General features: G+C 41.6%; 10 protein-coding genes and 1 non-coding gene across 14 annotated transcripts in view; 5 read left to right on the top strand and 6 right to left on the bottom strand.

Moving 5' to 3' along the window:
• LOC9268090 (receptor kinase-like protein Xa21) overlaps positions 1-1,263 on the bottom strand; it is a 9,292-nt gene extending 8,029 nt beyond the window's left edge. Inside the window, exon 1 of the mRNA XM_066306083.1 lies at positions 210-1,263. Coding sequence (XP_066162180.1) covers positions 210-1,117 — 908 coding nt within the window. The 5' untranslated portion in view covers positions 1,118-1,263. The remainder of the gene's footprint in view (positions 1-209) is intronic.
• Positions 1-1,729, bottom strand: part of LOC136354500 (uncharacterized) — a 6,759-nt gene extending 5,030 nt beyond the window's left edge. Inside the window, exons 1-2 of the mRNA XM_066306007.1 lie at positions 1,588-1,729; positions 1-7 (exon numbers count right to left, since the gene is read on the bottom strand). The exon at positions 1-7 is cut by the window's left edge and continues 5,030 nt beyond it. The gene's annotated coding sequence lies outside the window, so the exon portion shown is untranslated. The remainder of the gene's footprint in view (positions 8-1,587) is intronic.
• A 1,466-nt stretch (positions 1,730-3,195) lies between these two features.
• Positions 3,196-5,633, top strand: LOC4352264 (NAD(P)H-quinone oxidoreductase subunit U, chloroplastic). The gene is made up of 5 exons (XM_015763427.2): positions 3,196-3,546; positions 3,911-3,972; positions 4,822-4,911; positions 5,005-5,139; positions 5,336-5,633. The coding sequence occupies exons 1-5, from the start codon at positions 3,222-3,224 to the stop codon at positions 5,429-5,431; spliced, it is 708 nt and encodes a 235-aa protein (XP_015618913.1). The 5' UTR covers positions 3,196-3,221; the 3' UTR covers positions 5,432-5,633.
• Positions 5,634-8,171: 2,538 nt separating this feature from the next.
• On the top strand, positions 8,172-10,553 carry LOC4352263 (cell division topological specificity factor homolog, chloroplastic). The gene is made up of 2 exons (XM_015763150.3): positions 8,172-8,352; positions 9,712-10,553. The coding sequence occupies exons 1-2, from the start codon at positions 8,236-8,238 to the stop codon at positions 10,303-10,305; spliced, it is 711 nt and encodes a 236-aa protein (XP_015618636.1). The 5' UTR covers positions 8,172-8,235; the 3' UTR covers positions 10,306-10,553.
• Positions 10,554-10,958: 405 nt separating this feature from the next.
• On the bottom strand, positions 10,959-14,983 carry LOC9266982 (uncharacterized). Its single transcript, XM_015765258.3, has 8 exons — positions 14,596-14,983; positions 13,118-13,265; positions 12,877-13,027; positions 12,558-12,683; positions 12,394-12,474; positions 12,114-12,306; positions 11,775-12,039; positions 10,959-11,493 (listed from the first exon to the last, which is right to left on the bottom strand). The coding sequence occupies exons 1-8, from the start codon at positions 14,854-14,856 to the stop codon at positions 11,252-11,254; spliced, it is 1,467 nt and encodes a 488-aa protein (XP_015620744.1). The 5' UTR covers positions 14,857-14,983; the 3' UTR covers positions 10,959-11,251.
• A 3,063-nt stretch (positions 14,984-18,046) lies between these two features.
• TRNAP-AGG (transfer RNA proline (anticodon AGG)) lies at positions 18,047-18,118 on the bottom strand. Its single transcript has one exon. It is a non-coding gene; the product is annotated as a tRNA-Pro (tRNA).
• A 592-nt stretch (positions 18,119-18,710) lies between these two features.
• LOC136354499 (uncharacterized) lies at positions 18,711-20,288 on the bottom strand. Its single transcript, XM_066306006.1, has 2 exons — positions 19,506-20,288; positions 18,711-19,423 (listed from the first exon to the last, which is right to left on the bottom strand). Exons 1-2 carry the CDS (start codon positions 20,175-20,177, stop codon positions 19,187-19,189), a joined length of 909 nt encoding a protein of 302 aa, XP_066162103.1. The 5' UTR covers positions 20,178-20,288; the 3' UTR covers positions 18,711-19,186.
• Positions 20,289-27,748: 7,460 nt separating this feature from the next.
• Positions 27,749-30,687, top strand: LOC107279577 (uncharacterized). Of its 4 annotated transcripts, none has more exons than XR_001541873.3 (5): positions 27,749-27,980; positions 28,455-29,045; positions 29,202-29,382; positions 29,887-29,960; positions 30,388-30,687. XR_001541873.3 is itself a non-coding variant. In XM_015763289.3 (4 exons), exons 2-3 carry the CDS (start codon positions 28,505-28,507, stop codon positions 29,378-29,380), a joined length of 720 nt encoding a protein of 239 aa, XP_015618775.1. In that variant the 5' UTR covers positions 27,749-27,980; positions 28,455-28,504; the 3' UTR covers positions 29,381-29,382; positions 29,583-29,839. The 4 variants fall into 4 exon arrangements, 2 of the variants coding, with proteins under 2 accessions (XP_015618775.1, XP_066162102.1); XR_003240162.2 differs by lacking the exon at positions 30,388-30,687 and adding an exon at positions 30,031-30,164; XM_015763289.3 differs by lacking the exons at positions 29,887-29,960; positions 30,388-30,687 and adding an exon at positions 29,583-29,839.
• A 10,724-nt stretch (positions 30,688-41,411) lies between these two features.
• On the top strand, positions 41,412-44,421 carry LOC4352258 (uncharacterized). The gene is made up of 5 exons (XM_015762857.3): positions 41,412-41,887; positions 42,568-42,720; positions 42,805-42,946; positions 43,523-43,764; positions 44,015-44,421. The coding sequence occupies exons 1-5, from the start codon at positions 41,489-41,491 to the stop codon at positions 44,219-44,221; spliced, it is 1,143 nt and encodes a 380-aa protein (XP_015618343.1). The 5' UTR covers positions 41,412-41,488; the 3' UTR covers positions 44,222-44,421.
• A 221-nt stretch (positions 44,422-44,642) lies between these two features.
• Positions 44,643-47,850, bottom strand: LOC4352257 (DNA repair protein RAD51 homolog B). Its single transcript, XM_015763942.3, has 9 exons — positions 47,642-47,850; positions 46,885-47,029; positions 46,669-46,779; positions 46,463-46,554; positions 46,182-46,276; positions 45,995-46,108; positions 45,683-45,812; positions 45,380-45,498; positions 44,643-45,217 (listed from the first exon to the last, which is right to left on the bottom strand). The coding sequence occupies exons 1-9, from the start codon at positions 47,735-47,737 to the stop codon at positions 45,094-45,096; spliced, it is 1,026 nt and encodes a 341-aa protein (XP_015619428.1). The 5' UTR covers positions 47,738-47,850; the 3' UTR covers positions 44,643-45,093.
• Positions 47,851-63,217: 15,367 nt separating this feature from the next.
• Positions 63,218-68,105, top strand: LOC4352256 (GRF1-interacting factor 3). The gene is made up of 4 exons (XM_015762843.3): positions 63,218-63,447; positions 65,095-65,171; positions 67,308-67,392; positions 67,463-68,105. The coding sequence occupies exons 1-4, from the start codon at positions 63,373-63,375 to the stop codon at positions 67,781-67,783; spliced, it is 558 nt and encodes a 185-aa protein (XP_015618329.1). The 5' UTR covers positions 63,218-63,372; the 3' UTR covers positions 67,784-68,105.
• The last annotated feature ends 863 nt before the right edge of the window (positions 68,106-68,968 follow it).

Genomic DNA, 68,968 nt, shown 5'->3' with positions numbered 1-68,968 from the left:
ACGAGCTCTGATACCAAGATGTTACGAACCGAGATCTCAGCAAGAAGAATTAGAGATAGAATCTGGAATTTGGAAGGAATAGAGAAGAACAGAGAAGAACAGAGCAGATACAGACTTGGAGAAGGGGATACAGTTCACTTCTTTCAGTACAAGGGTAATCTATTTATAGACTTAGCCAGAAGCTACTGGACCCAATCCTTCCCCTTCACGCGCAGGTTGTCGCGCCTCTCCCGTCTGGGCCGAGCGGTAGTCGACGGCCCACTTGATTTGATCCTTCCTTCCGCGCCCGAGTCTGATGATGAATGCTCTGGCGTGACAATGCTACAGAGAGGAGGTTGAACACCGAGAGGGGTATGGATCCCTCGAGCATGTTGTCGTTCAAGTAGAGGCTGGTGAGGGCACGGAGGTTGCCGAGGGCACTGGGGATGTGGCTGCTGAGGTGATTGCCGGTGAGGGCGAGATCGGTGAGGGAGGTGAGGTTTCCGAGGGAGGCAGGGATGCCGCCGGTGAGGTTGTTGGTGTCGAGGACGAGCACCCGGAGGCGGCGAAGCGACCCAAGCTCTGAGGACACCGTCCCCTGCAGCGCGTTACAACTGAGGTTGAGGTACTCGAGGGAGAGTGGCAGCGGTGTGGGGACGCCACCACACAGGCGGTTCTGGGAGAGGTCAAGCCACCGGAGGTAGGTGAGGCTGGACAGGGACGATTGGGCGACGATGGCGCCTCCTAGGCCGAGCCCGCGGAGGTCTAGCGCCGTGACACGCCCACGGCTACGCCCGCGCACCCCACACGTCACACCACACCACCCGCATGGCGTCGCCGGTGAGGCAGAGTGGTTGCTGCCGCTGCTGCCACCCCATGTCGCCAAGGCCCCATACGGGTCCTCCGTGATGAGGGACTGGAACTGCATGAGAGCACGGCCATCATCCTCGGCGATTACTGAAGCCTGCAATGCAGGGACGACACCGACGAGGAGGTAGGCCACCACCACCACGACGATGAGCAGGACGAAGGAGCAATGGCGGTGGCGACTACAGCCGTGCCGCTCCATGGCTACCTGCTTAGCTACGTAGCTCAGCTGCTTTAACTTGCAGCAAATCAACGAGATTATTGCACACATCAAAGGTGTGCAATAATCACTGTCTGGTACTACAAATAGAATGCGTCACCTTTCCAAGTCAAGAAGGTATTCATCCTCATTGCCCTTTCTTGGCTAAAATCATACGGTCAACTATCGACGACTTGGGTGCGTTCTCAGGCCTTTTATCCAAAACGACTTGGGTGCGTTTGGTTTGATGACAAGTTTGAACAGCACAATCCCATGACTCTTATTGGTATGCAACAAAGAAAAAAGAAGCAATGATTCTTTAGCAAACCAAATGCACTAAAATTCTCATGAATATAGTCCAAAATCTCCAACAGCACCAATTTATCCCCACTAAATCCCTAACAAACCCATATATTTGAACCGTCTAGCTTCACTATAAGTCTACTACTACAACTCAGCAAATGCATCACAAGAAATTCCCCCAAAATTTCCCTAGTAAGTGTGCACGACCAGGCAATTGAACTTTCGATATATGAGATCACCTGTCGAAGCATGCGACGTTGCTGAGGTCGCAGCCGGAGATCAGGAGCACGGCCGGCTGTAATCCCTGTAACCCGAGCACCGGCACGGCACCCGCGGCGCGAGCACTGACGAGCACCAGATCGGGTCAAGCCCAAGCGCCCCCAAGCAGCCGCTAAAACGATGCGAGGCGCGGGGACGCGGCGGAGTTACGGCATGGGTCGGCGGCGGCGGCGGCGGCGGCGGTGGGGCTGGAGAGGAGGAGGCAGAGGAGGGGGGGAGGAGCGAGGCGGAGGTGTCGGAGGAGGGGGGAGAGGGCCAGGGGCCAGCGAGAGGGAGGCGGCGGCGGGCCCGAGCCCGGCGACGCCGGCGAGCGGCGAGGCCATGGGTGGGTGAGTGAGTGAGGCCGGCGGCGGAGGGAGTCGCTGAGAGTGGGGCCGGTTGGTCGGACATGTTCTCTTCAACAAAGTCATCGAAGCACCTACTACTCCGTCCAGGCTTTCCCGAACCGCCGGGGCCGGGGTTACCGCGCCCCGTGGTAAGCACGGTTACCGCACGGTAATCGCGATAACCGTGAAAAACCGTACGAAACCGTGCAAAATTTATCAAAAATTTAAATTATTTTTTAAATTTATTTGAATTTAAGGAGGTTACCGCGGTATTTATATTACTGTACCCCGCGGTAACCGCGCGGTTACCGGCGGTAAGTCGAACCCTGCTCCGTCCCAAAAAAAACAAGCTATGAATCTAACACGCATATGTCTAAGTTCATAACTAGAATTTGATTTTTTTTTAACGGAGAGGTACATATCGTCCGCCCCATTTTTGTTGTAAAAAAATGGACGATGTTTCAGCAAAATGTTTCACCACTAGCTTAACACGTGTAAGAAAAATGTTTCACCACAAACTTAACATATGTTTTAAATTTAAATGATGAAACAAAGTTGAATCATAGAGTGAAACAATTTGTTATGAAACATGGAACATCAAAGTTCAATTAGTGAAACATTAACAAATCCACAACGAATCAAAGACAAAAATTGAAACCACCTTACATAAAAATATTTCAATGTTGAATATGTTGAAACACAATCAAACCCAACTTGAAATATTTTGTTACAATGTGTGAAATAATGGATTCGAATGTATTGAAATATGAAATAAATCCAAATATATTAATAAAAAGAATGAAACACCATCAAAAACCCTTTATTTCTTGACCCACTTAAGGTTGATTTAGTTTAAATATTTTCATTTAATTTTCCAATTGCGACTCGTAAAAGAATGCTTGGAATATAATTTTCGAAAAGTTAGTTTTGGGTTTTAAGATGTTTAAGTCTAATAAATAATAGTTTAAAAAAAGTCTAGTAAATAATTATTTTCTATTAGAATTTAACAACATTTTCTTGCTCCTTAGTATATATGAAAATTTTTAACTCGCACAACATTCTTAGCGGTTAGTGTGCACACTTATGAGCGTCTGTATTTATAGTTTTATACTATGTTTTAAAAACATATAAATATAAAAAACAATACTAGTAGTAAATATAAGAAAATAGGAGAAATTGAAAACAGAGAAAAACAAAAGGGCTCAAAAACTTTTATTTCCATCCCCACCTCCCTTATCTCCCGCGCTCCACACTCTCCACTCCCCGCCATGGCTGCCGTTGGCGTCGTCTCCCCGCCGGCGCCGCCCGCCGTGGCCGCCGCCTCCACCTCGTCCCCGCGCCGCCGCGTCCGCCTCCCCCTCGGCCGTGTCTCCTCCTCCGCGGCGTCGTTCCGCGCCCGGTGCGCCGCCGCCGCGGAAGACGGCGGCGCCACGGCCGCCCCCGAGGACGCCGCGGCGGCGGCGGCGGTGGCGGAAGCCGTGGAGGGGGACCCCGAGGCCGGGACGGACGTCGCCGGCGGCGCCGCGACGTCGACGCGGCCGCCGTACTCGCTCATCTCCGCCGACAACGTGCAGAAGGCGATGCGCGGCCTCGGTACGTGCGCGTTTCTTGGTTGACGCCATTGCTTAGCAATCAGTTAATTTTGGGTTCTGTATTTTTTTATCATGCTAAGAGTATTAGTTGTACAACTTTGCAGATATTCTAATTATACCATTATATTTACCAATGTTTATCTGTGCGCCTCTTATAATTTGTAGAAAATATAGCATAATAATGAACCGAGGCCGCAGAGTAGTGTAGTTAAATTTCCCTATTTGCAAGAAATGCTAGGTGAAATACAGGAGCTACTCTTGAAGATGTGCTGTTTTTAGCCAGGAATTGCTGAACATAGATACAAGTTCTTCTGTTGTAAACTGTCGATACTTAAGAGTTTTTTTTTTTTTACAATCATTTGCAGCAATCACAGAATGTGATCATTATGGGAGGCTTGGGATCACCAGATCAGCTTCTACCGATGAGGTACACTGAAATCAAAATACCACGCAGCGCGTTGCAATTTTACCAGCGATATGCTTGCATCCACAAAATATTTTACTAATCCCTGGCTTCCTCTGATTATGGTCAATGATGGACATGCATCATGTGCAATACTGGAGTTGGGTATTGTCTAGCCACTCTATGATGCTATATTTGCATTGAAATGTCTCGGAAAACAATTAGGCGATGAATCATTCTAGTCCTAATAATAGGAAATAGGATGTATAGTATCTTAATTAGCTGTGCAATGTTTGGTTGGAATTTTTGATCCATTGAGTTCTTTTGGGGTGAATGGACCCATTGGATTCAGAATGATGTCGATACTGATTTTGTGTGTCATCAAACAGACAGAATTGTTACAGTAGTACACGTTTATAATAGACTTTCAAGTTCCATTCCACATTGGATTCTCTAAGTGAAATCTCTGGTGTGTATAATATCCATTAAATAAATACTCCCTCCGTTTCACAATATAAGTCATTCTAGCATTTCCCACATTCATATTGATGTTAATGAATCTAAAGTTCTAGACATATATATTTATCTAGATTCATTAACATCAATATGAATGTGGAAAATGCTAGAATGACTTACATTGTGAAACGGAGGGAGTAATAAAATAAAAAAGTTAGCTTAGATTTGCAGTTAGATCTTAATTTACCAACACAATTTTCTGTAGTATACTTCAAGAATGAACCTAGTTTCATATTCAGTGTGTCATCGATGTCCTTATTTGGTAATTAGCTAGCTAGCCAGTATGCTTTCAATTGTACTTCTGGTGCTCTGCTAGTACTGTCACTCTAGAATACCGGACTTCAATCCTTAAATCAGGTTAAAGCCGCCTACGAGAAGAAGTGCGAAGAACTGAATAGCAAAGGATTGGAAGAAGAGGAAATCAACAAGGAGCATGACCTCCTAAAGGTTCAGATGCAAAATCAGTCAATAACCTTTTCTTCAGTCTTCACCCATTCAATTCCAGTGCCTCCTAAACAAAACATTACTGCATCATGGCAGGAATCTTTTACCATACTATGGACCGAGGAAGAGAGAAGATTATACGATTGGAGTTTGGCAAGAAGTGGAAAGCCTGAGCGATATGTCTGGCCTTTCGAAGTCGATCCCATGGAGCTAGCACCAGATCCTCCAAAGGTATTGCACCTATTTAGAACAGTCATTTTTAAGATAATCTGTCCATAAGCAAATTCATCAGTGTCTTCTCCAAACAGCTCATTTCTTTCATTCAAAAAATTTCAAATAAAATGGTTTACGGTTCTCCGAAAATATCTGTTATCTTCTCTCATCAAAGCATATGAATAATCAGAATGATGTTTGATTATATGAGCAGGAACCAGAAGATGAGTTCCCAACAAAGCTGGTTGGCTACTTTTTCCTGGCATGGTTCATACTATCTGTTGCCTTGTCAGTAACCCTCAACAGATGATGAGTAGCTGTAGTTGTAATCCAGCACTCCTTTCGGCGTCACCATGAATGCTCTGCATGACTACATGTATACTGATTATGGTAACTAAAGTAAAGCGCGTAAAAATCGCTGAATGCGTATGTACAGATCATGTTTATATGTCTCTAAATCTTTCAAGGAATCGATGAGCCATTTTATACCAATGCAAATGAGTTTTTCCAAATACAGTTGGCCTGGCCCCTTTGTACTCTGATTATGCTTACATTGCGGTTGTGCCTATTATGACTGTAAATGGGACTATTGATTGGTGAAAACATTTCATTTTGCAGAAGTTAAGTAGGCAGCAGGGATGTGGCAAATTCGCAATCATCGAGTATGTGATGTTTTGATGTTGACATGGTTTCTCAAAATATAATTTAGCATTTTCGCGGTTTGTATGCAAAGATTAATTGAAATTGCATCCGATAAATAAATTGGATTTGGATTATGAGTACAGAGTCACGAATGAGTAAACGGACCACACTTTTGTATTGCAGCATGTTGAGTGTAAGCCTACCAAGACAAATCTACATGTATCGTTTTTCATAAGTCCAATATAATGTTCACATTAGGATTTTCCTTTTGAGATCCAATACTCACACGAGTGCTGGTTGCGAAGGTCTGAAAAGTTGAGATAGACTCCAGAAGCATCACTCTGTTTCTAACCAAAGGCTGTACGCAAAAAGGAAAAGAAAACTGGAAGAACGGAGAATTTCACAAGGATATTTCATGATTTTCACGTGAATTAGTTTGACTATGAGAAGATTTAGGAAAATCCTGGCATTTCTAATAAGTGCCTTAATAATTCCCAATAGCTACAGGTGCCTTAATTAGTATAGTTTATCAAACTTCTAAAATTAGGACAGATATTTTTACAAGTTTACCAAATGTTGTCCTCAACGGACAATATTGTTTACCAGAGTGAATATATTCTTAGGTCTATCTATAAATATGACGACAATTTATTTAAGAAAAATCTATCAAATGTAAGTGTAGTGTAATTTTCATATAACTACATTGTAATTAGGGTGTAAGTGGGGTATAAGTAGTGTTGGGCTAAATTCCTTCCACATGGAGCCGTTGCTCTCAACCCATTGCAACCCAAAAGTCCAACAAATGTGAGTCATTGATTCATGTCTTGATCAGTGGTGGAGATTGCCTCATCATTTGTGATGGGAAGAAAAACCTTAGTCTCCATTGAGAGAGCGGAGAGCAGCAGCCATTGAAGAGGAGAAGAAACCAACAAAACACAAAAGAGTGAGAGGAGAGTGGAGAAGAAGAGTTGCAGTTTATTTAGCTTGGTGGCTCTTATCCGATCTTCATCAAGGCAGCGAGTAGAGACTCAAACGTGGTTGGTTTGGCACCAAATTTGGTGAGTTCGTTCCTCACTTTGAGGACTTCAATCTAGACAGTTTGTGTGAGAATTGGTTGAGTAGAGCACCGGATTTGAGTAGTGGTTTGTTAGCTCGAGTGACTATAGTTTCAGCTTGTGCATCATTTAGTAGATGTCAGTTTGAGGGATCAAACAGTGTCCGATTGGGCTGTTTTTGGACAGCTTGGAAGGGACTCATAAACCATCATTTCTACCAAGTTTCATGTAACTCGCATATATGGTTTGGGAGATGTTAGTTGAGAACCGAAGAGGACAGAATCTGATATTTCTCTGCTTGTTATTGTTATAACTCTTGTTAGTTGTTATGGTTGATGTTGATGATTGACAAGTATGTAACTTGATGGTATAACTGCTGTTGTAATGTGCCTCTAAATGTTCTAGAGAAGACTCGAATCGTACTTATTGTTGATTATAGTGGAAGCTTGGAGTGAACCATTTTGTCCCGTGGTTTTTCATTCCTTACACTGAGAAGGTTTTTTCACGTAAATCACCGTGTCTTGTGTGCATGTGTTTGTTGTAGGTACGCTGTTGATTTGCTAGTTGAAACAATTCTCAAAGTTCATGCGAAGATGAAGGGTTAATTTTGTGAAATATGTTTGCTGGTTAGTGAATTGTAGTTTGCACATTGAAATGATTTGGTTCATCTCCAACAAGTAGAATGTAAATTTAGTTTCAATTCAAAAACGGCAGCTTGATTGCATGACGAACACATGATGTTTACCAACCAGAAGGTCTTGAGCTCGATTCCTTGCGCTTGCACGCTTTAATTTTGTTTCACTAGGACCTGGTATGAATCTTAATTTGGATCAGATGGACCAAAAATAACATATTTGTAAAGAAAAAACTAACGCCATATTTTTATCGTTTTGTATATTCTTAGCACAAAATGTGTTTTCTCCTATAGGAAAAATATGCAAGTACGCCAAGTACTCCCTCTGTCCCAGTTTACTAGTCGTTCTAGGAAAGAGATGACAAAATATGGTGCTGGAAAAATGACCAACGTGCCCCTACATTAATCATTTCAATGCTTAAAAATTAACACAAAACTAGTACTGCGCCTGTCATTCTGATATGTCTGCAACCAGCATGGGGAAGAAAATTAATAGAAGTACTCATACTAGTGGCTAGCCTGCTAGCTGCCCTACGCCTAAACGATCCTCTTTCTGGGACAAACTCTACACCCCAGCGACAGCTAAACCGGGACGGAGGGAGTACTAGCCACCTACTGTTCTCCGTCCAGCCAGGGCCACACGTGAGACTGACCAGTGGGCCCCACTGTCGGTTGTACCCCAGTTGAGGTGACCACTACGCCACCACCTTTCCAATTCCATTCCCATCCCAAGTCCAACCAAGAGTGGAGCAGAGACTCACTGGAGACCAAACCCTAGCTGCCATGGCAATGGCGACGTCGATCTCCGCCGGCTTCGGCGGCGAGCCCGGCGCGGTGCTCGCCCCGTCCGCCTCCGTCCTCCCCGCCCCGCGCCGGCGCAACCCCGCCACCAGCTCCAAGGTCCGGTCTCCATCTCTTCTTCTTTCCCCTCCCCCCAAAACCCTAGATAAGATGGAGGAGGTTGGGTCTCCCCGTGGCCGGATGCCATCTCGGATCCCTGCGCGCTGATGAAGATGAGATGATAGATTCGTACCTCTTTTTGTTTTTTGAAGGAACAAAAGATTGTGCCGCTGCACCTCGTTTTGGGGGTGGGGGTGGGGAATGGGGAGGAGAAAAAAATAATGAGAGAGGAGATTTTTCATGTTGAGCGTTCTCGATTCCAACATCCTCTTGGATCTAGTGCTGTAGAATACTAGAATTCGTTACCAAAGCGGCGGTTTTGGTGTGCTCTGATTCTGGTCTGTCGCGAGGTTCACGAGGAACTGTTGGGATTTAGATATTAGTCAAGCTGTGAAATTTGATATGTAAAGCTGCGGAAGACGCAGCTATACATTTGCGACCTCTGGTCTAGTTTGTGTTAGCGTACAAGCAAGTGTAATTGCTAGGTGTAGACACAAAATGCTGGCCTGGGTGTCTCGTGTAGTCAAATGTTTTCGAAGCACATCTGCTGTTATGAGTTAATATTAGATGTTTGAAGAGAGTGAAAACCTAACTGTGTTGTCAAATATGGGTGTGAACTGGAAATGACAATGTTCTTATTTAGGATTTGGCATACAGCCTATCTTTCTATATCTCAGTCTTAAATAACCTTTGTTTTATACCTCCTGAGATGAGTATTAGTCATATTACAGTAGGTCAGGATAGCACATTAGTTGCTTGTCCCATTCTTGCCTATAGGAGTTCTGAGCAAATTATAAAGTTTTTGTTTGGTTGGTTTCTGAATGGTAACTGTTTCAAATGCTTAATAACAACTCAAAAGTGTGTATCATTCTACCATGCTCTTGTGCTGTTCTGGTTCTGCTCAATTTAATATTGGATGACTTTTGGAATGAAGCGACCAAATGTGCTAACTCCACTATTATTTTCATAGATATGCTGCTGAGACTATTGTAGCAAAGACTCTTCTTGAATTGTTTAATGTGCTAACAGATCCTGCTTGGATTGACACTGGTACTGGTAGTGATGCCGAACTTGAATTTTGGCAAAGCATATAGTGCATTCACACACGCGTACCATGTTTCTTTTCCTATTGTAAACTCTTTGGAGTAACCTTGTTTGAACTTCTCCGTAATGGTTGAAAATCATAATCTAATGAAAATTTCTGGTTTGTCTTGATTCTTGAATGTGTAGTTGCATATAATTCTCAGCTTTAGATTGCATTCACATTGGATATTCTTTGCATCATAGAGTTGTTTTTTTTCTATGGAATAGCATATTTCAGTGGATTATTAGCTAACGACTTTACCTCTACTTCTGTAGGCACAGTTTAGTTCATTTCCTCGTGGACGATCTTGCAACATCATGCTTACTCCTAAGCATCTAGGCATTGAGCACCAAAGCTGTTCAAAGAGCTCCATTCAGACTTTTGCTCTTTCAAGGAATGACTTCTCTCCTATTGCTCAAGAGGTGGAAGGCTTTCTTCACAACATTGTTAACATGGGGTTTCTTGATCGTCTGAAATTAGCATGGAAGATAATCTTCCCAGCACCAAGCATTAAGGAGAACTCTAATGCAAACATCGCAAAGCAGAGGCTTAAGATGATACTGTTCTCCGACAGGTGTGAAGTGAGTGACGAGGCAAAGAAGAAGATTGTTGAGAACATCGTTGAGGCACTCTCTGAATTCGTGGAGATAGAATCACGAGACAACGTCCAGGTGGATATCTCAACTGATGCTGGCCTTGGCACAGTATATTCTGTGACCGTTCCTGTTCGCCGTGTCAAGCCTGAGTACCAGGAATCTGAAGAGCAGTACAGAGGGAAGATCGTAGGTGTTGACTTCAAGGACACTGGAGAAACATCAGGCAGCGTCGACGTTACGTTCGATTTCTTCGTGCCCAACAAGAACTACTGACCGTTGTATTCCCCTTTTGCTTCCGAGTATCCCAGAACTCCTTGGTTAGAATGTTCAATTTGTTGAAGGCTTTCTTCGCAATCTTGGTTAGTCTAATGTACATATCTAGGCTTTTGTTTGTCTCTGCGTTTCATGTAATTTTATTTTGAATTTTTGTTCTGAAGGTGGCAAATATCAGTACCGTGGGGTTAGTCCAACTTGGATTTTCCGAAGAAATGTTTATTTATAAGAAAATAACGTTGTGCGCTCGTGCTGATGTTTTGCCAGATACACTATGTTCTGCCATGTCCCAATTTTGTAATGTGATTAAATCAATCATCACCTGATGCATATCACGACTACACCATGTTCTGCCATGCCCCAGTTTTGTAATGTGATTTAGTTAATAATCATCCGATCTTCATACTGCAGAACACATATCTGATACTAGCATTTGTCACGGTTGATCAAATATTGATACACCGGCTGAACTAAATTTCTAGTTTGTGGACTTGTGGTAGATCCATCCTGAATTCTGGCCGCTCAAGCAGGTCTGCCATTAGTCTAGAACCTTGGGGTCAGAAAAAAATGGTACATTCTATGGAGCATAGATATCTTCCAAATGCTCAAAGATAAAGTGAACGCAATGTTGCTGCGCCAATTCTTTCGAAGAATAAACACCGAAAGGAATGAGAAGCTTAATTAGTTAGATGGTTCCTGCCAGATGTTTCGTGGTTGGGACAGAGAGGCCAGCTGCCAAGAACATGGTATATGACAGGGCATTACAAAAGATATATACAGGGTAACTACATTTTTCTCTTGACTGACAAGGGAATAACATTCTTTGCCAAAAGACCAAAAATACAAAAACTAAGGTGATCACCAGGCAGGGGATGATGGTGCACAATGGCTAATCCAATCTTCTGGTCAAATCGAAAAGGGCGTATGTACATATACATATTACAACCTAGTTGGACCACACATGCACCAGCCCATGCCTGTTGCCAGTATAGATCTCATTCCTGTCCTCGTCATAAAAAAGCGCTGTGACATCTTCAAGAGCTTCTGGAATGGTGCTCCAAATTGAGGACCTCTCAGAGTTACCATTCTTGCGAGGGCCAATACGGAGGGTGGGATCATTAGCAGCAATCTTGGCGATGCATTTGCCAGTCATAATGTCACTCATGTTGATAGACCCAATTGGAGGTACTGCAATTGACATAAGATAGATCTTTTAAAGGTAATTTCTCACTACCAATTATATGAAAACTGGTGAAAACTCTACCAAATTTATCATTCCTGGTAAAGTGATTGACACGGGCATACAAGCCTATGCCACATTCAACTTGAACCATACAGGCAACAATGGGCAGCACAACTGGCTTGTATGGACTAATAATGCACGGACACAGTTCCTTACCACACAAAATACAGTAAAAATGAAAAATTAATTAATTCAAGCAATCAGCGTTTGAGACTGAGTAGTGTACCTGTACCATCATCAACCCCTGCCTCAGATTTGCAGTATGAGATAATCAGATCCTGATCACTGGTAATGTAGATATTGTTGGTGCTACAATCTTGATGCCAAAGCAAATGGTCTTCAAATGAGGTCACGAGCTCTCCTCGAAAATTCCATACAGCAACCGTCCTGTTTCGGAATGTCAAGAAGAGATTGTTCTCGTACAGAAAAATGAATGCTGATGGAGTCATAAACTTGGTAACACTGACTTCAATTAGCTCAGAACTCCGTACCTTCACAAGTACCAATAAATTGTTAGGCATGTCAACAGAAACAAAAAAAAAAGGTTACATGAACTGCGTCGTACATCAAGTATCTGAAGGTTCTCATCTTCTTGCTTGACAAGGAGCTTTTCATTGAATTGCTCGATAAAATCAATTTTCTTATTACGGTGCAACAAATGCGTGAAGGATTTTAGTGGTCTTCCATCTTCAATTGACAATATCTTCAAAGGAACATGACATGGTGTTCTTTCATATATCAAGAGCATGATTCCTGGACTGAAGAGAGAAATTTTAAAAGGTCATATTTAGCATCATGGAGTTATGTCAGATATATAAATATAAACACTGAAAAAAACCAAATACCTTATTTTTATCTCCTGCACATTGGTGTCAGGTATTGAATATAGAAAAGAGTAATTCTTCAAATCGAAGACCTTATAGATACTGCAAATACAAGGGTAAAAGTTTGAACAACTTCTGTGAGATGAAAAGAAATCACCATTTTATGTAACTGTTCAAGAGCATACCCATCCTGAGCTGAGTAGGTGAGTACTTTTCCATTCACATCATCAAACTCCACAAAGCCAGGCCACTTCAGAGATTCTGTTTCAAAAAGAGGAAACCCAGCATCTAACTGATTCCTCCTTATATACCTGAAAATAATGTTTTCATATGAGAAACATATATTAGTTGAGACCGAGAACCATCGTAAGTTGTGCAACTCACAAATAGCGGTTGAATAATCAAATCGAATACAACAGCGAAGAAGTGCTTCTTGGCAAGTCAAACACAGAACTTGAAGAATTCAGGATTTCAGGAGAAATTGTTTGCTGCATGGGATCTTACTCGATTGGGGTTGTTCTGCACTTCAATGTGCTAAAATGGTCTGACGCATAAACAGACACAGTAATAAGTGAATCATTGTTCTTGTTGTAGAACAAGCTCCGGATGACTTCATCTGGGCTTAAATTCAGGAAGGATATGCGCTTATTTGTAACTGCAGACACAAATATAATGCCAAAGATAAGAGAACATATATAACACTTTTCCCAATAGAAACCTCGTTTTTCATATGAAGAATCTCTACCTCGACTAAAAGCAGCACACAACCCAGAGTGCGCAAGAGCAAATATGATATCTTTTGCTGCAACAATCTCAATTATTTTGGATCTCTTTTTAAGAAACTGCAGCTTCACAAATAGGTGGGCATTGTGATCATACGTATCGAACTCTTCCTGGATCCAACAAAGAAGTATAATGTTAACACTGATCACAGTAAAATGGTACATAACAAAAGGAATTACTAAGCTAAACTCTCACCGCAGGAATTATCATTTTACATCCAAAGAACCTTACTCAAATTCAAATATCTAGGTCATAAACAATATGTCATTTTGATACTTCAAGCACAAGATTGGGCAAAAATGCAACCTATACATGGCAAGAATCAGGGCACGGCATTGTGTAATCAAAACAGCTCATATCAGATTTGACAGTTTGAATTAACTATTGCATAAAAAAAGTGCATGAATAAGTATGAAATACTTCAAATCCAACCTAATGCAAGCACAACAAAATCAAGCTAGCTGATCTGGAACACCTAACAGCTCCAAATGTATTACTAACTTCTAACTTTTCAGACAGGGCAAAACAAGATCATGAAAGAAAAATAGCATCAAAGCAATTTTCAAGTTTGTATCAGCCAAAATGATCCGTGCCAAGCAACTCAATTGTTTCAGGATGAGTTTCTGCAGTGTTTAGCAGTTCAAGCCAAACCATCTTGCACTAGAATATCGTGAACAAACTGAGGAAGCCCAAGAACGCTAACTGAATAGCTCAAAGAATAATCCCAAATAACTAATACAAGAAAATTGTGGTGCTACACATGTTCCAGCACCCACAACTTCCAGCTAAATAAGAATGAAATCAACAACTTAGAGACACAAAGAACTCTACCATGATAGCTGAAATGTTAATTCAAAACCATTAAGCATATTCTCGTCTTGAACTAAAGCTCTGGTTGAAATGACAGGAACCAACTAGTCTACTAATTGAATAACTTGAACCTCAATCCAAAGACCCTATTGTAAATAATCAATATTGCCGCTCAATTTCAACAGCTACATGAACATATATACTAAAAAAGGGAACGCCCCAACCTAACAAACCCTTAGAACCATAGCTTGAAACACACATATGTTAATCACCAGTTCACCACAAATTATACCAAATTACAAATTTTAATAAGACTAGGTACACATTCAATAGCCTTAGAAGGCATCTCAGTTTCCAAAATTCTGACATTGGCAAGAGCCCTGAACTAGCAGAGTTCCCCAAACCGAAACCTTTTCCCTTGAAACCCCAAAAATTCTCCAACGCGAGGAAGCCTCTAGTGCAATTATTTTCATCTGGATCTATGTGCGACGCACGCAAACCCTAGGCTCCACCGCCTTCTCCCAACGAGCGACATGGACGAACCCTACCAAATCACGCGGCCCGCCCCGCCCCGCCACACCAACCAGCCGCCTAGACCATCCGCGGCGGCGCCACCCACCGGTGTTTTACCTGGAGATGCATGTTCCGGAACCGCTCGGGCACGGCGGACGCGGCGCCCCCGCCGCGCGCGGCGAGCTGCCTGCCCCCGATCTCGCGCCGCTGCAGCTTCGCGGCCGAGTTGAAGGCCGGCGCGTCCAGCAGCCGCTTCCTGCCCCCGGCCCCGCCGCCTCCGCCCCCGCTCCCTCCGCCGTCCGCGCCGCCGTCGCCGCCCCTCCGCCGCGCCGTCACGCGGAGCCGCACCCTCAGCTGCGACCTCTTGGGCCCCTCCATCCCGCCGCCGCCGCCGTCCACCACTGCGCCGCTCGCTCCTCCCTCGTGGCGGGGGGTGGTGAGGCTAGGGTTTCGAAGGAGGAGGAGGAGGTGGAGCTAGCTAGGGTTTGAGGGGGAATTTGGTGGTGGGGAGTCGAGGGGGGGAAGGAAGGAGAAGAGGTGGGTGGCTGGGTGGTGGGGAGGGAGGTGGGATTTGCCAGCGTGGCGATGCGGTGGGACGCTGCAAGTGGGGCCCACCGGGCGGTGGCAGCGTGACCGTTTGGCAAACCAATTGGTCTGACACTCTGACTTCTATGAGCTTGTGGCTGCTGTCACTCAGTCCACCTACAAATGGTTATCTATAAACTCTCTACAAAAGATTCATGTCAGTATATTTTTCTACTTTAAAGGTATTAAATAAAGAGAGAGAGCAAAGCTATCTATAACTTAGAGATAGTCTATAGAGAAAAACGAGGCAATGCATGATAGAGCTATAGATACCAATATAGACATACTATTAATGTGGGTTACTATTAATCGAGTCTATTGCTGAGATGTACATGTTTTATAAAGAGCACCTTACTTTACCATTGCGGGTACTCTCAGAGAAGGTACAGTAGCAAGCTAATAGCCTGCTTACCTAATATTTTAACATATATGATAGAGAGAGGGAAAGCAGAGAGAGCAAAGCGGACGACAATCCAGTCGCCGCCGGCTCAAGCATGAGCGCCTAGGCGCTCTGGCCCCTGCAGCTCGGGACAACCAATCGAAAATTAAAACTTGAACATGCAGAAGTTACCAACACCTGACAGGATGCCTTAGTTAAAGCATGGGTGTAGCCAATTGTTGTATCTACCGTTGTTTAGTTATCTCTTAAATGATATAGTGAATTTTGGAGCCGGCAGTTAACTCTAGTATTGAACTTGCTCTCAACAGTTTTTCGGTTGTGTCCCAAAAAAAAATTCGAGAATTAGATTTGATATAATTTATCCAGATTCGGAGTAGTATTATGTTTAGATTCATTGTAGTGCATTATGTCAAATCCAAACCAAAGAATCTGGATACGAGCTACCCAGAATCATTATAGTAGATTTTGTTTAGATTTATTGTAGTGGATTATGTCAAATGCAAATCAAAGTTGGGTGTTTTTTTTTATGAAGGGAGTTTGTTGAGTTATTTTTCTCAAGTTCTCAAGTCGCCCGCGAAACTTAAAAGCTCATCCCCGTATGATTAATTAAGTATTAATAATTATAAATTTGAAAATGAATTTATTTGATTTTCAAACAACATCTTTTTTTTTTCAAAAAGCACATCATCTAATAGTTTAAAAGACGTGCTAACGGAAAACGAGAAAATTAAAGAAAAGAACTATGCTTAAAGCTACTACTTGTATATATATCCTCTCTCTCGCATAAAAAAAATCAGCGAAGCCTATGTCGCTAGAAGTTGGAGTTTATAAGATAGAGGGTACAATATAATTAACTTCTTATTATACATCAAGTTTGTGTGTTGTCTTTAAATATCATGGAAAAAAGTTACATGTCTCCACATGCCAATCTAGAGTTAGCCGAATAGGATCGTCGATTGATTTATATAGCTTTTTTTTCAAAATAACTATTCATTTCCAATCACATAAATCAATAATTCAAACCGTATTCAAAGGTAGAGAAAATTGAGCTGATGAGAAAAAAGTAATTGTTATCGTCTTGCGAAAATCTCATGGTACTCGCTCCGTTTCATATTGTAAATCTTAGTTTAGTGTTAGAAATCAAACATCTTTAACGTCAGCTGAAGTTTATAGAAAAATGCACTAAACATCTACATTAGCAAATATTTTGTTAAGCTTAAAAAAAGTTAGTTTCATTAAACCCATCTTTGACTTACGAGAATATCTGAGAGAGCCATCGAGACAGTATGGTCCAAAAGCTAAGGAGCTGGGATCCGAAGTGTAAAAAAAAAAAGAAAAGAAAAGGAAATTACTTGGTCCAAAAGCTTTTTAGGAAACAAGAAGACAATGCTATCATCTAAACAAATGATAAAAGTGTTCAGAATTAGTATAATTTACTCTCTTGAGTTGCTGGTCTAGTAAGGTGTTTTAGCCATCCTTGGTAGCACTTCAATTTCATGTAATGTTACAAAGATATTTTGTAAGGAAAAAATAATTCTCAATTGCTTTTCAATGAGATTACAAAGTTTAAATCCCCAATAGATTATGTGCTGCACTCCTGATCGCTAGTTGTTGCTGTTTCTACTAGTACTTAATTTTAAAAAAGTTCAATTTGTTGATTTTAATTAGCAGTTATCTAAATTATACCTAGTCTATAATTTAGTCTAATATATTGGGTGAATAGCTAATATGGTCCCTTAAGTTTCGCTTCGGGCTCAGTTTAGTCCTTGAGGTTTCAAATCGTCCAAACAAGTCCTCCAAATTAATCATTTGGGTTAATATAGTCCTTTGACCCACAAAAGTGCCATGTGAGCATGCCAAGTCATCCTCACATACAACGATACGAATGAAATGACCATTCTACCATTATATACCATATAAAAAAGAAAACAAATGTTTCACACATGTGTGATCATTTAGGAATTGTCACTTACGATTGCTGCAGCCAAGTACTGATCGTATAAATATCTTTGTTGGCCACCCTCCCAATAATGTTGGGCCTAAATTGGCCTGTTATTTTTTTTTGTTTGTCTTTTCCTTCTTTTCTATATGGTATATAAGGATAGAATGGTTATTTCATTCGTACTACTACATGCGAGGATGACTTGGCATGCTCACGTGGTATTTTTTATGGGGTCCAAGGACTATATTAACCCAAATGATTAATTTGGAGGACTTGTTTGGACGATTTGAAACCTCAAGAACTAAACTGAGCCCGAAGCGAAACTTCAGGGATCATATTAGCTATTCACCCTAATATATTTATATTTCAAAATTATTTTCTATAATAATATTGGTTTTGTAAGTATCTATGTTTTGATAAATCAATTATTATAGTTTATTCTTTTTTACAAAATATCAACCAATAACGTCTCTTCAAACAATTTCCCATGCTTGATATGCTGCACGTCCTTTGCCTGGCTGCATATCGATCGTATACAAATAGAAGATTTGGTTTTAACAAGTCAAATTTGCAAAGGTTTATAAATTCATTAACACATTAGTCTGGCGAGCTGAAACTAGAAAAATAAAAAAAAAATCACAGGGGTACTCCGAGAATTGAACTCGGGACCTCTCGCACCCTAAGCGAGAATCATACCACTAGACCAAATGCCCGTTTGTTTTGAATAAAATTCCAAACCTCTTTTATCCTGAGCATGCCAATTCAGAAAATTATACAAGAATGATACTACTCCATTCTCCACCTACGGAGTTCTCGGATTGGAGGCCAGTAAGAAATCACATAGACTAAATCCCTTAATAAAATATTATTTTTTTGAAATAAAAATATTAAAATTAATGATACCTAAATTATGAACATCGTACATAATAGTATTCCTTTGCTGTGAGACTGTAATACGGTCGATCTTTAGCAGTGTCACAGCTTGACCTCAATATGTGAAACGGCCAGTGCTAGTTGACACTATAATTAGTGGTATTTAATCAATAATTTGCTCTTAATCCTACAGAATTTATTACCCAATGTAAATGAACAATTGGTATTGGTCTTAACGATTGATTAGTACAGTTGCTAGTAACTTCCCCCAATGACGCATTCTCTCCTGCCATAATTAAGCAGATAAAAAGCTCGAGCAACATTGCAACGAAAAAAACAAGTAACGAGAACAGCAACACTGATGAACACATCACACACATTTCTTTATGCAGTCAGGAGACAGGACACATACACATTCTGTTGACAATTCTGTTGACAGAAGAGATAAATTTATTTTATTCAGAGAATAAATTCCAACTCGAAGTAACAACGAAATCTACCGACAATAAAAATGCATGATCTAATCTACCTATATCTATCCTAAAGATGCTTACAAATTCACAGGTGTGGGAGATACAACAGTGTTAGTATCACATCACACACATCCCATAATTACCAAACTAAATCTAGATTAATTAGCCAATATTTTCATGCATAGATTAAAAGCAAGACTAAACTAAAAACAAACTAAATTTTAGACTATATATGATGCAATTAAATCGATCAATGCTGATAACCTACACCTAATGAATCTACGGATGATCATGAGCTATGAACAGAAACATTCATCATCGATCGATCGTCGTCAGGGTGTCAGGAACACACAACGGCAGCGTGTCAATGGCGTGCTCTCAAAAAGGGGCAGCCATGAGCTCGGTCGCCATGGCCGTGATCGACGCGAGCTCGGTCTACTGCTGCTGCTGCTGGTCCAGCGAATCCTTGAAGCGGTTGACGTCACGGCTCAGCGCCGGGTTGGAGGTGGCCATGGCGTCGTCGTCGGCGATGGCGCGGACGAGGCTCGTCGGCACCAGGCACCTGCCCTCTCCGGCGAGCCGCTCCTGCACGCCGCCGCTCGCCAGCAGCGCGCGCATCATCATCATCTGGTGGTGCTCCCGCGACGCCGCCATGGATGATGCCGCCTTCGCCTGATGGACGTACGATGGAGGATTCAGGATTCGACGAGAGTGCGTTCAAGGTGTTTGTTGTTGGTGGTGGGTGGGTGGTTACCTCGCCGGAGGAGTGGATGAGGGCGAGCATGCCGACCTGGGCCTGGAGGAGCCGGACGTGGCGGGCGGCGGCCTGGAGCATCTCGGCGGTGCTGTTCATCCTGGCGGCGCCGGGGATGAGGCGCGAGAGCTCCGCCGTCTTGCTGCTGATCCGCCTCCGCCGCTCCCTCGCCGCCGCGCTCTGCACGGCCTGGTTGTGGTGGTGGTGGTGGCGCCCGTCGTCGTGGTCGTCGTGGCTCGCCGCGGCGCCTCCCTTCTTCGCCTCCGCCGCTCCGGCTCCCCGCACGAACACCGCGTCAGGCAGCTCCCATCGCTGCTGCTGCTGCTGCTGCTGCACCGGTGGCAGCGGCGGCGGCGTGGGGACGAAGCGAGTCACCAGCTCCGTCGGCGGCGCCGGCAGGGCAGCACCGGCGCGGCGGAACGACCTGCCGTCGGCGACGACGCCGCGTTCGCGCGGCCTCTTGTCGGCGCCGGGGAGCGGGGCGAGGACGTCGTCGAGGGCGGCGGCGCCGTGGGCGGGCGGGTCGTAGGCGAAACCGAGCAGCGCGTCGGCGACGACGTCGTCGCCCACCATGCCGCCGCCGCTGCTGCTGCCGAGGAGGAGGCGGTCGAAGTCGAACACCGGGGCGGGTGTCGGGCGGCGGACGCCGAGCCTTGTCGTCGCCGTGGACATCGCGGGCGCGCGCGGCGGCGAGGCGAGGCGGTTGCGCGCTCTCACTGACACTCGTCGCTGCTGATGCTGATGCTTCGCGCGCGCGCGTGGGGGGAGAGACGAGTGGGGGCGGCGGTTGCTGAGGGACGTGGGGGTGTGGGGGCTACAAACTCGGGGGATTTCTAACCGCCTGGAAGAGAATCCAAGGCAGGGGATTAATAACTAATTAATTAATAATTAGTTAATTATAAATAAATTAACCATCAGTTGCTCGCGGTGATTAGCCGCGGCAATTAAGGTGGTGTTTGGGCTGTAATATCGATGGCAGCGCGATCCAAGCCCGTTGTTACTGGTCTTTGTTTCGAATGGGCCAGCGGTGTGTTCAGAAGGAATAAGTTCACCGGAGGTCCCTCAACTTAACAGCAAGATTTGTTGACGTCCCTTAACCGTGAAACCAGAAATCTTCGCCCCTAAACTATACAAAACCGTCAAATTTAGGTCCCATGGCAGTATAGATGCCTGGTTTCGCTGACGTGGCATCCAAGTCAGCAAAATAAAAAAAAATGTGGGTCCCACATGTAAGTGAAATGAGATAGAAAATGTGGGGACCACTTCTCTTCTTTACTTTTCTCTTTTTTTCCTTCTCTTCAGCTCCTCTCCAAGGGAGGCTGCCGCCGGCGGCAAATGTCGAGCCGGCGAGCCTGGCCAAGCTCCACCGCTGCCGCTGCACTGATGCACACGCGCTCGACCGGATTTGGGAGCGTCCCACTGCCACGACAGCGGAGGTGGCTGGAGGAGGAGCGGAGCGCGGCGGGCGGAGTAGACCGGCAGAGTGGCAGTGGCGGCTTGACCAACCGGAAGTTGAGGACGCGGCGGCTGGTGATGTCGAGGCGTGACGAGGGGAGGGGGGAGTGGAGAGGGGGTTGGAGGAGAGAATGGGAGGCGCTCGCCCTCAATCTCGACGGTGCCGTCGGCGGTGAGCACAGAGTCCACGCAGGCAGTGTACTAGTGCCGCGTCCCCCCGATAGCCAGTGCCGAGTCACCGCCTCCTCCTTGTTGTCCCTAGTCTGCGTCTTGTCATCGCCGCCCCAAGCTCATCGTTGCAGCGGGTCACGACGCCATCGACTGTGGTGGTGGTGGTGGTGGTTGTCATCGTCATCGACGGTGTCGCGACGCTGTCGTGGCTATGGCTTCACTCGCTGCCATCGCCATCCCCATCGTCCAGGAACCTCGCGCTGCAGAAGACTGACATGACGAGGAAGCTGTGTGCGAGCGCGACGCGGAGCTTGCGGAGGTCGACGGGATCCTCCGCGGCAGCGGGTGGCGAGGGGTGTATGGAGCGGCGCGTGAGAGCTGGGGTGGCGGCGACGCGCGAGTGCCGGCGCGTGGGAGCCGGTGTGGAGGTGGCATTGGGCACGAGCGCGGGAGCTTCGCGTCAGTGGCCATGGCTCCCGGGCTCATCGGCAGCGAGTGAAGCCGTAGCCATAACCACCGGCGGGGCGAAGCGGGAGAGGAAGTGGTAGGGCTCTGTGGACCCCCGTTTTTATAACAGGAATCAATCGTGTAAACAGTACCATTTCCATGGATCAAGTAGTCTGGTACACACGAACTCATAGCTGAAATATCAAGTGCACATACACGAGAGTCTAGTGCTAATTATTACATCATAAGCCCGCAGGCATTGTCTTAAATCATCGGACCGAGCGGTCCGGAATACATCCAAAATGCAGAAATAGATAAGGCAGCGGAATTCAGGCAGCGGCATGCCATTGTCACAGGCAACGACCATACTAAGACCTACTGAGCGCCATCGTCTTCATCTCCCTCCTGGTAGTAGGCATAGGGATCCTCCAAAGCTTCATCTCCCGCTTCTGATTAATTTTATATTTGCAAGGGTGAGTACCAACCGTACTCAGCAAGCCACCACAGCAACAATGCATATGAAAGGGGTATTTCAAAGGATGGCTATGGCTCTTTTGCGCTAAGCCAGTTTTGTAATTCTTTTCACAAACCTAAGACCTAGCATAGACTGATCAAGTTTTAATACCAGTGTTCACATTAAACAACGACGGTTCTGTCCACCATCCATTGTGATCCCAAGGATAGCTTCCCGCCATTGAGTCGTCATGGTTTTCTGAGGACGTCCACCTTCCCTCCTCTCAGGAAGTGGCTCCATCAGCATAAAAATCATCATGCAATATCACATCCCTCACAGGTTAAGAATTTAGAGTATAGCCAAGTGTAATACATGTCCTGGTGCTTAATAACCGCGAGCACGGCTATTCGAATAGATTTGGTTTACTCACACTGCAGTGGATGTACACTTTACCCGCACTCCGCGACTGCCCAACACATGAGCCTCGTCCCAACACATGAGACGCGTCACGGCAAAGCTTTTCGATAACCTCGCATTGGCAGTACCCGCTCCATGAACTTAAATCCTCATGCACTCTAGGCGTTCATGTTTCTAGCAGTGAGAGGAGTTCTGGCGCTCCCGGGAAAGAGAAGTCTCACACACATATTAAATTATGGTTCAAGTTAAGTTCTCTCTCTCACACACTCATGGCAGTCCTACCAATGGCGACACCGATGTAGGGCACGCCTCTCGGCCCTACCTCAACGGCTGTCCCATCGTAGCGCACCTGCCTCACTTAGGGGTGAACCATCTATGCAGGGATACTGCCTCCGCTCGGCTATCTAATCCGCTAGGTCTATACCCATTCGAGAAGTACGGTTGTACGGGGGTCGTTTCATGCTTAACTTCATGGCTCGGTCCTTAATTGACCGGGGACGGTACTAGCCTTTCCCAGATACCACCCAAATCCTCCGTCCGCCCCAGTCGAAAACAATTGTTTAATTTTATTTCTCCTTTCACAAATCATGTCATCAACATCATGGCAATGTGGCGCTTATGTCTCCACATGCCGCATCTCAATTACCTTCCCAAAGGTAATTGCCCAAGCATATAGCATTTGATAAATATGAGTATGCATGATTCTAGAATGGCATTTCTAAGCAATTGTCATAATTGACTAGGGACTCATACGTAATTATGGTTACAAGGATTTTAAGGGTAAACAATAATCAAGGCATGGCATAATCACAAGTAGGATGTTCATCATTGTATGCAATTTTATTTGTAAACAAAACAATTTCGCAATTGGGATCAACATGTTCAAGGAATAGTGATGACTTGCCTTGCTCAATGTCTTGCGGGTCTTGACCTTCGCTTGGATCCGCAACTCCATCAGGCTCTATAGTTACGTGTGAAAATTGATTTGAATTCGGTTAGAATTCAAATCAAAATCCAAATGAATCCAAATGAAAGTCGAATGCGAAAGTCGATTTCTTTATATTAACTTTATTATTCGCGAACTAAGGCAAACCCAATTTCGATTCAAACTATTTTGCGGGTATAAATATTTTGTTGTCATAAGTTTTTAATTTAATCTACCCGAGCATTATATCCATATAATAGGTTAGAAATTTCTATCGCGAGCTAAATATCGGACGTAATCCTAGAAATATTATACGATTTAATTTAGTCTATGACTAAATGATTAAATATAATACACGGGTAAAATCCCTAGTAGTTAAATCCGAATTTCTACCGTGAATCGATTACTTATAGGATTACCCATAAATAATCTATAGTAATCCATAAGAATTCAATAACTACATCTAAATTATTACCGCGAATTGATTTCTTATAGAAATTACCAAGAATAATCCATAATTTATATTAAATTTTGCAATTCTACGACTATAATTAATCTATAATTAAATTCCAATTATTTTAAATTTTCTAAACTTCCCTAATCTCCCTCTAATTTCTTTTTATTTTTATTTTTTTTTCTTTTTCCTTCTCTTTCTCTCCTTTCTTTTCTTTTTTCCTTCTCCCTCTCCCTCGGCTTCTCCCTTCCTCTCTCTCTCTTGGCTCTCTCTCTCCCTACCCGAGGCGGCGGTGGCGACAGCACGCACGGAGGGGGGGGGGGGGGGGCGGGGGCTTACCGACGGCGGCGGCGGCGACGGAGGCGGCGGCGACGGCGGTGCAAGGCGGCGACGCACGGCGCGGCGGCTCCGGGGCGACGGCGCGGCGCACGAAGGCGGCGGCGCGGCGGCACGATGGCGGCGATGCGTGGAGAAGGAGGAGAGGGAGGGGAAATGGAGGGGATGGGTGTGGGATGGAGAAGGGAAGGGCCGGGTTTTATAAGGGCACGGGGAAGGGGCGGGCGGCCTAATGGCGACGCGACGGGCGGCGCGGGTAGCGGTGATTGCGACGGGCGGGCGGCGCGGCTCGGCACGGGGCTCGGCGCGACGACGACGGCGACGCGACGGGCGAGCGGCGCGGCAGTAGCGCGGGGCGCGAGGCGGCGATTCGATGGGTGAGCGGCGCGCGGGGCGAGCGACGCGACGGCGGGACGGGGCTTGAGGCGACGGCGGCTCGCGCGGCGCGGCAGCGGGATGGCGATGGGGACGGCGCGGCAGCCGCGGCGCGCGGCTCGGAGCGACGATGGGACGCGACGGCGACGGTGCGCGGCGGCACGGGGCGCGAGACGAAGGGCGCGTGGAGCGAGGCGGCGCGGCGCAGCAGCGGCGCGGCAGCGGTGGTGGCGACGGCGTGCGGCAACGCGACGGCGCGACGGGATGGCGACGGCGACGGCGCGGCGGCGGCGGCGCGGGGCTCGGGGCGTGGCCGGGCGCGCGGCAGAGGAGGGTCTATGGCTAGGGGACCACGTCGAGCACCTAGAGTTCAATGAATAGTGTCTTTTTCCTATTTCTCTCATTTTAGTCTATTTCTTATATAAATTTGGTTCCACAATTCCTAATTTTTGCACATATGCATTTTACTCAATATTTGTGTTATCTCAACTAATGAACTCACCCTAGATTAATATTACTCATATTTTATTTATATAATTTATTTGAATTTTTAATTAGGGTTAATTCTTATTCCATCGCATTTTAAATTTAATTGATCCAAACATGGTCGCGATAATATTTTATTTATTTCTATCCACACCTAATCTTTATTTTAATTTATATTTATTTTACCAGTTTGTTTTAAGGTTTATTCCTAATTAACTATCTTTACTCACGATTAATGAACTTCAAAATCAAATCCAAATAAAATAGGCGAATAAGATCGGCATGGTGCAATTAATTTAAAAGTTTTTTGGAAATCCGTATTTTTAGAGTTTTGATTTTGTCGGTCGAATTTTCAAGATGTTACAGGCTCCAACTTCCACAAGTCCTCGTCGTCTCTCGCCGCCCTCCTCGCTGGCGGAAGCTCGCCAACCACGCGCTTGTCCTCGGTGCCACCTTCCTCAAGCTTCGCTGCCGTGATGAGGTGCTCCTCCTCTCCGACGGCAACAGGGAGCTCGCCCACGCCATGGGCGTCGAGCTCGACGTCCGGTCCCGCCGCCGCCGCCTCGTCGCCGGCCGCCCGCCCGACCTCCTCGTCTCTTGCCTCGCCCTGGCAGCTTCCTCCCCATCCACCGGCCGCCCTGCAGAACAAAAGTGAGAGAGAGAAGGGAAAGGAGGTGTAAGACAGATGACGTGGGGCTGATACGTGGGCCCCACATATTTTTTTTATTTTTATTTTGCTGACTTGGATGCCACGTCAGCGAAACAAGGCATCTATACTGCTGCCATGGGACCAAAATTGGGCGGTTTTGTATATTTTACGGTGAAGATTTCTGGTTTTGCGGTTAAGGGACGTAAAAAAATCTCGCTGTTACGTTGAGGGAAATCAACTTGGCGTCTCCTACTTTGGAGAAAAATCATAAATTTATGCTGAGAAAAAACAACTAACAATCACATGTGAGAAAAAATCTAGAGAAAAAGATTCCAGAGGCTTTCAAAACTATTTTCCATTTCCAACCATATGAACTACTCCTTTGCCTTGTATAAATATACCACGCATGTCTCTACAATATATAATAAACCTAAAATTATTAAGAAAAAAAACAATCTAAAACAACGAATTTACATTTATTTTCCTTCTTTAAATATCCTACGCCTACTCGGTACTACTCATATAACTCTAGAATATATATAGTAAACCCAAAATTATTAAAATAAATCCAATGCAAAGAAAGAAAGAAGACAACCTTGTTTTTATCACGGAATAGGATCATTAATACCTACTCAGCTAAAAAAAATTGTGTTTTTTTCTTACATAGGATATGTTTAAAAAACTGAATATACTAAATGAATAATCTTTTCAAAAATTCAAATCCACAAGCAAATATATTTAAACCAATTAATTCTGATGAATCTCAAAATTTATTTTACTTGTTTAGATTCATTAAAATTTATATATAAAATGACACATTAAATTTATTAGTTTTTCTTGACAAAACATACAAGTTCTATTTTTTTATAACAAATATATTTTTCACTTCTATTCATAATAAATAAATTATTTATATATACATTCATAAATGTTTTTTTAATATCATACATACATTTGTCAAAACTAAAATAATGGTTCACAATTTTCTTTCTAAAATATTTTATGAATACTCTAAAATTTCAAATAAGAAAAGAAGTACTCCCAATATATTTTAGTGCATAACGCCGTTGACTGTTTGATCAACATTTGACCATTCGTCTTATTCAAAAACTTTAAACTTATCAATCGGCAAGGCCAGTGTACTTTAAACTGCTAGATTACTATTAAACTGCCTACTGTTACACTGCAAGTCATGATTAGTCTGCTGCCTAGCCTACTGCAGGTGGATACTCAAAATAAATTTACTTTTAAATAATTATTACATCCTACTTTATGAAATTATAGAATAAATGCATTTAAATTAAATAAAATGAAAACTAATTGTATTAGGATTTGATAAAGTGGGGATATTATAGTATTTTTAATATGTTTTATTGGTATGTGTAGGATAAATATAGAGGGAGCAGTTTTTTACATGGAATAGAGAGAAGAAAAGAGGGAGAAACATAAAAGGTTAACAACAATTCTTAGCTCATAATAAAAGAATTTTCTGTTACATGGTGAGAAAAAAAAGAAAGGTTGATAAAAAAATATTTTAATAGATTAATGGTTAGGAAATTTACTATCACAACCTATATTAGGCTTAATACTTAATACTTGTACTTGTCTAGTCTAGTAGTCCCGTATAAGGTCTAACTGTTTTTGCTGTAACAATGATTTTGATGATTAGGAGCAGTGGTTACATTATTTGATAAGTATTGGAAACTCAGTAATTGGATTCGTCTCTGGTTAGGGGTGGGTGATATGAAATTTGAATGAGATTCATATATTATAAGTGAATTGAAGAAATTTCATAATTGATACTGATAGATTTGTGATGAAAAACATTCTTATATTATTATACATTTAATAGCATTTTACCAGAAACAATTAGAAAAAAAATAGTAATAAAACATATGCAGTGAAAATATTTCGATGTTCAAAACACAAGTAAAAAACAAGGGAGGTAATACTAGGTTTTACCGGTGTCACGAATTTTAATTTCAAATAGTACTAAAAATTACTGAGAAATAAAAAAAAATATAGCGAATGGCCAAGATGCCTTTCTTCCTCCTCCATCTATTCCTCTCTTGGCAAATGAATGGCACGCCACTCTTCTCGCCCCTCTGTTGGTTTCCTCCATCAGAAAAAGGGAAAAAGTTTCTCTGCGTCTCCGATCTGCAGTGCGAGCCAGGGAGGTTGGCGTTGTCTCCTCCTCCTCCTCCTCCTCCTCCTCCTCCTCGCGCACGCGGCCGTCGAGAAGACGCACGGCTCCTCCCCTGTGCGGCCTCACCTCCTCGCGCTGAATCCCCTGCTCCCCGTGTTAGGTCCGCTACTACTTGGCTGATGCTGCCCGTTGCTGGTTCTTGATCCATCCTGTTTGTTACATGTTCCAGTTTTATGGATTGTTTTTTTGGTTGGCTGATTCATTGTTGGTGCCTTCAATAAATTAGTACTTTTACATTGTCATGCCCTAGGTATTTTTTTTGGTTTAGTACAATTTTGCGTAATAACATGATTGATGCTAGCTAGAACATTTTATCTGTTCTTGTCTTTTTAAGAATTGGCACTTGCCTCATTGCCTGCATTGGTCAAGCTTACACCACTTATGTAACTGTTAATTGATGCTCGCTGCTAAATTGGTTGTGAATTTTGCTTTATAATCCATATCAACTGTTACGAATTTTCCTGAACTATCCATATCTTAATTAGATGTAATTCAAGACTCCGTACATGCCAAAACTACCTTTTGTTTTTCGCCGTTCTATTGCAAGAATCCACTGATGCAAATCTTGATACAGATCTGACCTTCATAATCCAAAAGAAGAGGTTTTAGTTCAAGCGGGCGATAATGGGGATATCCAAGGTGATTGGCATCGCTGGAACATCTCTTCTGGTCACGTCTGTTGGTCTGTGGAAGATTGGCTTAAGAATTGTCGCGGTTCCTTTCCTAGCCACCAGTACAATTGCCTATATCATCGCTGTTGCATCCCACAATTCCATCAACATACCTTGGATGTTGGGAAAGAATTCAAAGGGGAGGTTTCCAATTTGGTCAAGTGTACTTTTTGGTCCTTTCTTGATACTTGCCCGGGTATATGCAACTATGAAGAGACATATGAGGAAGAAGGAGGCTGTGTATAACATGATCACTGAAGGCGTTTATCTAGGAGGATGGCCGTTTATGTTGAAGCATTTGCCCCCAGGAGACCCCTCTGTTATTGATTGCACTTGTGAGTTGCCAAGAAGTGATTTTGTCCCAACAAATGAGTATCTTTGTGTTCCTACTTGGGATACAAGAGCCCCGACGATATCCCAAATTGAATTTGCGGCACGCTGGGCATGTGAAAAGAGAGCTAAAGGAAAACCAGTTTATGTACATTGTGCGTTTGGTTAGTAACGACCTATCTCTCTTCATATATTCCACCTTTTTTTAACGTTGACATAAGGACTGTAGTTCTATAATCTAGTTTTGTACATAATTGCAGCTGCTAATTACGTTTGAATATTGTGTGTGCACTCTTATGTCTTGTGCATGACTGCATCAGGTCATGGAAGAAGCGCTTGTGTTGTGTGTGCAGTTCTAGTAGCATTGGGCATTGCTGAAAACTGGAAGGATGCAGAAAACATCATCCGAGAAAAAAGAAAGATAAAAATGAATGCTGTTCACCGGAAAACCTTAGACGATTGGTCAAAATATAGAGCTTCTCAGAAGAAGGATAAATAACTGTGAGTCTATTGTTCTCGGATGTACTTCTTATCTGATGTTGAAAGAATGCTTAAAACACATTAAGAGTTGCATTGTTTAACATCTTAACATTTTTAATTAGTAAAAATTGATGTTTTGACAATCAAATGCTTATGACAATCGTTTGTTGAACAAGAAATCCAGCCATCATTAACTTCTTTGATATGGGATTTTAATGCAGGTAAGGCTGCTTGTTCAAGAATATACTATATAATATAAAATCCAGTGTGCTAGCTACCGGTAGTACAGCTGCTGCTGTCTTTTTATTTCAGAGTTTGTGTATGCATGGCCCGTATGCGTGGAGTCTATAAAATTCATACACAACCTTTTTTTTTGCATATGGCTGGGAATCTTTGTGATGGTTTTTTCCATCAATGGTTTGATGAAGGGGTAGGATTGTTTGATTGATATTGATATGTTACTTTTTGGTGGAGTTCCCATTGCTGATAACTAATTTTTGGGTGTGCTTATGGTTATGATGTAAGGTGGTGGTGGGGGTGGAGGAGGAGGTGGAGGTCCACCGTACAGCGGTGCCGACATCATGGGCTGCTTCTAGATAGTATGTTTCTGATTCTTTTATTCTTTTTCAAGGAAACATTTTAACCATATAATTTATTTTTTTCTGTTAGATTTCAATCGCTACATTGTGATATTTAAGGGAGTTACCAAAGACATAAATGGTTGACAGATGTTGTGTATTATGTCTAATCCTAATAATTTTACTAGCTCCAGATAATGATGATCTCTGTGGTATGAAGCACTCTATGAGTTTCTCTTTTTTTTCACCTCTATTTTATAATTTTACTAGCTCTAGATAATGATGGTTTCTGTGGTATGAAACACTATGAGTTTCTCTTTTTTTTCACCTCTATTTTTCTATTTATGTCTCTTAATAATCTGCTTCTAGGATGTTTGTTTTCACCTTTATTTTCTATCTGTTGTTGATGTTGTTGTGTCATAATAATCTGCTTCTGGGATGTTTGCAGAGGGCGTGTTTCTGTTCGTAGTGGATATGGATCCAAATGCTGAAGAAGATGAACAATTGGTCCAGGATAACCATAAGTGGCAATTTGTCAGGGATTATCCAAGAAGAAGGGAAAGACACATTTTTTCATCTTCATATCCACCTGCAGTAGGCTAGGCAGCAGACTAATCATGACTGGCAGTTTAACAGTAATCTCATGACTGGTAGTTTAATAGTAATCTAGCAGATTAAAATACACTGGTCTTGCTGACTGATAAGTTTAAATTTTTTAAATAAGACGAATGGTCAAATATTGATCAAACAGTCAACGGCGTCATACATTAAAATACAGAGGGAGTACTTCTTTTCTTATTTGAAATTTTAGAATTTTCATAAAACAAAATTGTGAACCATTATTTTAGTTTTAACGAATGTTTGTATGATATTAAAAAAACATTTATGAATGTATGTATAAATAATTTATTTATTATGTATAAAAGTGAAAAACATATTTGTCACAAAAAATTAGAACTTGTATGTTATGTCAAGAAAAACTAATAAATTTAATGTGTCATTTTATACATAACTTTTAATGAATCCAAACAAGTAAAATAAATTTTGAGATTCATCAGAATTAATTGGTTTAAATATATTTACTTGTGTATTTGAATTTTCGAAAGATCATCATTTAGTATATTCAGTTTTTTTGACATATCCTATGTAAGAAGAAAACACAATTTTTTTTTGCTAAGTAGGTATTAATGATCCTATGATGAAAACAAGGTTGTTTTCTTTCTTTGTTTTGGATTTTTTTTGTGTAATAATTTTGGGTTTACTATATATTCTAGAGTTATATGAGTAATACCGAGTAGGCGTAGGATATTTAAAGAAGGAAAATGAATGTAAATTCGTTGTTTTAGATTTTTTTTTGCTTAATAATTTTAGGTTTATTATATATTGTAGAGTTAGGCGTGGTATATTTATAGAAGGCAAAGGAGTAGAAGTTCATGCGGTTGGAAATGGAAAATAGTTTTGGAAGCCTCTAGAATCCTAATGTGATATTTTTCTCTAGATTTTTTCTCACATATGAATGTTAGTTGTTTTTTCTCAGCATAAATTTATGATTTTTCTCCAAAGTAGGGGACGCTAAGTGGACCAATCAAAAGCTAACAAAAGAGGCAGCTTTAGATTATTAGATGTGTCTTTACCTTCATCTTGGATAATCCCTGACAAACTGCCACTTATGGTTATCCTGGACCAATTGTTCGTCTTCTTCTTCAACATTTGGATCCATATCCACTAGGAGCAGATCATTAAGACACAACAACAACAGTAACAACAGATAGAAAATAAAGGTGAAAACAAACATCCCAGAAGCAGATTATTAAGACATACAAATAAAAAAATAGAGGTGAAAAAAAGGAAACTGATAGAGTGCAGCATACCACGGAGGCCATCATTATCTGGAGTTGGTAAAATTAGTAGGATTAGACATAATACACAACATCTGCCAACCATTTATGTCTTCGGTAACTCCCTTAAATCTCACAATGTAGCGATTAAAATCTAACAGCAAAAAAATAAATTGTATTATGGTTAAGATGTTTCCTTGAAAGAGAAATAAGAGAATAAAAAACATACTATCTGGATGCAGCCCATAGATGTCGGCACCGTTGTACAGTGGACCTCCACCTCCTCCTCCACCCCACCATCACCATATCAGCATCATAACCATAAGCACACCCAGAAAGTAGTTACCGGGAACTCCACCAAAAAGTAACATATCAATATCAAACAATCCTACCCCTTCATCAAACTCTTGATGGTAAAAACCATCACCAAGGTTCCCAGCCATATGAAAAAAAAGGTTGTGTATGAATTTTATGGACTCCACGCATACGGGCCATGCATACACAAACTCTGAAATAAAAAGACAGCAGCAGCTGTACTACCGGTAGCTAGCACACTGGATTTTATATTATATAGTATATTCTTGAATAAGCAGCCTTACCTGCATTAAAATCTCACATCAGTAGTAGAAGATCACCTCCTATTTCCTAATAGTAACGTCATGCATTGCCAATTTGCCATACGTGCTAGTTGCTACCGCATTTGGCACTAGCAAAGACCAAAGAAGCAGCAACCCAACACTCTAGATACATCACTTCTTCAGCCTGAATAAGAAAGTACTTGCTACAAGTGCCACTGGTTAAGGGTTGCTTGCTGTGTCACTTCTCACTTGAATCAGTAGTCTTGGCAACATTCGACAAACTCAGCTGCAGGAATTATTGCACACCTTCGATTGGAATGGCCAAATACGTATCACATATATATGATACATAACCACTCATGATTTTAACCTACAGATCACCAGATAGGTGCGTGTAACTCGACTAAATTTCCTTCTAGCAGCTCTGCATGGACACAAACCCAAGAGGAAAACAATGAGGCAATGGCAATGCCAACTTGGTACATGATCAAAGCTCACGCAGCAAGTCTAAAGCACACAAATCAAATCAGGATTCAGAAACTGAGACAAACCCCGAAACAAAAGCACTATATTAGAAACCACGGTTCAAGCAGCAAACCATACCCAAAGGCCAAAGTAGACAAAAATTCTAATTAGAGCGGGTGTTTGAAGCAATACCATACACACAAAAACAATGACAGTATCATGCAATAGGCTGGTCATTTTTTTTAATGCAGGTAATATAGCTGCTAGTCTTCTCTTAAATCTGGTTGCAATGCATAGCATCTGCCTAATTTTACTATAAAATATAATATACTTTTTCACAAAGCAGTAGGACATACAAAAGTGAAAACGCTCTCTCGTGGCTCGATCTTCTGAAGAGGGGATAAATCTTACTTTGATCGAATGCGACGTTTGCAATGTGGCTACCAACCACAACAAGTTCAGAAGGCCGTGCAACCGCTACACCACAAACGATGTTGTACCACACATGGTTGATGATCCATGCAATGCAAACAAGAGAACACTATAAAAATAAGGTAAGATGAAAATTAAATATGACGAATATGTAATTAAGCACAAAGAAAGAGATCTAATCGATCCGACAAATCAAAACACCAACTATTGAGACTCTGGATCTATAGTCACCGACTAAACGACCGAGGACTAGAGGATGTACATAGATATTCATAAAGAAAAAAAATAGAGGTAGGGATCAGTGCTCGTTCGTGGAGGTGAAGAGAAGCGCTCCCGAGATGGGCCTAGTCTATTAAAAGGCCCGAGGTATAAGTTCGGTCTCAGTAATAACATTGTCATGTTTTAACGATTCCTGTTAACTCGGTATGAATTTTGATATAAGACCGGATGTGTTTGAAAAGCGACGAGATAAGCTTTCAAAAAATCTATGATCACTCAAATCGGAGTTGGCATGAAGAGGCTAAGTTAGTTTTAAGATAGTGATGTCTTCGGAGGCCAAATTAGACTTGGTGACTGTTTAATAGTTGTTAAATACCAATTTCGACCGTCAACTATCATAATAATTAAAGGGAGAACTAACATTTCTTGCACATATATTGATTTTAAATAATAACACTTCTGGATCTGCTCGCCCTCACGCTTGCCACCACCACCATGCCTTTGTATTCTCTACATCTACCTCAGTCTCGATGATAGCGAGGAGGCCCAACGGTGATGGGAGAACTGAAGCAGCAGGCTGCAGCTTCGGCTCCTCGATGTCACGGCGACTGCAGCGATGGCTCCTTGATGCGGTAATGGGAGAACCGGAGCATCAAGCCGTGGTAGTGGCTCCTCGACGCGACGACCGTGTCGCCTCCCTCCGGTTGGCTAGCCACCTCGAGCTTGCCGTCGGGACAGCGTCAGGAGTGCGATGGACTATTGTGAGCACCGGTAGTGGTGGTCATGGTGGATGGCATCTGTGTTGGTGATGTCACGCCAGAGTTGGTGGTAATGTCGCACCAAAGTTGGTGGTAATGTCGCGCTAGAGTTGGAGACGAGACCACCGCCTCCCTACTCCTACTTCCCAGTGGATCAGGTTGCCAGAGCAGTCACCACCTCCTCTTATGGTCAGATCTGAACCACTCATTGGAGAGTGATGTGGCTCTCCTCGGTGGCGGCGGCGGCAGCCCCATCCGACGCTCCTCCGTGGCTCCCTCCCTGCAAGGATGCTGCCGGCCTCGAGCGACGGGATTGCCTTGAAGGCGGCCTTAGTGGTGGTGATGGTCTCAGCTTCAGCCTCTCCCTCTGTTGTCCTCTATTGTCATCGACAAGGCGGTAAATGCTAATGGTGGGGATAGGGCTTCGTCCGCGGTGGCGCCATCTCGGCCCGATGTTGCCTCCCGTCGCACACGCCAATCGAGGCCGAGCTCGAGCTCGCGCGGGACTTGCCGCCGATCGCCACCCTGACCTAGGAGATAGAGGACACATATGAATGAGAGAGAAGAGGTGAGAGGATAAATGAGAAAGCGTTCACTGACATGTGGTTCCCACATATATTTTTTATTTGTTCTTGACTGTATTGCCACCTATATGCCAAGTAGCTGCCAAGTTAGTACACGACCTGGTCAAAGTGTCATGTAGGATGCCACGTTAGCAAAAAAACACTATAAAACAATTGAAGGAGTCATTTTACACGGTATTAATAGTTGATGGAGTTGTTATATATGGTTTTAGGTTGAGGGATACAGATATGATATTACAGTTTTACTAGTTGATATCCCGCGCTTTGCTACGGAATATATGGATGAATATATGCTATATGTTATAGAAATGGTAGATGCATACATTTAAATAATGTGAAAATGATGTAGAGATAATGATTTGACATTGCTTGTATATTAAATTCTAAAAATACAACAAAATTATAAATGATATGTCATATTTGCATAATATTTAAAATATTTTAGACAATAATTTCTAGAGGGTGATGATGTGGCACACTTACATGTGATATTAAATACTTTAGCGCCAAATCTAAACCAAGAAGCCTCTCGGTTCAGTCTTACAACGAGACACCACTGAAGCCATTACTCTACTGAAAATATACTACTAGTTCATCAAGCAAATAGGAACCACCTATACTTCCAATAACATTTCCTCTTAAACTACTCATACGATGTACGATCCGATTACATCGTTGTATTTGTAACAATTAAATCTTTATAACAAGATCTTACATGATTACATTTTGATGAAAAATTACAAAGTACTTTTATAATATATCTAAATTACTTTTAAATTTCACTAAATTACTTCTTAGACATATAAAAGTAAATTCAATAAAGTCTAAAAGTAATTTACATATATTATAAAAGTAACTTAAAACAAAAAGAAAGTAACTTTGTCACAACATTAGAAATAAATTCGTTGTAGGGTTAAAAATATGATTCTATCTAGAAAATAAATTTAATCAGCACAAATCAGCCCAAGTAAGTTTAACAATTTTTAAAAGTAACTTCAATGTTAATTGGAAGTAACTTTTGCATGGTTCAGAAGCAAGTTATATAAATCTATTTTATGCACTGTTTTTTTTGGTAAATTTTGCTACAGGACATTGTGACTTTGCGGTTTTAGCTCTAGGACACCGCGCGAAGTCAGTTTTGGGGAAAGACACTCTGTAAATGTAGTTATTTACCAGGGGATACAACTTCCATTAAATTAATATTTTTTGTGTTGACTAGGCAAGAGGGGTTATCTCTTCCTCTCTCTCTCTTTCCCCTTTTAAATTAATGTTTTTTTTGTGTTGACTAGGCATGAGGGGTTATCTCTTCCCCTCTCTCCCCCCTTGTAACATCCTCAAATTTTAAACTAAAATTTGACTGCATCATGCTGGCTTTTGATTAAATTAGTGTGCTTTAAAAATCTATTTGACTCTTTAATTGGTTCAAGTATTACTTTCTTAGAGCCCTACTAATTTACCCTAATTATTACCTTTATTCCAAACCCTAGTGAATTTGAGCAAATTCTCTCAAATTTCAAACCATAGATTATTTCCTTAGTTTATCCTAATATTAGTGAGGATTTGCTATACTTCAAACCCTAGTGAAACTCTTTCATATTCATAGATTAAATTCATTCTTTTCTAGGAAAATATTCAAAAATTCCTGAAAACACTGTTCATTGCACTCAAGGTGCTCGACAAAATGCCCAGCCCAGCTAGAGCAGCCCAATCACCACCCAATCTTGTGCAAAGTCTTGAATTGATCCTAGGGGACCACATCCCACTCAAAAACTGTGGTTTAGTTGGCCTTCTCCTCCCCCTTGCGCGCGCCGTCCTGGCGTCCAACTTTGTCGCGCGCCGAGCCGCCGCGCGTCGGTCTCCGGATCGATCGCGCGTGCCCGACCGCCTTGGCGTGCCGCTAGCCATTCGACGCCCTTAGACCACCACCGCCGCACCAATCACGACGACGACGAAGCTAGGACGACCACCGCCGCAAGAAATCACCGCTCGACATCGTGCGCGCCCGTCCAAAGCTGCCACCGAGTACGATTTCGCTTCTACCCCGGGTGAATCGTGCCAATTCTTGCCGCACAATTGGATTAAAGTTAGACGGTGGTTTCCCCTCTCACAATTTAAACCATTCACCCCCAAGTCGGTTGTTTTCACCCTCGTCGCCGCCGCGCGTCGCGCCCGGATTGGCGCCAACACATCGCCAGCCGAATTCGCACGCGGTTAAGTCAATCCTTCGCCGGTAAGTATTCAAACGTGGCCTCCCGCCACTCAAATTGATCTTGCCCGCCCTCTCACAGCCTCTGCCACCCTAGCCATATCCAAAGCTCGAGCTCATCCATGGCGATGACGGTGCCCAAGCTCATCCATTCCTCCTAGCCCTATAAATAGGACCCCAATCCCTTCCATGTCCATCATCGATCATCAACAACCATAACCCCACAACCCGAAGCTCTGCTTCACCAATCCATCCCATCAACCATCATCACCCGTCGGTCGAACACCTTGTGCGCGATCGACTCCACACCTCTCCCTCCATCCTCCGCCCTAAATATCTCTTAGAACACTTTATATCAACCATGTTCTAGTATAGTAGACCCTAACCAAAGTCCTGCGTCGAGTTCTACCTCGCCGCGCCAAGCCAAGCACCGCCACCCCCGCGCTGCTCTGTTCTTTGCCGCCGCGAAGTTTTTCCGGCCGCAATCCTTCATCTCGACATAACTCGGTGAGTTCTTCCGTTTCAACCATCTACATACTACCTAGATTCCATTTTAGCAATCCCTTTGCACTATCATGCCACCCTCTGAGCTGCCGACGTGAGCACGGTCGCTGCCTATGGAGGCGCTCGTCGGCAACTATTCTCCGCACCTTGCCAAAGGTCGGCAAGCTGCCGGAATCCCTCTAGACACCTCGTAAATGCTCTAGAACCCCTCCCCTAGCCATGTCTAACTCATATTACTTCGATCACCAACACGGCCTAACCGTGCCACCGCCGTCCTAGCCGCCAACCCATCCACATATCAAATTAATCCCTCCGCCGCCGCTCGCCGTCGCCGCAGATCCCTAGCTCCCTCCCCTCCTCGGCCGCAACCACTTTCTCCCTCTAGCGCCACCGTAATCCCAAACCCTAGAGCCGCCGGCCCGATTTGGGGAACGGTCGAAGGTAGAAGAAAAGAAGAGAGAGAGAGAGAGACTGACAGGTGGGACCCGCACACAGTAACATTTCACTTTTATTTGATTTTCAAACTTTAGAAGCCCATATCTTTTAAAATATAGATCCAATTCCAGTGAAACTTGGACCAATATTCTTCTAAAATCATTCTCTATCTTTTGAGCCCCCTTTTGCTATTTTTGCATTTTATTTTATTTTCTCTATTTTTCATATTTTTGGATTTTATTTGAATTCCTTTTAAATTTGAATTTTATATATGTCTAACCCTAGGTCTTGAGGATTCTTCTGACTCAATAGATAATATCAATCAATCTCAGGATATCGAGCAAGGCAAGTTACCATATACCTGTTGATCATTTAAGCCTATATTTTACAAATTATTTATTTATAGCCTTCTATTCAATACTCTATTTTATATGCACAACTCAACCATAGAAACCCAGATAATTTAGTATTGCTTACTTTGCTTACAATCTGGTTAAAATACCTTATACTTAGATTGGGATAGTACGTAAGATTTGGTTGATTTCCGGGTGGCTAGTACTGTCTCGATCGATATAAGTTTTACCAGGTACTTATGTCGAACGAACGGGTACGACCGCAGTTTCTAGAATGGAGACAGACCTAGTTATTATGTTAATTAGCAATATGGCACCTCTGTATAGTGGTTCTTATTTTTAAGTCCTCGCGCAGGAGGCAACTATAGCCGCAAAGGGCAACTTTAACCATTACCATATACAGGTAAATGGTTTGTGATACTCGAGTATAAACTATATGGTATATTTCTAAACCCTGATCGAGATGATGTGGTGTCATACGATCAGTTCCCCTTAAATATCTCGGGAACGCCAGAACTCCTCTTGCTGCTGTTAACAATACGTTCAGAGCATATGAGGATATAAGTTCATGGAACAGGTGCCACAATTGTTAATGACTTAATACTGGGCCATGACTAAAGCCGATGATTATCAGCAAGTCGTGGACTGCGGGTAAAGCGTACATCTGCTGCAGTAGAATATCTTTGAAACTATTCGAATAGTTGTACTCATGGAGTTGAGTACCGGGACTCATATGGTACCCTGGTTAGAAATCTAAAGTCTATAAGTTTTACAAATTCTTGCTATAACTCTTCCAGATTGTTTATTACTGCTTTTTGCAAAGAACCCTACTATATGTCAATGCATAACATATTTCCATGATAACTTGCTGAGTATTGTAAATACTCACCCTTGCTCTTATAACTCCTTTTTCAGATCTGGGTCAAGAGGAGGACCCTTATGACTATTACTACGATGACCCCGATAACTTAGAGAATCCCTAAAGGTTATACCTCACTAGTCAGAATGTATAGAAACTTCCGCTGTGTATTAAATAGTTAGGTGAGTACCTATTATTGTTAAACCCTTAGTATTGTAAAACTTTAACGTATGCAATGAAGAACCAGTTATATTGTATGTATCAATATCTACTGATCCAGGGATTAATACATTAATTCTAGTCGGATCCAAGTTGTTAGTTTTGGGACCCGACACCCCTTTCTCTCTTCTCCCGTAGGCGGCGTCGGCTTGCTCGGCGGCGGAGGGAGTCGGCGAGGAGACATCCGGTGAAGCTGAGCGCGTTCTTGGTCTCATCATAGCCGTCGGCGATGTAAACGACACCGTTGCTCCCGGCGCAGCCAAAGAATCCCCGGGAGTTCGGCGTCGGCGCGCCGCCACACTCCCGATGGAGATGCAGAGTCCAGCCCTCCTCTTCTACCTTCAATCTCCTGATGGAGAGGTCGAGCAGGGAGTGTGGCGCGGCGTGGTGCGGCTTCGTCTCGCAAGCTCCGGCGGCGAGTGGCGCGACGACTGCTTGGGGAAACGAATCCCCCAGCCTGATGGCGTCTTGACGACCCTCCTCGGTCGAGCCTTGAACAACGACAGCAATAGCAGGAACAACTTGGCGGCCGCAGGGTACTCCGGGTCGATGTCGGCGGCACGACCTAGCATATGCATCGAAGTTGGGAGGCATGCGTGATTTTAGAGACATTTTTGGGATGACACATGTGCAGGGAATCGGCTTGGAGCCCACTGGAGAAGGAATAATCAACGGCAGAGGCAGATACCGGTGCCGGGGAAGAAGGTGCCAACCCAACCCATGGGCGAGTCCACTTACATTTACCACCGCACTTACACTTTTGTCCTCGCTTCATGTAAGAGGGTTAACCCATGAGTGACATGGTTGGAGAGAGAAAGCCTTACAAATTGGTTCCACCTTTACTAAACTAGTAAACTAGTAAGATGGTACTAAACATGTGCACATAGCTCAGATGGGCCACACATGCCAAATCCTAATTGGGCCAGGATGTCACAGAGAGTGTTTTCCCCAAAAACAACTTCGTGCGGTGTCCTGGAGCTAAAACCACGAAGTCACAATGTCCTGTAGCAAAATTTGCCTTGTTTTTTTCTTTCACTTTTGTTTTTCATGTAGTATGAGAAAAGAAAATAAAACCTTTGATAGATTGTAAATAACATTGATGGAGTAACTAATGAGAATTAATCATGCATAAGATGTAAAAGTTACTTCCTTATAACATCGAAGTTACTTCCTAACATGTAATAAATTACTTTTAAATTAATGAAATGTCACTCATGGGTTTTATCACATATTTTGAGTGGAGTACAATGATGCAAATAGATCTTAAAAACAATATGTGATTTAAAATATATAAGTTAGACACATACTATTGTAACTTTTAAGTTGAGGGGGATTTGTACTAGATGGAGTGGTCGCTGGATAAGACAAATCAGCGACTGGTAGCTGTCTAGTCACGTCCATATTTTAGATAATAATTGCTAGTTGGTGATGATGTGTTACAATTGCATATTAAGTTTTAGAAGTTAGTGGACATCAAGTAGGGGGGATATCTAGTGAAAACCATCAAATAAGTGAAAACCCATGAAAACCATATCTAAAAGTCTTGTAAATTCATGATACAATTACTAGAGATTGGTATAGGCATGAAATACATTCATAGCAAATCTCATGTCTAAACTCAAAATCATTTGAGAAAAAAAGACAAAGTTTGGGTGAATAGTATTATGTTACTATTCATCTAACATTTGTCTTTTTTTTTTCTCTCAAATGAAGTTGAGTTTGGAATTGGGATTTGGTATGAATGTATTTCATACCTATACCTATCTCTAGTAATTGTACAAAACTTTTAGATATGATTTTCACGGATTTTCACTTATTCGATGGTTTTAACCGGATATGTCCCCCACTCCGCCATCAAGTATTCAAGTATAGTAAGACTGGCCATCTGGCCTACAGAGGCCCAAACGGACGGCAAATGGATGCAATTTTGATGGCCTTTCTCTAATTTCCTTATTTTCTAGTGTGCATTATTGCAATTCTTTTCCTGTCCCAAAAAAGAAAAATGATAACGACGTGATCTGCGCATCGGACGGCCAGGATCACTCTCCTCTCTTCTTCCCCTCTCCCCTGCTCTTCTCTCTCTCCTCTCCTCTCCTACCATGGAGCCCGACGCCTCCTCCGCCGCCGCCGCCCAAAACCCTAACCCTAACCCTAGCACGGGGCTGCCGCCCATCTCCGCCTACTACCAGACGCGCGCGGAGCACCACGCCGTCGTCTCCAGCGACTGGCTCGCGCACGCCGCCGCCGCGGCCTCGCTCCCTCCCTCCTCCGATGCCGCCGACGCGGACGCCGCCTCCGACGCCGCGGCGCTGCTCTCCCCCGGGAGCAACGGCGGCGGCGGCGGGGTGATCGAGGAGTTCAACTTCTGGCGCCGCAAGCCCGAGGCCGCGGAGGCCGTGGCGGCCATCATGGCGCTCGCCGCCGTCATCCGCTCCAGCAGGGCCACCACCATGATGGAGCTCGAGATCGAGCTCAAGAAGGCATCCGACAAGCTCAAGGTACCCCCACCTACTAACCGATTATAGAATGTTAACAGCGTTCATACAAGGGTGCACGGATTCGTGGATTAGTTACCGGCTCCGCAATTTTGCCCACCTTGAGAGAAATAGTTGTCCAGTTAACGAGTTAAGACAGTACAATGAATTCAATTCCTTTTTGTCAGCATTTCAGAACTTCAGTTGTGCCAGTGTTTTACACCTTCACTTAATCACAGCTGTAATCAAGAATTTGCTTGAAGAAATGAATCTTTATTCTCCACTGTTTGTTATGGAGCTTAAGGAATTTCATTTCTACCTTTTGTTAGTAAAACTACCATTAGTCCCACATAATATTTGGTCTACGAAGGCTAAATGTTTGATGGCTAATCTCATTCACGAATGCAATGGTGGTCACGCTGTGTCTACTTTGTATTTATGCGATATGTTAGTTACAATGATTTAATCTCAGTAAGAGCTTATGTAATTTAATTGTTAAATCAACCACTATAATTTCATTTTTGAGCTGTGGGCATTTTAGATCATTTTCTTCTAGCACCCCCTTGTTAGTTTTGAATTTTTGCTGATCTCATATGAATGCCAAATGATTGTTATTTACTTCTAGTTGCTCCACATTTCTTTATGGCATCCTTTGTGTTGTTCTGACTAAAGAGTTAACACCTAAAAAATTTTCTATGTTTCAGTCTTGGGATGCCACTTCCATTTCTTTGTCTGCCGCATGTGATTTGTTCATGCGGTTTGTAACAAGAACATCACATTTGGAGCATGAGAAGTTTGATGCTGCAAAATCACGCCTAATTGAGAGGGGAGAAAAATTTGGAGAGATATCCTTAAAGGTTATCTAGAATTATAATATAGTTTTTTTTATATAAATGAGACTTTCCACCTTTAGCTAATTTCGTGGAACAATGTTTGTGCAGGCTCGTAAGACAATTGCAATGCTCAGCCAGGATTTTATTTCAGATGGTTGTACTATTCTGGTACATGGTTATTCCAGAGTTGTTTTGGAAGTTCTAAAGCTAGCTGCATCAAACCGCAAACTCTTCAGGGTACTTTGCACAGGTAAATTGATCAAGTTGCATTTGAAACTGCATCTACATTTTCAAATTTTATCAAAGATGCAACAACATTATTCTACACAGACAGCTTGGTGATGGTGAACTATATATTAGTTGCATGCAAATGCTGTATTCAACAAAATGTACCTTTTCTAGCAGGAAAATAACCATACAACTTAACAATCATGAGTTCATGACTGAGAGTACTGGAATATAAAAGATGAGAGTGATCCAGGGTTTAAACACATCATGGCACAGTTTCACACAATGCCTATGTATTGCTGCGGAATTCGATAGGACTTCCATGAATGAGTGGAAAAACTTGTGTGCTAAGTTGAATTCATACCAGAGGGAAGATAAGTCCTTTATATTTGTAACAATTAAGCAAAATTTTTGTCCATGATTCACAGGTAACAAGGTTGAATTGTTATGATTTTTTGATATTGTATGCCATTCTTGCTTTTGGAATCAATATGTGTAATAGCCTTTTGTCCACCTGTTACTGTATTGATTCTTTCAAACCACGCATCATTGACTCTTCTGATTTCTAATGAGTGTTTGCTACTCTACTGAACTGCAGAGGGCAGGCCGGACAGAACTGGTTTACGAATGTCAAATGAACTGGCAGCATTAGGCATTCCTGTTAAGGTGCTAATTGATTCAGCTGTTGCTTATTCCATGGATGAAGTTGACATGGTGTTTGTTGGTGCTGATGGGGTTGTTGAAAGTGGAGGAATAATCAATATGATGGGCACTTATCAGATAGCTCTCGTCGCTCACAGTATGAACAAACCTGTTTATGTGGCTGCTGAAAGTTACAAGGTAATAACATTGCTTTTCTCATATTGTTGATCGATGAGCTCTTCCGTTGTTATGCTTGGTACTAGAAATATATAAGGTGGTACGCAGAAAAAATCTCCTAGAAATCAAATCTGGTCAAGAATATTTAAGACAGTTTCTAAATCGAATTCCATAACAACTAATGGCAGATGTGTGTCCGGCTGATTAATTGTTGTTTTCCCCTTTGGCATGCAACAAGTCTTTAATGATGTTGCTTCTGGCTGTTTTGTAGTTTGCACGCCTATATCCGTTGGACCAGAAGGACATGACACCAGCTCACCGACCCATTGATTTTGGAGTTCCAATTCCGGCTGGTGTGGAGGTTGAGACTTCAGCGAGAGACTACACTCCTCCCCAGTATCTTACGCTGCTTCTGACTGATCTCGGTGTTCTGACACCATCTGTTGTGAGCGATGAGCTTATCCAACTATACCTATGATCACTGGTACGGAGATATGATGTACCGATGTACCGCCGTGGAATCTAAGGTTTTCCCTGTCAGTTTTTTGCTATGTTGTATTTGCCCTTTACGTGGATGCAATGTTTGGAGGATTCACAAAAGGGTTATGCAACAGAAGATAACCCCAGTTTTGTCTAAAGCATCTATCTGGTGTTAATAGTTTTGGTGTTGGTTGCGAAGATGGTCTGGATTGCATTTTGCAATCTTCTCTCTGGCTTGCTATGGATTTGGATGTGTTAAGCTGACATCTTATAACCTACATTTCTCTTAAGTTGCTCTAGTCCAACCCTTAAATCACATGATTAATCGTGCTCCAACAATGTATGCGTAAAAGCAACACCACAGGCTTTTGGTTGGTGTATAATTCTTATACTGTCTTTGCATCCCCATTACGAATATGTAGACTTGCAAATTCAAACCTGTTAGCATATATAATGTAAACGAAAACTGTTTGAAACTCTGAATACAACTTTTGCTAACCGATACAATGTGACGTTAGAACATCCTAGCATGCGTTAAACTACATTTACAAACGGTAAGAAAACAAGGACCAGCTAAATAAAACTATCTACACTAATTCTGGCTCGTCTAACATCAACAGTGAACAACAACATCGCTGGTGCCAAGCCAAAATTGTGGCGACTTGCTGTACACCCCCGCTGAAACACAAGAGCAATGTCAATGAAGAAACCATGGGTACTTCCATCCAGGATTCCAGGGCGCTATCGCAGGTGGTGGTTGAACAGGATGGCCTACATCAATCCAAGCGTCCACCACACTGGGATTGCAAACAGCAGGCTGTAGATAGACTGCAAACTCATGCTGTATCCTGAAGGCGATTTTTGGGATTTTCAGTCCTTAACATCTGTGACGCCTTCCGGTGATATCTGAAACCTCGCCTCAGCTTCAGCAAGACAGGGAGAGCTTACTACCTTACATATCCGCTCCTCCGCTCTTCCCTTTCGAAGAAAAAGCCTGATACATATGCACCATCAAACATGTTATAGAGAAAAATATGAGGAATTGAACAGAAGCACTGGCACTCCGGCAGAAATTTGAATTTGATGTTGTAGAGAAAAATATGAGGAATTGAACTGAGGCATGGCAGAGAGATGTCTGATTTCCTTGATAAAGCACCTTGTTGTGGAAGCATGAGCCATGATGTTCCCGCCGATAGGTTTGATCTGTGGCCCAAACATTGCAGCACCATCCACTTGCGCCACAACTTGATTCGTGATTACCACCGCCACGCCAAACTAGAGCAAGCAAATCAAACTGAATCAGTATGGTGAACATGTAAGAGAGTAATATCCTGCAAATTAATTAGCAAGAAGCTACCTTGAAACACTAGTTTTGTCATTTGGCATGATAAATGTATCAAAGTCAATAAATAGCTAAATAACATATATTCCATGATTTTGTCAACACATACTAATGTACCTCATCCGCTAACTTCTGAAGGCTCCTAAGAAACTTGGCCAGGTGCATTTGCCTTGCTGACAGCTCCCCTCTACCAGAGAAATCTGTTCTGTATAAGGCTGTTGCACTATCTACAATCATAATAGCAAACCTGCAAAAATATGCATCCAGTTCAGAGAGACTGGGGCCTAGGGGACTTGATAGCCAATATTACATGCATGGATTCGAACTGGAGTACATAATTAAATCAAATATACTATAGCTTTAGCTGTTCTCACTATTAAACTATATATTTCAGAGAACATAGGTTAATTTGTAAAAGAATGAACTTGCCTTGTCTCCACCATCATGGAAGCTGCTTCCAGTAAAAGTCTTGATTGATGATCAGTATTATATGCTCTTGCATAAGCTACATTCTCAAGTACATCAGCACCATTCAACCCAAACCTGAAGTTTAGAATTATCTTGTTTAGCAGGTCAATCTTTAGCACAACATATGTAACATAATATCCATGACTACCTGTCTGCTATCTGGAGGAGTCTTTGTGGTCTGAATGTGCCCTCTGCATCAATATACAAAGCTTTTCCCTCACCACCACCTTGGTCCAATGGGAGCTGCAATATAAATCACTAATGAATTTGTAAAGTTTGAAGTGGAATAGACAAGAAATGAGAGAAAGGTGCCCAATGCAGTCAACAGTATATAAATCTAACGGTTAAGTAAAAAAGAACTTAGGCATTCTTTTCATCAAACGATGAGCATGACTGTTTTGATAGTCGCAACGAATGAAGTAGTGGTACCTGACATGTAACACACAGAGTGTGGCACAACTGAGTCTTCCCTGAGCGAAATTCACCATATATCTCTGTAATGGACCCAGTTTCTATTCCACCTGTTGAATAATGAAAACAAAATTACACTGCGTGTTTCTAAATCACATTACATCATAACAATGAGTTTGGTGCTGTCAGATACTCTGTAATAAATGAAGGCACCAAGAGGCTACCATCCAAGATTTTATCAAGTTCCCTTGATCCAGTTGTAACTTGGATAATCTCAAGTCTCTGTGCATGAAGTTGGCTGGCACTTGTAAATCCCAGTGGAACCAGCTTCGAAGCTGCCAGACATTTGTGAACACTTAGTACTTCACATATAAAAGATTGTTCTGATGCAAGAAGAAATGCATTACTGTGTTCCCTTCAATTTACGAACAATTACTTGCCTCCTTCAATTATCTTATCGACTTTGGCTTCACTAATCCCTTTAATTTGCAGAAGGTCTTTCCTTGGTGAGTAGACCACAGACTCCACCGTGCAGAGACCAGCATCTTTGAGCTTTTTCACATCAAGTGCAGCTATACCAGATGCCTTCACAGCAAAGTTCACAAGAAAATTTCATTTACAATTCAGCTCTACAGTGTTTACCTGAACATGAAGATTTTCTAATCCGTATTCTGATTTTATCAGAAAGAAAAAGGTAACCGCACAACCCTCTTTTCTCAGGGAAATAGCAGTCTATCAGCTAAGAGTTTTATCATCTTAGTAACTAAACTGCTTCAAAGGATGCGTTAATTCTCTCATTTAGTCAATAATATTACAGAAATGCTACAGCTCACCGATGAATCACAGGTTCCTCATATCTGCATAAATTCATACAAGATAACGGTGTATCTTCAATCATTTCACGCACGCGGCAGTCAAGAAATGAGGGTTTACTTCGACGGACCAAGAACACAGAAAGGGGAATTCCCAAAATTGGGAGGAAAACCCCAGCACAATGCAACACCAAATCGATCAAAACATCGACCAATCTCTCGAAATCTACGCCACCCCCACTGCAGAATAGCATCAAGAACCTAGGGTTTGACGGCTAAATCATCAAGAACCCATCAAACCAAGCGCAGAAGAGAAAATCAAGAAGCGGGTAGGTAGGAGCGGATCGAGAGGACGGAGGGAGGCGGAGAGAGAACCGGACCGCACCTGGAGCTGCTCGATGGGGAACGGCCCGTGCTCCCCGCCCGCCGCCGCCTCCTCCGCCGTCGCCGCCGCCGCCGCAGCCGCACCCGACGACGACATGGGGCCCCACTTGCAGCCACAGAGAGAGGCAATGGGGGGGGGGGGGGTTGGATTTTGGGTTCAAAATGGAAGAAGGCGCCAAGCTTTTATTGAGGCCACGCGCCCTCTCTTCCTCCCTTTCCTTCCAGTGGAAGACTCGACTGAGAAAATACAAATTAGAAATACACCAGGGGGGAAAGTGAAAAATCACCAACCACGCGCGGGGCTTTGTGACACTGCCACGTGGGACCCACAGCACCGTGACATGGCACGTATCCTCAAGCAGAAAAGGAAAGGGGTCAGCTTCATCGTTTGTTATATCGAAGAAAAAAGTGAAATGATATATTTGAAATGAAAAATAATTTGTGAATAAAATTTTTATATATATTATTCTTAACGATATAAAAATAAAGGCTGAAAAATAAATTTCGATGAAAAAATTCTAAAATTAAGTGCGAATTTAAAGTTGAAAAATTAAATTTTAGCTGATAAGCATAAACCTAAGAAAAAGACGAGGCCGTGTGTTTTTTTTTTTGCGTGAGGTTTTGTTTAGATTCACTGACAAGGGATTGCAAGGGTTCTGTACGGCCATTCATAGTGCGCCACCAAAATTTGGTGTTCCTCACATGCCACCTAGTTCAAGAACACTATCAGCCACAAATTCCACAGTGCAAACTCCACAGGACCACAATACAAATAGCTTAGTAGGTCCCACCAATACCAATTTTCACTTTTTCACTTTTCTCTCTCCTCTCTCCCCTATCTCTCTCTCCCATTTCCCCACTGCAGAGAGCCGAATGGAGGGGATCCAAGCGCGGCGTCGAGCCATGCGACGGCTGCCTGCTCACCCCACCGCCGGCGCCCCTCATCTCCTCCTCCGACAAGCGGCCCCCTAGCCGGCGCGCGGACAAGCTCCGTGGCGACCACCACTCCTCTCCTCCTCCTCGCGGCGATGACGGATCTCTGGCCTCCGTGTCGTGGCCTGAGCGGCGGGCGGCGATGGATCTCTGGCCTCCGCGTCGGCGTCGGGCGTCGGCGGCGGTGGCCGTCGTCGACGTCGGGCGGCGGTGGATCTCTGGCCTCCACGCCGTGGCCCGAATCAACGACGAGCTCCGGATCGAAGACAGGCGCGGCGTCGGCTCTCCCCCCTCCGCCGTCCCCTCCCCGCCTCCGGCCTCTCCCTCCGGCGTCCCCTCCCTATCTCCGGCCTCTCCCTCCACCGAGCTCTCCAGATCCGGCCCATGGCTCGTCGGATCTGGACTGCTGAGGCAACAAAGGGGAAGGTGGCGGTGGCTCGACGGCGATGACAGCACCTCCATGGTAGGCCCACGGCGGAGAGGAGAACGACGAGCAGGAGCGGCGACGAAGCCACGAAGCGTGAGGACACGACCTGCACAGTGCGGCCTCGTCGTTCTTCCCGCGTCGATGGCAGTTTTTCTGACGAGGTTCAAGTGCCCAATTTTGGCTACGCGAAGCTCTTTTGGTCACACTGCAAGCCAAGCTGGCGGAGAATCTTGGGTTTGCCACGGGTTGGCCGAATGCCACGCACTCGCACTGTGAATGGCCTAACAATTTCGATCAGGTAGGTAAAAGTTGCTATGTATACTAATGTGGTGTTCTTTGCATATGTTTGCGCTGATTCCTTTAGATCCGTTTGTACGAGGTGATATGCTAGGAATATAATGGCAGAGTTGTTTCTGGGAAAAAGAAAAAGTGCAGGTTGGTGTGTTCATATTTCTATGATCATGTTCGAATCCACTAAAAAGAGTGGATAAAATTTTGGATTAAAGTGGCATATTTTTCAAACTGCTGAACAGTACGTTTCGTGCAGGTTTTTAAATTTCGAAATCAACATTTCTGCCGCAGGTGGGCGATAGAACTGAATTTTTTTGACAGATTTTGAATAAATTTGAATAAAATTTGACCAAATTCACAAAAAATTGCAAAAAACCAAATTTTTTTGGGCGAGATGTGAGCATTTCGGTGGGGGGGGGGGCGAAATTTCAGAAATTTCGAACCGAAATTTCAAACCCTGGTTTCGTGCGAAAACTTTCTATATGAAAGTTGTTCTAAAATATCATATATATTAATTCATTTTTCAAGTTTGTAATATTTAAAACTTAATTAATCACACATTATTACCACCTCATTTTGCGTGAAACACTTAATCTTAATCTCCATCCTCATCTTCAATAAATTCAAACACCTCAATGAAATTTGTGGATTATTGAAATTTGACGGAGCTCAGATTTCATCTAGGTTATGTAGCTGGCGCCCTTTGCATTTCCTTGGTCATTATTATCTGCATTTTGCTTTTTAGTATATAAAATTGAGAATTGATTTTATACATGTGGGTGATGAGTTTTGGGGATTCTGGTGTGTTTGTTAGAGCGAGTACAATAGTAGGCTAGAAATCAGCTGTAAGCACACGTGGAGGAGAGAAGAGAAGAGAGAGAAAGCGGGCTATATATATTTGTAGCCAGCTTCAGTATGGACTCTAATACGTTGTGTGTGTATGGTGTAGTATATGCTTATAGGTAACTATTGTATGAGGCCATTCCTAACCCAAGACACTAGACATAGTTTTCATAAACTCCACATCATCAAGAAACTAGTACTAGACACTACTCTTCCAATGCAAACACCATAGTTTCATACTTAAATTTAAGAGTAAAGAGTACGGGCGGTCCTTAAACTTGTAGGGGTGTGTCATCTAGGTCCCTAAAACTCTCAAAATGCATATCCAAGTCCCAGAACTTGTCATAGTGTGTCATTTAGGTCCCAAATCGTCATAACCCCTTCATGATCCTATGTAACGTTGATGTGGCATGGCACACGGACATGACATGGTATTATTTTGACTAACAAATGGGACCCATTTAAATTTTTTCCTTTTTCTTTTTTTCTTCTCCTTTTCCCTTTTATTCTCCTTTCTCCATGACCCGAGCAGAAGAAAGGAAAAAAAGAAGAATAAGAAAAAAACAGAAAATAAAAAGAAAAAAAGAAAAAAAAAGAAAAGGACACGTCACGTCCATGTGACATGCCACATCAGCGCCACATTGGATCCTAGAGGGGATGTATCGATTTGGGATCTAAATGATACACTTTGACAAGTTGTAGGACCTGGATATGCATTTTGAGAGTTTAGGGACCTATATGACACAAACTTAAAAGATTAAGGACCGGTAATGCACTTTACTCTAAATTTAATGCTATTTATCTCACATGATATCTTGGATGTTGTGTAGAAACAATGTCTCACGCAAGACCTGGTTTACTTCTCTTTTCTCATTTATTTACTTGCCACATCATTTTTTATCCTAGGTGACAGCTTTTTTAGTACTATGGACACCATCCTAGCTATTGGATTGGGAATGGCCTGAATGATCGGTTAGATTGACTATAGGTGATTTAGGGCTAGTAGTTGGCTATACTATTAAACTTGCTCTTAGTAGATGGGCTCTACTGCAATTGGGTTGAAGACGATAGATGAGGTGGTTATTGTTGTGGAGAAACGTGTAACCTCGCCATTGCTGGTAATTGTTGTTCCCTATATGGCATCTGAAGGGAATGTTACCTCTGTGGTGGCCATATGCAGTGCTTCCCTCCATCCAAACACCTCAAAAATTTAGGTGGCCATATCCTATCCAATTCTATCCCTCCATCTAAATATACCCTAAGTTTTCCAAGTCATAATTTTAAATTATGTTCTCGAATTGGATGACTTGTCTGCAAATCTTCATGCTTACTAGCATTTTTTGTTCGCAGGAGAAAGGGGAGATTGTGACTCGTTTTCCGCGCGCACGCTTTTCAAACTACTAAACGGTGCGTTTTTTTTGCAAAAATTTTCTATAGAAAAGTTGCTTTAAAAAATCATATTAATCCATTTTTGAAGTTTAAAATAGTTAATACTCAATTAATCATGCGCTAATGGCTCACCTCGTTTTACGTATCTTCCCAATCTTTTCAATCCCCTTTCCCTCAAACACAGCATTAATGTTATGCTTATTAGAATTTTGTATGCTCAGTTTGCTTTTGGATAATCATCTTACAAGAACAATGCAGGAATCTCTTGTTGCTCCTAATAGTTTTTTTTAACCAATGATAGTGTTGCTACAGTTGCATTGATTCCTCCTTTTTCAAGTTTTTTGTGCTTATAACTCTGCCGGTTGTTCATTTCTCGTGTATATCAACGTTATAGTTTATAAATTTGAACGGTACCACATTTGAACTGTTAGACTTACCGTATTGGAATTCTTCTCCTCCCTTGAGCTATTATATGATTTGTAAAAAATGATACTTGGAACAAGTAACCCCAAATAATGTCGGTATCGCGAAGGTCACGCCTGGTTACCACCTCTACACCCCTACAGAGGTCGAGGCCGTCATCGCACGATTGTGAAATATACTCTCTCCGTTTCAAAATGTTTGACACCGTTGACTTTTTAGCACATATTTAACCGTTCGTCTTATTAAAAATTTTTGTGAAATATGTAAAACTGACATATGTACATGAAAATATATTTAACAATGAATCAAATGATATGAAAAGAATAAATAATAATTTAAATTTTTTGAATAAGACGAATGGTCAAACACGTACTAAAAAGCGTCAAACATTTTGAAATAAAGAGAGTACCAGATATCTTCATCTTCAAATATCAGATACTGAATGAACATCTTGGAGGGGAGGTCCACGATTTCCAGTTCACATGAGGACAGCTCTATATGAACAGCTTGATAGAAATGTATACCTTTTTACTGTTGTTTTGACATGGTGTTGGTGAGAATTGTGGCCATGTGTTTGTCACCTTATTCGCATGGGTACAAAGTTTCTTATTTTTCTATTCTTTGACATAACCACCCTACCCTCAACTTATGCGTAATTAGCATTGCATCAACTATTCTTCTACTTGCTCTTTTATGAGTATTTTTCATTGTGCTCGCTAGCAAAGAAAAAAAAAGGAAAATTTGTTACCAAAAAAGAGGTGAAACATGTTGGAATAAATGGGTAAGGCCCAATTTATTCTAAATAAATTTCATAGGCCCACAATTAATGTTATGTGGATTAATACCATCTTGGAAACTTTGTGAGGAGATCTCAACTTAATACGGAGCTATTAGAGAGCCCATGTTGACCGATTGAGGTGATGGAGGATTGCCACACACGCGGGCGTGCGCGCGCCGAGGCTAGGCAGGCGGCGGCTGATGTTGCTTCTCTCTCTCTATATATATTTTGTAACGGACAATAATTGAATCGACGTTAATTCGGCTAATCAATTCCGTAACGGACGAGAATTAAATCGATGTTAATTCGGCTAATCAATTCTGTATTAATGAGTGAATGAATTCCAACAGATTGATTTCGCTATTAATTACAGAATTGAGTCGGATTGATTTCAATTTAATTACTCCTGAACATTACTTCCTCGCGCACTATATAATCCCGCCTACTAGACGGGCAGAGCGACACCCGTTCATCCTCTCATACGTGCTTCCTCGCTGGTTCCTCTTCATTCTGTTCTTGCGCTAGCCACTGCTTTCCTCGGTCTTGTTCACTTGCGTGCAGGGTAAACTAGATGAGCAGGCCTCCGGAAATCCGTCCACTTGTGTACCTGCACGGGTAGGCGGGCGATCAAGTTTTTGGGGAGCGCTCTCGGGCGTGACTACTCTGCATCATCTACGTTAGGTTATGTTTCCTCTACGTCAATGTCTGCTGCTGCTGTTGCTAGAGGTGGCACGGATGCAGGGAGTGGTGGCGCTACTAGAGGAGACGGATTTGGGAGCATCAACACTAACAGAGGCAGTACTGCCTCACCATCCAGCGGAGGACCATTCTCGGAGTATACTTCTATTCTCTCAATTCTACTAGATGTTTCATTGTTAATATTCATTGCAATGTCCGCATTGTGTTATCATGTAAATGTTGATGCTTATATTATAAAAAGCATGCTCATGTTGCTTACATCTAGTACTGTCACTAGATCAAATCCCATTGCGAATGTAATGTTTATTATCTTGTTATTTTGGATTAAGATATACCAATTATGACCATATTTCCAATGAAACATTTGGTAGGTCAGGGTTTAAGATGGCATGTAAGGGTTTAGGGTTTAGCGATAGTTCACTGTTTTACTACTGAATGTAACCATGTGTTTGTGTACAATAATACGTCATGGGATTAAATCCTAAGAAACTACGAACATCTATGTCTAAGTTTAGGACCTTAAATGGGATTAGCAAATTCCACCACAAGATTCCTAACTATACACAATTCGCTAACTACCTTTTAGGGCTTGTTTCGGTTTGGAGGGGAAACGAAAAATAAAATATTTGTATTCCTAAGGATTAATTCCTACTTATGTTATTTGGTTTGTAGGAATTAAGCATACTAAAACCAAAGGAAAAAAATCTATTTCTATAGGTTGAATTTCTCTAAACCGAGCAAGCCCTTATGTCTTTTTAGGCCTCTACTTATTTTCAACTGTTCTTTTCTTTGTAATTACTTACTGTCACCTATTCATTGCATTTCGTCTGTGCTAAAATCACTTGTCATTCTAGATTTATCCTAAATCCAACATTTCTATCTTTGACCATCAATTTCTACATTTTCATATAGTTTAACAACATGCATGTGAACTATATATTATGAAAATATTTCTCGTGGTGAATTAATCTAAACTCCGTATTTTACTTTTTATGATGTTAAACCAAGTATAGGAATGATCCAATGGGTATCAATCAGTACATGGTAATATAGGACCTGGAACAAGAAGTAGTATCTATATAATCACAAAAACACACCGGATTACTCTAGGAAAAAATAATGAAAACAAATACATTCAAAATTGCACTATGATATTCTAATATTGCAACTTTAGTGTTGTTGTTTATTTATTATGTAAGTTTAAGCTATGCTTCATACAAATTGAGATGGTTGATATGATGTATAAGAAAAAAAAAGACCGACTATCAAAATAGCAAAACTCTTATCAACAAGCTAACTCCATATAATTAAGTGACAAATTAGATGAAGTCAATCTCTTTTCTCTTTCCGATATAATTTTTCCTCTGTTGGAGAACGTTTATAGTTGTCTCTCGCATCAGACTCCACCCATTTTTTCCATTCTCTCTCCCCTCTACATAAGCAGAAAGCAAGCTATAAAGATAAATATCGTATATATATATATAATAAAACGGCAAACACTTTAACAAAACAAAAATTTGAAAATACGGGTGTATAATCCCACCTATTCTATAGCTCTCATCCCATTCTTGGTGTATACAGTATTCGATATTAGCGTTAATTCTAGACACAAATCAACTCACTTGCTCTTGTTATTTGGGTTCGAACTCCACCTCCACCATGTCAACCCCACAACATTTTATATCTACTAGTGTCACCGCCAGGGTTGACATTACCGCCGGTAACCGTGGTTACCGGGCTTACCACGGGGTACGGTAATATAAATACCGCGGTAAACTTCTTAAATTCAAATAAATTTTAAAAAATAATTTGAATTTTTGATAAATTTTGTACGGTTTTATACGGTTTTTTACAGTTACCGCACGGTAACCGTGCTTACAGCCGGGGCACGATAACCCTGGCCCCGGCGGTCTGGGGAACCCTGGTCGCCGCACTTTGGTCACTTGAGCTCGACTGCAGGTATGCAAAAATTAAAAATTAACACTTGAATTTTAAAACTAGTAATTAAATTAAAAATTCTAGATAAAAATAGTTACATATTGGAAAATAATAGAACTTACACAATTTTTTCCAATGTAGAAGAAATTTTTTTTTCTCTTAAAATATGATATTATTTATATTTAAGAACTATTTTCCACTAGCAAATTGGCCGAGCGCGGATTTTTCGTCAACAATTATATGTTGATCTTATAAAGAAAAAAAACTCAATTTAAAATGCTTCATGAAAGAAGTGATAACTTTACTGTGAGTTTCTCTAGGCCATTTTCTAATTTCTATAAATAACCTATATTGTCAGCATTACATCACATTTCCATGTCACGGAAGAATATGGTCAAGTAAACGGGTCAATTCCCTACTCCTACGTGTCCCTAAAATTTTACATGATACATTATGCTCCTAAGATTTGCTTGATCCCTTATATATCCCTGACTATTTGTTCCAATCTATTAATGCACATTCCATTAGTCGAACAACTTGACCGTTAGTTTCTTTTAAAAAAGACCTTATCACCCTTAAAAACGTAAAAAAAAGAAGTTCTACATAGTATTTATTTGGGTTGTGAAAAACAGTAAGGATAGATTCTCAAATATCTCTACTATTATAAAAATTAAAGATGTTTTTCATATCCATTTGATACGTGATCCTAATCCGCTTCGTGTTTCAATTAAAGCCCTGTTTGTTTTAGCTTAAGATTATTGTAATCTAGATTATTGATTATTGAGACAGATTACTATATAAGTTGTTAGTTGTTTGTTTCTCTGGATTATTAGCTGGTTGTTAGGTGTTAGCAACCCAATAATAAAAAGCACCTTTAGAGTGGATTACTATATTATAGTAATCTAGCTTATAGATTGTAATAATCTATTATATTAGCTATTTGTTTATTTTAGCTTAGTACTGATAATCTAGATTATAATAAACCTAAACTGAAACAAACAAAACAGGGTCTAAGTTACATCACACCCGGTCCCTTAGCAGCGATCACCCGTGCCGCAACCCGTAACAAAAAAAAAAAAGGAAAAAAAACATATCGATTGGTTTCATTTCCTTTTCTCTAATTATGCCCTTCTGCTTTCCGCTGCACGCCGTTGGCGTTCACCAGTGGTGTCATGCCACGCCTAGAGGCATCTGATTCATCATCAATTCCCGCCGCCGCACTAACACGCTTCGACACATCACGCGAACACCTCTAGGACCAGCTAGCCCTATAGAGTACCCGTCGCACAGCATGTTACTTCTTCCACCAATCACTCCCTGCCTAATCACATTGAATCTGCTGCATTTAGCTTTGGCTGTGTTTAGCTCACACTAAAGTTTAGAAGTTTACTTGAAATTGGTACGATGTGATAAAAAAGTTGTGTGCATAAAATGTTTGATGTGATAAAAAGTTAGAAGTTTGAAAAAAAAACTTTGGAACTAAACATGGCCAAAGTGATTTTCTTAATCAAGGATCCTTTAATTTGCTTTGCCTAATTGATGCTGCTATCGAACCTATGATATTGATTTATCGGTGCAAGAGTTTTGTTACGCCTAGCACGTACTATTATGCAATGCAGCTCGATCACCCATTAATGACCACAACACTTACTTCTATGAAATTTGCTGTGTCTTTCTGGTGCACAATGCACTGAGAAAATGCTAACTGGAAATAGGAGTTGTGCCTGTGATGTAAACTCGTGCTATTGGAGGTATATCATTTTTGCAAAGAACATGCAAATATTAGATGTATTTTTTGTGATGTAAATTGTAGCTCTTCAGCAACGAATATGGATGCATTTATATGGTTACTTTCATCATGTTTTCTTCATTGTCAGTGAGGAAAAAAACGTTTACACTTTTTAGTAAGTTTTTGTTAGAAGAAAAAAGGGTAAAAATGAGTTATTGAGTACCTCCTCCATTTCACAATGTAAGTCATTCTAGCATTTCCCATATTCATATTGATGTTAATGAATCTAGATAGATATATATGTCTAGATTCATTAATATCGATATGAATGTGGAAAATGCTAGAATGACTTACATTGTGAAACGGATGGAGTATTGGTTAAAAAGTGATTGATAGATTAAAAAAAAGTTAATTAGCTTTCTATCTTGCTAGGGTTTGTTGTGCTGTAGTTTTTCCCGTTGCAACGCACGGGCAATTTTGCTAGTATAGTTTAAAATTTCAAAAGAAACTAATGATTTCATTGAAATAAAAAATGCTTCATTTTCATGTTAGCACCAAATGAAGGGCATATGTATAGATGACCAAAATGCCCAGCCCACGGAGTGGGGTTTTGGCCCGGTCCAGACACAGCACGGCCCGACAAACTGGTGTCGGGCCCGTGTGACCGTGTCACCCCGGCTCGACCATTGGGTTGTGCCTAGGCCTCTGCCTTGACACAGTGGGCCGGCTTGGCATAGCACGGTCCAACGATTAGGGAGTTAAAATAGACTTATTCCTTCCATATAGGCACGACCCAAAAGATGAGGGTGGCCAAATAAACTTATTCTAAGGCGGGAGCACGGTGGGCTTGCCATGCCTTCGGGCCGACACGACCAGAGTCTTATTGGGTCGTGCCTAGGCCGTTGGCACAACATGTGGGTAGGCATGGAACGACCCGTCGTGTGCCTGGTCATGCTCGGCCCGGGCGACCCATTTAGGGTGTGTTTTGGTTGGGCTTTTCAACCTGCTTTTGCTTTTGCCATCCAAAGGGCCCAAAAGCCATAGCTGCTTTTGCCCAAAGCCGACTTTTGTTCTAGTACAAATCAAAAGCACCTTTACCCCCTGCTTTCACCTGCTTTTGGTGGAAAAAATTACCCACCTCTGCCATTATGAAAAAAAAAACGGTTCGCTAATCTATTCCCGTCTCCTCTCGCTTCTCAAACGCATGCCGCAGTAGGGGTGGAGCGGCGCATCTAGGTTTGTGCGCCGCCCCTACCCTCTGGCCGGCCGATCGCCGCCCTCCCCGCCCGACGCCGTGCCGCCCTCCTCGCCCGACGCCAGCGGCGCCTCCTCCTCGCCCCACGCCGCACCCTTCTCCGACCACGCCCGACGCTGCGCCGCCTCCTCCCCGCCTGACGCCGCCTCCGCGCCCGGCTGGTGGTGTCACCGGTGCTGGCGCTGGCCAAGGTGGCGACAAGGCAGCTGGCGCTGCCTCCCTGCATGACATCGTTGTGCGCCTCACCGTCGCCGTACTACCACTCCCTGTGCCTCTCCTCCGCCTTCCTCGACCTCACACCCCGAGGCATGATGCCGGACTTATACGGCACCACCGCCGCCCACGAAGCTAACGACGAGCCGGCCACGAAGCTGACAACGAGCCTTCCTCGATCTCGCAGACCATGGAGCGGTGCCGGAGATCGATGTTTGGAGCAGCGCCTCGGTCCCCAACAGCGCGTCGCTCCTTGCGGACGAGGAGGAGCAGCCCCGACTGGCCTCGGTTGCCCACTCCGGCGAGCCGCCTTCCCACATGACATGTGTGGTCCACTCGTCAGGGGAGAAGCTTTTCCAAAAGCCACCTGTGTAACCAAATGAGCTTTTGGCTTTCTCACAGCTAATTTAGCTACTTTTCAAAATGTCACAGCCCACAGCTGCTTTTGCAAAAGCCACAGCCCAACCAAACACACCCTTAATCATCTATAGGCATAAGTTAACCACTTTTAATATAATGCTACTAGTATCCGAAAGAGGGGGGCACATGCCCCTTTTAACGCAGTATTATGGTTAGTCGTCTAGAAAAAGTGGTATAAGCCTATGCATATTATTTTGCACGGTAATCTTGTCATAATTTATTACTATGTTCCAACAGTTGTAGATTTCATATCTTAAATCCTTAGCTTTTAGTTGTGCAATAAAATTATTTATAAATTTTTTCATATTTTTGTTTATGATCGGCCCAATGTTCTTCTATTTTGTCTTCATTTGATGAAATAAAATTCAATGCTCAAAGCAAAAAGATTGCTCTTATATTTGATACATTTTCGCTAATCATAAAATAATCTGGATATACCATTCATGTCCCCTGAGATAAATCAAATGAGTGTTGGTGCATGTAACACTTGTTTATTCTCAATTTTCATCTATTAGATGCATGAGGCCGTAGATGCATGAGGCCGTGAGGGATGCTATGAAATTATTTCCAACTACAATAATAACTAGGAGATACCATAATAAGGTATGAATTATCGATTATACTCAAATGCTATTATATTTGGTTGAATGATTTTACATGTTTGGTCCTTCCTATTGAGGTGTTTTGAGTTTGTGCAACTAAATGAACTCTAATACGTTGGGAGTCACGTGATAGAGATTATGGCATGAAGGGTTGACTCTGAAAGTTTAGAAAAAATTGTGTGTATTTCTTGCAACATTTTCGGATAAGATAACATTTATAGTTTTCATATTGTTTTTATAATTTTTGAATTTACACTACAACAACTATAATATTTAGAAATTTTTGATAGATATATATTTCAAATAATCAAAATGGCTCTCAAAAAAATTAGTTCAATTCATATGCATTTCCTAGAGACACTTTGCAAATTGACATAAATATTTGTAGTTCATAGACATTTTAGATGCAATTCCGTTGCAATTTTTAATACATTCGTAAATTATTGATAGAGACATACTTTTTCCCTCTAGTTTCTAAAATGATTTTCCTAAGATATTCCCAGATAAATAAATCAAATTAATTAAAGACAAGAAGTTAACACCTCCATAAAAATTGTAAAATCTATCTTGTCAGATAGTCTACATCCTCGTCATATTGCTAAGGAGTTCCTTCTTCTCACTCTTGGGATCGAGATAAGTCGTTACATATTGCTATTGGCCCAATTAGAGGGGGCATATTGCCCCTTATGACCCAATAATATTTAATGGAGAGAAAAGAATGGGAGCACATGCCCCTGTTAACATAATGTTATTTTAATGTGGCTATTTGTTCATTCATTCATGTCATGTTAAATAGAAAAACAATAGGTATAGTAATTTATTACTAGCAAGGTGGAGCTCAATATAAATGGCAAAAGCACAAGATATATCTTATATGGTCTTGTAAAATGTTTGGTAGATAATTTGAATATAAAATGAAACATTTTAAAATGAAATTCATTCCTTGACTTACATATCATTTATATTAAAAATATTCCCTTTTATTGTATGTTGAATACCCTTCAGCTTTGGTATCATTCAGAGAAATCACAACCAACATGCATAGAAAGATAGTTGCATTGTTTTTAGATTATGATAGCACACTTTCACCAATCTTAATAGGTGAAAGCAGCAAGCTATCTCAATGGAGAATGAGCCACATCATCTAAAATATCAAGGACCATTGGATGTAACTGGTAAAAAAAACATCTTTGATCATATACTATTGTACCAATCAAGAGGCTCATGATCTATGAGAGTGGAATCCATTTGGAGCAATCAAGAAGCTTCTAGAACACCTTTGTTCTAATTTTTTAACACTATATTTGGTTAATTAATCAGCTGATCAAATAAAGAAAAATAAATAAATGAAGCCTCAACCTTGAATTCATATGGTATTTATTAACCTCTATGATTATCCATAATCAAGCAGTTTGTGGCAAGATTAACATGATGTTGGGTCCTACATATGCTTGACTCAATATTGAGTTTAAAAATATATCTATGTTTACGTGCGATTTCATATGTTTTCAAATTACACTGTAGGATACCAAGTGTTTGAAATTTATCCAAGGATTCATAAAGTACTATTTGCCCCCATGAATCTAACCTCTCATTAAAATTTATTTTCATCCTACTCTCAACTACCGTCTCAACTCCAACCATCCCTCGCTAAATGAGTAATATAAGTCTTTTTTACTCAACCTTAATATTTGTTTAAAAGCCTAAAAATCCTTATATTTGATGACAAAGGGAGTATTCTCACGGATCCACCCATGTAATTGTTAAGATCAATCGCCCACTCATATATATAGTTATGCTAGCGCTTGCACAAAGCGCGACTGAGAGAGAGTTTATGTTACCCGAGTTAAATTACATGAGCATGTAGCACACTTGGTAGTCCCACTGGAATTTGCTTATCCATATAACATTTGGTTATTTCAACACAAAATAAAACCATTTGATGTGTGAAGCCATGAGGAATGTTGCATGGTTCTACACTACTTTTGTTTTTAGTGGGAGAGGGGTCCCGTGAGAAGGTATTATTAAGCTACTACCCTTACTCTATTTTTTTAATGGTTGACAACTTTTTTCCACTTGAAAATATGTGACATAATAAACTTTGAGGTCTGAGATTGAATTTACTAGCAACAATTTTTTAATCTAAGGTCGAATTTATTATCCTCCTCTTACCTCCTCTTATCAAATATAGGTTACATATTGCTTGAGAGCTTTATATCTATGTCTAACGATGTAACTTACAAAGCTATCTAAGTGTGCTATTGTGTAACCCGCAATTGTAATCGGTGAACTTTATGTCCATATTTTCCTAAAAGATAATGAGTGACTACTATGTTGTAACTTGCACTCTTGAAGTTTGAAAAATTCAATTAACCTTGTATGTAAACCTCTGCGATGTTTAGAAAAAAGAAGAGACTACACCAACTAGTGACATAATTGATAGCCGTGTTAAAACAACATGATGATGTGTCCATAGACTCTAAAGATCATGCAAATCCCAAATGCAAACTAGAGTGCTATCCTTAACAACGGTAGAAATGATTTATATAGAAGTGAATACAAGATTATATAACTTTCATCATTAACAAAATTTGCCTTAACATAATGGTTATGGCTCTTGGTCAAGGACAAACCAGGATACAAATATTCCGTTTGAACCACCATCCAATTATGTTTGGATCATCAACTATAGTCACTCCAATAGGTCCATCATCTTTTCGCTAGGTGAGACTTATCCAAGCAATCTATTCAACTAGAGAAGCACTATAAGAAAAGACTATTACTATCTAGAACTCACATGTAACAAATTTAAAAATCATCATGCCATAACCAAACCTCATGTTTTTAGTGCACCAAACAACACTCAAGCGCTCATGGAATCAACATGGATTATTTAACCAAAAGTCGACCCCAAGATTTGCCAGAACCGAGGTGAGTGAAATATTAGGAGTGTTGGGTACAAATCAATTGACCATATTGCTAATATAGCTGGTTAGTTCGGAAAAAAGATGCTATGTCTTGGCAACGATAGCGCTGGATATTAATATATTTTTCTATAAAGTTGGTCAAAACTAGAAATTTTTTTTTGACTCAGAACATAACTAAAACACCTAAGAATTACAATATGTAACAGAACGGAGATAGTATTGGATTGAAATTAGAACTCAATAACAACATATTGAGATGAAAGCAAACACGTTCTTTTTCAATTTTTCCTACTCCAACTTTAGAGCAAGAGAGTAAAAGCACTAAATACATTGCATTGAAGTCATAAATGCACGCCTTCGCACACTAGAACTACAATTAACACACATGTACGTTTTCAATACGAATTAACGAAAATATTGCCCAATACAAATTTAACGAGGACACATATGATTTATTGCTCACTTCCGTCTACTTGTGTGCTAGAGGTTTGCACGCGTAATTAATCAATCAATAATATACCCTCTTCGTCCTTAAAAAAAACTTAATCCTAGCAACGAATCTAGACACAGATTCGTTGTTAGGATTGGATTCCTTTCGAGACGGAGTAGTAGTAATTATTAAAATCTTTTGAGCAAGAGGGGTATACTAGTAATTGCACCTAATCCTAGGAGGAGATGAAAAGGGAAAGCCTTCAAACCCCTCTCCTTCCAGATCCATTCGCGAGATTACTAGGGAGCGAATGTTCGCTCCATTGCTGTTCCCAAACCCTCCAAAGTCCAAACCCCTCTCCTCCTCCTCTCCAACGCCATAAACCACAGAGAGGGGGAGAAGAAGTGGAAGCGTGAGCCGCCGCAGCCGCACGCGATGCAGCAGCAGCCGATGCCGATGCCCGCGCAGGCGCCGCCGACGGCCGGAATCACCACCGAGCAGATCCAAAAGGTGCCTCCTTTGGGCCCACCCCCCCCCCCCCCCCCCCCTTTTCTCTTCCGGTTCTTGGCCCCGGTTCGGGTGCGCCGCCCTCGCTTCTTGGGAGGGTTTTTTTGGGGGGCAAAAGATTTGATCTCTTTTTTTATTTTTGCCCGGCCTCCTCGAATGGTGCTAGGTTTGCCAGCGTTCGATTCGATTAGGGGTGGGTTAGGGTCTTAGGGATATTGGATTGGTAAAGATTCTGGCTTTTTTGATTAGTTTCAACTTAGTTGATGTGATTTGAAGAGTATTTGACGGGCATTGGTTGAAGTTGGTGTTGTGAGCACCGCATGGTTGGCGTGCTCGTCATCTGACTCGATAAAGAACGACTCGTTTGGGTTATCCGGGCGGTAGAGTGATCTGTAATTATATGGTGATGATGTTGGTTTGATAGGAGATATGCTGACTTGTTCTCGGTTTATTGGAGAAGATGTATCATTTGTGATAAAAAAAAACTAAGTTATGAACACCTGGAGTACAACTTTTGACTAGATTGGGCTTGAATCTTTGCTTGTGTAGCTTATGTTTATTGATTGCAATATTTCTACTCGACATGGAACTATCCATCATCCATGACCACTCCAGCCGGAACTGAACTTATGTTTTTTTATGTGTTCTTTAGTATTCACATCATGACAGTCATCAGTCATTGTCTATAAAGTATTATTCTATGCCTGAAACATTTTCCTGCATTAATATCAACTTGGCACTTGTATGGAACCATTTCTTTGTCTTAGTGCGATTGTCCTGTTCTTTTGTAGAGTATGCTATTCTATAGCAGATTTTAGTTATGTTTCTGTTCGTGGATGACTGGGTTTATTGGGATTTGTTGAAGTACAGGTATACTCCAGTCCTTGTGGGCTTTAGATGTAGTTTAAAACTTACAACGGAGAAAAAAAAGTTATGTTAACTGACTTTCAACAATATCAACTTTCACTTAAATTCTTAAAGAAAAAACTCATCGCTTTGTTAGTTGATTTCTGTCTCGTTTGTTAATTTTCCAATCTTTCAGGCGTTGCTCTTTTCTTTTGGAGCTAATAGCTGTGATCACCTAGCAGTTCATGTCTTCATGTCTAAATGGCAGATTTGTATTGTGTGCTCCCACTAGATTCAGACATGCATGCTTTTTTCTTCTTAAGGCTGGTGATGCATATTCTGCTTAAATTGGGTCATGGTTTGCTCTCTTGTACTAGAATAAGCTAAAAATAGCGCACTAATGTCTCTCTGCTAAGATGAATAAAATAGCAGCTTGGGGCCGTTTTTTGAACCACTTTACTTTGCAATCCATATTATTAGGGTGCTCATGCTTATACAGGTCATATTCTGGCATACATTTTCACTTTGCATACTTGTCTGAATGATATTTTCCTTATTATACTTGGATTAATGCCCTGCACCTACTAGCATTGTAACTTGACTTTCAGATGACTAAATAATCTCTTGTGCTGACTTTAATCCTTATGTTTCCTGCAAACTGCATAAATTGTAATAGTGCATTTCTAAAATTACTATCTTGTTCCTTATATATTTCACATGGTTCGCCCATTTGCATTTACTGATTCTGTGGTTTCATTGTTGTAAATAACCATTTTCCCTTACAGTCTTAATTCATTTTTGCAGTATCTGGATGAAAACAAGCAGCTTATTTTGGCTATTTTGGAAAATCAGAATCTGGGAAAGTTGGCAGAATGTGCTCAGTATGTAAACGGTCTTTTATGAGATTTTACGTTATGACATGATCCTTTTTGTGTGTTAATATTAATTCATCCTGCTTAGTAGTCTCGTAATTGCATTGTTGAATAATTTCTCGTTAACATTAATATCTTCCTTTTTTGTTATCTACACTCAGTCCCTCACCATTAGTTAATTGTATACAATTATTCATTTATTGTGCTGCCGTATATAACAATGAAATTGCCACTCTGCTGTTGTTATTTCAAATTTGTGTTTATGCATTGAATAAACAAGCAACTGAAAACTGCTGCGATATCCAATGATATTTTGGCCTGGTTTCTTTCTCAGCCGTTAGGTTTAATATTTAGAAGATCTATGTAGCTCTTGTCACTGATGAAAGCATACCATGCTTGGATGGTTCAACACAGAATAAACAGTATTGCTAAACAGCAAAACATGGATCATTCAAGTATGGCTTTTTGTGCAGTACGAGTTATAAACTGCAGCTGAGTTCTTGTTTTGTACCATCTTGAGGCTTGAGCCACTATACAAAATTAATCCTAGAAGGGTCCTGGCATTGTGGCATATGCAAAGTTCATATGAACACTCTATGAACTGTAGACAGCAAATATGATAACATCTGTTTTTTAAATGATAATGTTTGATTAAATTTCTATTTTCAAACTTTTAGATGATATGTTAAATTGTTAATTATCTGACTATAATACTGTTTTTTGGTATCTAATTATATAAGTCAGGGTTTTTTTATGATAATTTTACTTAGATTTACATAGAGTATAGACCTTCATCTCCTGACTCTTCGGGACGTGTACTGGTGTGGATTTTGACACAATCCATGCACTACGGTGAACGAAGTATTACAGTGCTATACACTGAACACATATTGGCATACAATTTCGAATATAAACTGGTTGGTTCTCACATGACTAGTTTATGTAGCGTTGCCTATAGTGGTTCTTTATATTCAATGCAATAAAAGCATGTATTCGAAGACCGTGTATCTTTCAAAGAATATGCAAGATGTATCATCATTAGCAACTATATGTACATCCTCACTCTTCAGCCAATATATTCCATGTTTGATTTGCATCTTGTGTCTTCTGCTGCCCAAAGGATCAATTGCTTTTTTTTTGGGTGCAAACGAAGCAAATTACCAGCATGCTAAATACCTAGGAATTTCCACTTGCAATGGCTGAGTGTCAAGCTGGCAAGCATCATGTTAAAATTTATGAAATCTTATTTCATCTGGTGTCACTTGATATCTCCATAACCAACTGGGAAGTGGGAGGGAACTATCATGTTATGCCGTGATGATAAAGCCCGAATCACCCTTCATAATCCGTCGGAATAAAATTCAAGTTAAAGCAACATTCTGAAATAGCTCTAACTGTTAGTTCTATGTGGCAGATGATTATTCTCCTTGGTAAACATCAATGGAAAACAACACATTTGATCTTGCTAGGAACATGGAAATACATGCTTTGTGCAGCACCTAACAATTTTGAACTGTCAATATGCATTTTGTCATTTTAATTCCATGAAGTTAATTGTGTAAAATGATTCCTAGCTATTTGGTCTTACCCGTTTCTTTTTTTCTTTGACTTTAGATTGTAACCATGTTGGCTTTTGCCCTGTGACTGGCAAGAACAGTATTGCTGTCAACATAACATGAACAATATTTAGTATGCTATTAGTGCCATTAGCATGCATGCTATTACCTATGCACCATGCACGTCACCTGTGCACCCATGGAATGTGTCGCTAACTAGTCACCTACCGACCTCACATTTGTGTTTCTTTAGGAGTATTGGTGGTAATATGTGATAATTAATCCAATTTACTTTCCAAGTTCCCATTGCAGTGCTTGTATTAATGAATTTATTTTATATATGTGCTCACCTTGTTTCCATTTATGAATTATTAGGCGGGGCTTAATAAGTTAATATGTGATAATTAATCCAATTTACTTTCCTTTACACTTCATGTAGTTATGAATTTATTTGATATATTTACTGAAGATGCTCTTCATATTGCTAAACCTATTTGCCTATATGAATGTGACTATGGACTTCCTTCTGGAATAGATGGTGAGAAAATCATTTAATGATGGTAGTTTTATCCCCAATGATATTTTTCAGGTATCAAGCGCAGCTTCAGAAGAATCTCTTGTACTTGGCTGCAATTGCTGATACTCAACCGCAGACCACTATAAGCCGTCCCCAGGTTCGTAATATTCCATACATCTACACAACATCATTTGTTCTGCATATACTCATTTTATCTCCGCAAACAGATGGTGCCGCATGGTGCATCGCCGGGGTTAGGGGGGCAATACATGTCGCAGGTGCCAATGTTCCCCCCCAGGACCCCTCTAACGCCCCAGCAGATGCAGGAGCAGCAGCTGCAGCAACAGCAAGCCCAGCTGCTCTCGTTCGGCGGTCAGATGGTTATGAGGCCTGGCGTTGTGAATGGCATTCCTCAGCTTCTGCAAGGCGAAATGCACCGCGGAGCAGATCACCAGAACGCTGGCGGGGCCACCTCGGAGCCTTCCGAGAGCCACAGGAGCACCGGCACCGAAAATGACGGTGGAAGCGACTTCGGCGATCAATCCTAAGGGCTAAGTTGGCCTTTCAGGTCGCGACGAAAAACAAAAAAAAAACATGTAGGCAACGACTGAGTGGAGAGGGGATCATTCCTGTGCCCTTGAACGGTGAGTGGCCGTGATCTTCGCCTGATGATGGTCAGTGGTTGTTACATTTACCTGTGTTTTTGAGACTTTCAGTCTGGTACAAACGTAGATTGCTGCAAGGATTTGTGCTTTGGTTTTGACTCAGAATTAGGCTTGTAGCCTCTTCTGATCATGGTTCTTGGCCTCGTCCGATACTGTTGGCTGCTGGAATTTGTTGCCGGCTGGAGGAATAGACGGCGTTAGCACCTGGTGTTTTGTGGCTGAAGGTTGAGATTAGGAGGAAATTGCTATTGCATATACAGGAATAATTATACTCCAATACAGTTAATTGTACGGTACAAGGTACAGATAGATAGAGGATTAACAAATATCCATGCGACCCATGGATGTAGACAAAAAATTTTCACAAGATTTTAAAAGGTAAAATCTAATTAGTGCACTGTTTAGTCTAGACGCATATGATGCCGTTTTTCTCCGTTCGATCGGTTTCGGATGCGATGCTGGTGCAAGAGTATTTTTACAGCGTGCGGTACGGCCACACATATTTATGATTCCCTGTGCTTTGCTGAAATTAAAGTAACTTTTAACTTTTTAAAAAAATTTAGTTAAAAGTAAAAAATTATATTAGTTATTAACAATAAATAAAACTGGTTTGTCAAACTATATTAAGAAAGAGAAATAAATTTAATATACTATGTATGAGATTGTAGATGAAATATGATATCCTGAACTTTGATTATATGGATGAATATACGTTAATTATTATAAAAATAACGGATATGTATATGTTGAAAATACTGTGAAAATATTGTGAAGGAAGATGATTGGATGTTAATTTGTAGAATTCAATCAATTATAGACGATGTTGCACGCTTGTATAATTTTTTATGTAATTATTGCTAGTGGATAATGAGGTGGTATGTTTGCATGCTGAGCTTTAGAATTAGTGGGTTATAACTTTACAGTAAGATAGGATTAAGTAAGATAGGATTAGGACAGAGGCCAAACATCAAACATTAGCTATGAGGGGGTTACACTATTCTATTTTTTATTGAAACATTTGACAATTTATATCTTTTAGAACATGTATAATTTTTAATATCTGTTTGA

The sequence above is a fragment of the Oryza sativa genome, chromosome 12 (genome assembly GCF_034140825.1).
Source record: "Oryza sativa Japonica Group chromosome 12, ASM3414082v1".
Classification (NCBI taxonomy): domain Eukaryota; kingdom Viridiplantae; phylum Streptophyta; class Magnoliopsida; order Poales; family Poaceae; genus Oryza; species Oryza sativa.
Note: the sequence above shows the minus strand (reverse complement) of the source record. Positions and strands in the feature narration are given on the sequence as shown.

Excerpts from the sequence above, each read along its gene's own strand:
- LOC4352264 (XM_015763427.2), top strand. The coding sequence starts at position 3,222 with ATGGCTGCCGTTGGCGTCGTCTCCCCGCCGGCGCCGCCCGCCGTGGCC. Across the intron at positions 3,547-3,910 it reads GAAGGCGATGCGCGGCCTCG|CAATCACAGAATGTGATCAT; the intron begins GTACGTGCGCGT and ends AATCATTTGCAG. Across the intron at positions 3,973-4,821 it reads GATCAGCTTCTACCGATGAG|GTTAAAGCCGCCTACGAGAA; the intron begins GTACACTGAAAT and ends TCCTTAAATCAG.
- LOC4352263 (XM_015763150.3), top strand. The coding sequence starts at position 8,236 with ATGGCAATGGCGACGTCGATCTCCGCCGGCTTCGGCGGCGAGCCCGGC. Across the intron at positions 8,353-9,711 it reads ACCCCGCCACCAGCTCCAAG|GCACAGTTTAGTTCATTTCC; the intron begins GTCCGGTCTCCA and ends CTACTTCTGTAG.
- LOC9266982 (XM_015765258.3), bottom strand. The coding sequence starts at position 14,856 with ATGGAGGGGCCCAAGAGGTCGCAGCTGAGGGTGCGGCTCCGCGTGACG. Across the intron at positions 12,307-12,393 it reads GTGCAGGAGATAAAAATAAG|TCCAGGAATCATGCTCTTGA; the intron begins GTATTTGGTTTT and ends TTCTCTCTTCAG. Across the intron at positions 12,040-12,113 it reads AGAACCTTCAGATACTTGAT|GTACGGAGTTCTGAGCTAAT; the intron begins GTACGACGCAGT and ends GTACTTGTGAAG.
- LOC136354499 (XM_066306006.1), bottom strand. The coding sequence starts at position 20,177 with ATGTCCACGGCGACGACAAGGCTCGGCGTCCGCCGCCCGACACCCGCC. Across the intron at positions 19,424-19,505 it reads TCATCCACTCCTCCGGCGAG|GCGAAGGCGGCATCATCCAT; the intron begins GTAACCACCCAC and ends TACGTCCATCAG.
- LOC107279577 (XM_015763289.3), top strand. The coding sequence starts at position 28,505 with ATGGGGATATCCAAGGTGATTGGCATCGCTGGAACATCTCTTCTGGTC. Across the intron at positions 29,046-29,201 it reads TTATGTACATTGTGCGTTTG|GTCATGGAAGAAGCGCTTGT; the intron begins GTTAGTAACGAC and ends TGACTGCATCAG.
- LOC4352258 (XM_015762857.3), top strand. The coding sequence starts at position 41,489 with ATGGAGCCCGACGCCTCCTCCGCCGCCGCCGCCCAAAACCCTAACCCT. Across the intron at positions 41,888-42,567 it reads AGGCATCCGACAAGCTCAAG|TCTTGGGATGCCACTTCCAT; the intron begins GTACCCCCACCT and ends TCTATGTTTCAG. Across the intron at positions 42,721-42,804 it reads TTGGAGAGATATCCTTAAAG|GCTCGTAAGACAATTGCAAT; the intron begins GTTATCTAGAAT and ends ATGTTTGTGCAG.
- LOC4352257 (XM_015763942.3), bottom strand. The coding sequence starts at position 47,737 with ATGTCGTCGTCGGGTGCGGCTGCGGCGGCGGCGGCGACGGCGGAGGAG. Across the intron at positions 45,813-45,994 it reads TCCATGATGGTGGAGACAAG|GTTTGCTATTATGATTGTAG; the intron begins GCAAGTTCATTC and ends ATATTTTTGCAG. Across the intron at positions 45,499-45,682 it reads TTCAGAAGTTAGCGGATGAG|TTTGGCGTGGCGGTGGTAAT; the intron begins GTACATTAGTAT and ends TGCTTGCTCTAG.
- LOC4352256 (XM_015762843.3), top strand. The coding sequence starts at position 63,373 with ATGCAGCAGCAGCCGATGCCGATGCCCGCGCAGGCGCCGCCGACGGCC. Across the intron at positions 63,448-65,094 it reads CCACCGAGCAGATCCAAAAG|TATCTGGATGAAAACAAGCA; the intron begins GTGCCTCCTTTG and ends TCATTTTTGCAG. Across the intron at positions 65,172-67,307 it reads AAGTTGGCAGAATGTGCTCA|GTATCAAGCGCAGCTTCAGA; the intron begins GTATGTAAACGG and ends GATATTTTTCAG.